The following is a 60948-nucleotide window of genomic DNA, read 5'->3' on the forward strand; positions in this document are numbered from 1 at the left end:
ATTCAGTTCTCACAGGTGTGCGAATCCTATCATGAACTGAAAGTGTGAGGGATCTAGGTTGCATGCTCTTTATGAAAATCTGATGTCTGATGATCTGAGGTGGAACAGTTTCATCTCCAAGCCATCCTGCACCCTCATCTGTGGAAAAACCATCTTCCGTGAAACTGGTCCCTGGTCCCAAAATGGTTGGGGACTGCTGTTCTAGGACATATGCATCTTAAGGAAGGGAATATAACAATGCATAAAGGATTCTAGTTCCTCACCAGATGGTGAACTAATAATGCTCAATGCCATCCTTCTTCCCCAAACTGAGCCCAGAAATGTCATGGTGAAAAGAGAATGGATGATGGATCAGGACATAAAGACTCTGAGAAACACTAGACAAGATTAAAAAAAAAAAAAAAGCCTGGATCGCAGAGTTGGAGCTGAAGAGACCACAGGTGTGGTAGGTGTGGACAGGCTGTGGAAAGCTTCCCAGTAGTGGCCAGTTCTCCACCTCATGTCTCCTGCTGGATCATCACCAGCCAGGGTCTATGGCACTTGTCAGAGGCTGTGAGATCACATCAGGACTACCCTGGAACCAGGTCACTGAGAAGAGTAACAGCAGGCAAGGCAGACCAACTGCTTCCTGATCGTTCCTCCCCGAGTCTCACCCAGGCCACCCCTTGGGGCTGGGAGATGACAGCCCAAGAGGCAGCTTTGGGGAAGGCCTATGCTAGGTGAGATTCAGAAAGGTCCCCTGAGGAAAAGGATAATCAGTGTTGGGGGCATAATAAACGGACCTCACCTCACATCAGAACTCTCCAAGCTGAAAAAGTACTCACACACTCACTCCTTAAACGTACTTGGAAAAGCAAAAGCTAGGACACAAGCCTCTATCCCTTCTCCCAGGTACACACAACAGCCAACAGCAATGTGTTAGCCTCCTGGGAAAATGACAGGATGTTTGATGAGCCATGAGCACTTCTCCTGATTTTATCAGTTGTTGTTTTATATATCTTGACTCTAGATTGATCGGTGCATGAATGGGTAGGGAAAAATAAAACCCCAATAGGTAGTTGGAACAGACCCCCTATTACAAAACACAGACTAACAAGAGAAAAACAACAGACATTTATTAACATGTGTATTTCATATATACATGGAAGACACCCAGAGAATGAGTAATTCTCAAAGAGGTGTTTTGGATTTCTGCTTCTACGGTGAAGACGTGAAGGAAACGTCATCCCCAAATATAACAAATTTTGAGCTAAAAAACGTTGGAGAAATTACAGTTTCAGAAAGTCTACTTGTCCTGTCTTTTCCTGCATATAGCAGGAAGTCCAAAAAGATTATTTTGGAAGGGCTGCTTCTCCTTACCTGAGTGAAAGAATATTCCTTGTCACTGGAGACAGATTTGGCGCTGCAACAGGCCTAGGTAAAACACTTCTGGAAGCAACCCTTACCCTCTGTTAGTTTTACATACTTCAAATATCTCCTAGTGACTCCCCTAGAATTTATTGTCCCTAGCCAGATCCCCTTTGGGGGTCCTGTCATATCTTCACAAATTTATTGTTGTTTGTCTAAAATAAAAGCATCTTACTTTGGTTGTTTCTTGAGATGTTCCTCTCTTGTGAACATTCCCATGTGAATGTAAAATTAATAAAACTTGAATGCTTTTCTCTTTTTATTCTTCCTGTGTCAATCTGTTTGGGGGCAGGGAATGTACATCAAGACTTTTGTATTGAGTGATAAATTTTGTAGAACAGAACAACCCAAAAGATAGACCCACTAAGGGCTCAAACACTTCAGGAATGAAGGTTTGAAAACAATTGAGAGCCAGGAGCAGTGGCTCATGTAATTCCAGCACTTTGGGAGGCCAAGGCAGGTGGATCGCTTGAGGTCAGGAGTTTGAGACCAGCTTGGCCAACATGACAAAATCCTGTCTCTACTAAAAATACGAAAATTAGCAGGCGTGGTGGTGCGCACCTGTAATCCCAGCTACTCAGAAGGCTAAGGCAAGAGAATCGCTTGGACCCAGGCGGCAGAGGTTGCCATGAGTGGAGATCATGCCAATGCACCCCAGCCTGGGTGACAGAGCAAGACATTGTCTCAAAAAATGAAAAAGAAAAAGAAAATCAAGTAAAAAAAGCATTCAATCATATAAAGAATCCCAAGTAGCTAAGGTGCTGACTAAACATAAAGGGAACACGAATGGGTAGGGGGTGAAGGAAAGTGTAAATATCAACTAGTTTTGTGATAATTTGCAGCAAGAAGTACCAGACTACCCCACAGGTACAGTTGTATGGCTGGGGAGGAGATGACTTGTCATCTTTGAGCATCAATTGCCTGGCCTATAGGATGTGAGCTGAAAATAATCATGTCTACTGTGGGAGGTTATTTTCAGGATTATAATCAATATCTAAATATTTGGCACTTAGTAGGTGTTCAGGACATGATGGTCATCCTGTAGAGAGGAAGTAGGATATAGCATAGAGGGTTATGAGCAGAGACTTTGGGGTCAGAGTAGAGACTGGAATCTCATAAGTGTACAGCCTGGTGCATGTTAAGTTCTCAAAATCTTAAATTTTCACTTCTTTGAAATTGACTTAGATATACTTATTTAATGGTGTTTATAACTTAGATATACTTATTTAATGGTGTTCATAAGTAACATAACAATAGGTAGAATATAGCACTTGATAGTATTCAAAAATAGTAGCCTTTATTTTTTAATGAGGTAGAGTCCCAGTTTCTCAAATCGAGTAGGGAAGCACACACAGGCAGAGGTGTTCAATGGAATGCCGTAAGTGGAGAGAGATGGATAGGTGACCAGGGTGCCATGGGAACAAGGTAGAGTGGAGACAGTGAGGAGCATCTAGCCTAACCTGGCAATGCTGTTAATAGGACTCCATCCAGAAAGGTAAAAATAACTGTGCTCGTGGACCCAGACATAATAAAGGAGAGAGCTAGGACTGGGATCCAGAACTTCCAACACTTGTACCGATTTATTTTTTGTAACAAAATGTTATATTTGTATGAAATTTAAAATAAATACAGATTACTTAGTTATCCTATGCAGAAGATAAGACATAACCATCATGTAATTGTATCTTTCAGAGAGTAATAGCTAAAATATAAGATTTTCTTGTTTGGAACCTCCTATCTCTCATTCAATCCCATCTTTTAAACACAATACCACATGGTAGGACCCCTAATAGTCACATGAGCTACAATGGAAGAAAAAGACACTAATTAACTTATTAAACAAACATTTCAGTGTCTTTTATGTACCAAGTATTAGTCTAGGTGCTACAGAAATTATAAAAACACACAGAATTATAGGGAGAGACAATAATAAATAAGTAAACTATATAGTACTGTCTCTGCTTTTATGGTATTTATGGTAAAATGGGCCAGTATAGTGATAGCACTTATTTCTCTATTTCTAAATCTTACTGCTTAAAAAATAATTGCTTAAATATACATTTTAAAGTTAGAGTTTGTCACAACTGGGTTTTCTATAGATCCACCCTCAGAGATGTGACCGTGAAGGAACTCTTTAGTATACGTTAGGGAAATAATAAAGCTGGAGCTATGGATGAGCAAAGACAGAGGATTTTCCAATTAAACTATATATATATATATATTAGTTTTAATGGGGAAACGGTAAAGCCTCTCACAGGGAGATACAATTGTCTCCTTCACTTCCCTGTGGAAGAAAGAATAAAGAAATTCCAATCTTCAAATTTCAAAGGGAATGAGAACCTCCAGGAATTGCCTTAGAACTAAGACTTGAGGGAGGCTTGGAAAAAGTGGCAAGAATTTTAACATTCAAGAATCTTAAAGTGACAAGAAAAATATTAGGAATTCTGCTCTCATGAATTGGGTAGAATCCTCAAAGCCCTGAATCTGTGCATAGCATGGGAGAATTTGAGGCACGAAGCACTGAGATTTAACAGTACAGCTAAACAAGTATTTTTCTAAGAAAGAAATGAAGAATGAACGGAGCACCAGTATCTGTGAAATAGGGATGAAAATGTTAATTATATTTAAGTTTTTGTATTTCTTTGATTCTTCTTCTAATTATATTTTTCGATCACAATCCCTGTGCTTAAAGGTTTATGATTTCCTTAGAAGCACATGACAAAAGAAAGAAGCAGAGCTCTCATCTGAGTCTTAGCTCTAATACGGCCAGTGGTGACTCCTCATCTGGATCAAGGCAAAGTTGATCTAGATTTTGAGTCACCACTGTTCTCATTTCAAAACACAGATATTCCCAGAAAGAGCTGGCACATTTGATTTGGCTTTAATCTTTTTTTTTCTATTTTGTTCCCTTGTGGTAGCTGGTAAATTCTAGCAAACACAGATCAATAGCAATTGTCACAGCCAGTCGAGATAATCTACAAGCAAAAAGAACTTCCAGGAAGCCAACATAATTCTCTATATAAACCCTCAAATATTTCACTAATGTACCCTAGACACTGTACAAATAAGCACAATCCCACATTGCCATCTCCAGCTAGATACAGAACTCTTTCATTGCTAGTTAGCAATGAAAACTAAATGCATATAACGTAATGTGTCTCCCACATCCTGATTAGCCATTTCTTTTTTTTTCTTTTTTTTTTTTTTGAGACGGAGTTTTGCTCTTGTTAGCCAGGCTGGAGTGCAGTGGCACGATCTCGGCTCACCGCAACCTCCGTTTCCTGGGTTCAAGCAATTCTCCTGCCTCAGCCTCCCGAGTAGCTGGGACTACAGGCGTGCGCCACCATGCCCAGCCATTTCTGATAGACAGTCAGTATCACATGGAGTACTAAGAGAAAGACTAGGTTAGTGAGCATTCTTTTCCAGTCTTGAAAAATCATAACCAGAAAAGCAACTCATGTCCTAGGACAATGAGTCAATAGTAAAGACTTTTTCAGTGGTAAATAGAACATTTATTTGGGACACCTTTCCAAAATCTAAAGTTCATATCTTCTGGAATGTCAAAGTTAACAGAATTTGAATAAGAGCCTTTTTCGCCTCTTTCTTGATAACTATGGCTGATGTTTTTAAAAAGTTATCCCTAAATATATTCTTGTATGAAATAATAGAGAATAGTCATTCTCCAATTTTTGATAGAGAAACATCCAGTATAAGGATTAAAGGGTTCACTTTAGAGGCAAAGTGAAGGAAATAAGACATGTTGCATGTTCTAGTCTCTATCATAAGAATAAGCTGCCAATCTGAAGCATTTTTTGTTCTATTCTAAACAGAAAGTACAGCCAAACAACAATTCAAAACATGCTAGTTTTTCTCAATACCCATACATTACCCTTTCAAATCATACTTTAAACCATACTTTTGCTCCAGCTGGGCTCAGTGACTCATGCCTGTAATCCCAACATTTTGGGAGGCTGAGGTGGAGGAATCATTTGAGGCCAGGGGTTCAAGACCAACGTGGGCAACAAAGTGAGATCCACTCTCTACCAAAAAAAAATTTTTTTAATTAGCCAGGCATGGTGATTTCTGCCTGTAGAACCAGTTACTGAAGAAGCTGAGGCAGGAGGATGGCTTGAGCCCAGAAATTTGAGCCTGCAGCAAGCTATGATTACACCACTGCACTCCAGCCTGGGCAACAGAAGACCCTGTCTCAAAAGAAAAAACAATGTGTTCCCTGGAATAACAGGGAAAATTTCTTGTAAGATCAGCATAAAATAAAGCACATGGTGTAACTTCCCCTCTATCAAACCACAAAAAATTACAGCATAAACAACCGTGTCTTTATAAAGCAACAACCAAAAATGTTACATTCAAAGTTAGGACTATAGAAAAAGGGATGATTTTTTTTTTAATGCAGCTTGATGTATTTTCTGGCATGGAATATCTTTTGCTGCAAGTTATCAAAATATGAAATATCATTTATCTAGTGGTTGGTTGCTATGTGCAAACTGAGATGCTGCATGACATAAGTCAGCTCATTCATTCTTTCCCAAATCCTATGAAAAAATTATTATTATTATCCACATTTTACAGGTGAGGAAAATAAGACTTAGAGAATCAGTTTCATGGCTGATAAATGATTAAGCCAAAATTCAAAACCATATCTAAGTGACTCCAGAATTAAAGCTCTATTTGTTTTTTTAGCAAGTTCTCTTTCCCTACAGCTATGGATGTTTCCAAAAGAACTGGCGTAAGCATCTTTGCTCATTTCTCTATATATTCACTCATTTAACTATTGCTTTTAAAAACATTTCCCCAAAATGAGTATGTTAGAATTAGAATGCTGCCTACCTGTAAGACTTTACGACTGTTGCTGTTTCACACATCCTACACTACTTCTGCATGTATGCATCATGTATCCTTAATTTCCTCCTCTCTCTCTTTTTTTTATTTGAGGTCTCACTCTGTTGCCCAGGCTAGAGTGCAGTGGCATGATCTCAGCTCACTGCTGCAACCTCTGCCTCCTGGGCTCAGGTGATCCTCTCACCTCAGTCTCCCAGGTAGCTGGAACTACAGGCCATGCCCAGCTATATTTTGTAGAGATGAGATTTCACCATGTTACCCTGGTCTTGAACTCCTGAGCTCAAGTGATATGCTTGCCTTGGCTTTCCAAAGTGCTGAGATTACAGGCATGAGCCATATCTCCTTAAATTCTAACTGAGAATTTCTATTTTGAATACCATGCTCTGAATTCATAACAGGTAGTATATAAATTTAGGCAGTCATTTATTTTGGCCTCAGTTTTTTTAAATCCTAGAAATAAGTACATTTAAATGCTCTCTGGTCTACACTGTACAATTCCATGAGTCTACAAATAGGCCTAAATGCCATCATATTATCTATTATGCCCCAAAGAACTCCTTCCCAATGTCCCTGTTTGTCAAAGGTATTTAAGCAGAGATTCCTGATGGAAACGAGGAAATGAATTGCATGAGTATCTAGCCAAAAGCAGGTTAAGCAGAGGAAACAGAATGTGAGGTTGGAGCCTGACTGGTATGTTCAAGAAACCCACTAAAGGCCTTACAACTGGAGCAGAGAAAGCAAAAGAAAAAGTGGCACAAGATGAGGTGCGAGCGGGGCTAGCTGTGCAGATGTGCAGTCACAGAGGCCATGGGCATAAAAGGGAACTGCACTTTGTTTAATGCTCTGCCATCAGCACCTTGAAATGCTTCATAATATTTTTAATAAGAAGCCCCACATTTCATTTTGTACCGGGAAATGCAAATTATGTAGCCAGTCCTGGGTTTGAGCAGTAGCAAAAAGTCAATTGCTGTAGAGTCTTTTAGCCATTGACTATTGTAAGGACTTTAACTCTGAATAAGATGAGAAACCATTGAAGGGTTCTGAACAGCAGAATGACAAGTTCAGACTGTTTTGTTCTTTTAAATTACTCTGGTTCCTGCCATTAGGATGGATTTAAAGGAGAAGAGCAAAAACAGAGAGTTTCGGCAAGAAACCAATTAGGAGATAATGATGATTTGGTCCGCGACGGTGCAGTAGAATTGGAAAGAAATGGTCAGAATCCAGGCATATTTTGGAGATGAAGCCAAAAACATATGCTGATGGATATAATGTGGGCTGCAAAAGAAAAAGAGAAGTCAAAGGTGATCTCAAGGTTTTGCATCTGAGCATTTGGAAGAAGAGAGGAAGACTGAAAGAGGCAGGCTTGGGGTTATGGGAATCAGAAGTTTGGTCATAGATATGTTAAGTTGGAGATGTTTATTAGACATTCAAGGGGACGTGTTGAGTAGGTAGGTAGATATGCAAGTTTGGGGTCTGAGAAAAAGGTTTGGCCTAGAGATTTAAATATTTAGAGCTGGGGAAGATGAAGAGGAACCAGAAAAGAAGAATGGGAAGGAGCAGCCATTGAAACAAAGGAATCAAGAGGAAGTATAATAGTACCCTAAGATTCAGAGAGGAAAGAAGAAGGGAGCTTCTTGTGCATCAGTTAGCCTGTTTGTCAATATGCTGATAGGTCAAGTAAAATGCAGCTGGGGAAGTGCCTGACCATTGGATTTCGCAAGACAGGGACTCGTAAAATGTTGTTTCACTGTACTATTGGGATCCTTCTCCTTAGCGTTTAAATGTGAAACTTCAAGCATGTCAACTCCTTATTAACCATCATGCCAATATTCAGCTATTAATTTTGGTAATCCACCCTCTTTATACATTTTTCAAAATTTTATTATATCCAGCCTTTACCAATATTACAACCTAGTTCAGACCCCTGTTATTTCAGGACTGGATTCCTGAGTACCCCTGCAAGTTGTCTCCTGGTTTTAAGCTCATTAGCAACCTATCCTGCTTAGTCATCTGGAAACAAAGCTTTCCTCAGGAATTTCCCAGGGCTCTTAAAAGAAACATATTGCTGAGAGGCTTTCCTCACCCACTTCTCTACCCCAGTGCACAAACACACCCTCATAATGTACAGCACACTCCTAATACTTGTCAACAGCAAAAGTCTGCCTGAGCTCCAAAGAACCCACAGTTAGAATTGCCACTTAGAGGAAATCCAAGAGGCCCCTTCAATTCATCAGAATTTGATGGACTGATCCAGTCTCTGTTAATCTATAAGGAAGTGTGAGAGATTGAAATATATCAACGACACTGATTAAAGGAAGTGTGAGAGATTGAAACATATCAACAACACTGATTAAGTTGAGCAAAGGACAGATGCTTTCCAAAAAAAATAAGCTCATGTATCTATTAGAATAAAGTAAAACTTTTAAAAAACTGATGATATTTTACTGCGAGGACAAGGAGCAAATGGAACTCTCATTTACTGCTGGCAGGAATTCAAAATGGTTCAGCTGCTTTGGAAAATAGTTTGGCAGTTTCCTATAAAGTTAAACAAATTCTTAGCATAAGACCCAGCAGTCCCACCCCTAGGTATTTAGCCCAAACAAACTAAAATATACGTCCACACACAAAAAAATCTAAAAGCGAATCTTTACAGCAGCTTTATTCATAATCACCAACAACTGGAAACAACCCAAACGACCACCAGCTGGTGAACAGATCAATCCTTCAAAAATGTTGTACATCCATAAAATGGAATCCTACTCTAGAGTAAAAAAGAACCAAGTGTTGTTCTTTTAACGACATGGACGCTTCTCAAAAGCAGTATGCTAAGTGATGGGGACAGAGACAAAAGGCTACATCCTGAATGATTCTATTTCTATGGCATTCAGGAAAAGGCTAAACCTGTACAGACTGAAAACAGATCAGCGTTCATTAGGGGCCAGTGGTGGGTGGAGGTGGGTGTGTCCAAAGGAACCTAAGGGAACTTCTTGTGAATTAACTTGATTGTGGTTGTAGTTCCATGGCTGCACAGGTTGTCAACATCATAAAATGTATGTTGAAAGTGATGCTTTTCACTGCGTACAAATATAAATAATACCTTCATAAACCTGATTTTAGAAATAAGTTAGAATAGTGAAAGAAAATGAGGGCAAGTACTTTGGTTTACTCACTGCTTTCTCCCTAGTACCTCTAATGGTAACTGACACAGGATAAGTATTTATAGAAAGAAAGGAAGATAGAAAATAGAGAAAGAAAGAGAAAAAGTGAAGGAAGGAAGTGGGGGAGGGAAAGAGGGAAGCAAACAAAAGAGAGAAAGAAGTAAAAAGAGAAAGAGAGGGGGATAAAGGAAGATCTGATTCTGGGTTTTACATTCTTAAGATTCTCTAATACATAAATTCTGAAAACGGTATATAGAATGGGCCACATAATATTTCTAGAATTTATTTATTAAGCATTTGATTCAGATTTCTTTTATAGTCTGAAGTAGAGCATAAAGGTTATGTTTTAGATTTTTATGGGGGTGCATATAGCCCTCTTTCCAAATTGTAAAACACAAATAAGGATTATTAAGATCATGTACATTTCTACTTGAGATAATACAGATATAAAACAGAAGAGGAAAACATGCCACACAATACAGTTTTTTTTTGTTTTGATTGTCTACAAGACAAGGACAAGTTTACCTTTGTGTCTAACTGTAGAATTTTCTATCTAAATTACTTAAGCTAGAAGTTCAAAACCTGTCATTCAAAGATACATTTCTCCACAAAGAATCATGAAAGCAAACATTGGAAAGTTCCGGTAGCAAAAATGAAAATCTAAAGACAATTGCCTCTACTTTGCTTTTAAAACTTAACTATTTTAAGTTAAAGTGCAAAAGCAGTATGTGATTCCAACATAATGGCCGCCTCCATTAGGAACACACTCCAAGAGTAACAGCAGCCACGCACAACTGAGACAATGAGAAAAAGAGTACACTAAAAGGTGCACGAAGCTTAATTGTCTAAATATCAATAAATGAGATAGAATTGGCATCTTACAAGATTTGGGAGATTATGTCATAGATTAAATCTTTGGTTTAAAATTGGGTTTTCTTCTTTTGATTAAATTATCTTCTAGGAACTTGGGCCTCATGGAATTTCTAAGTGTCCCCAGTCTTCTAATCACTTGTTATTACCAGCTTCAGTTTTTCAATGTCAACTATAGACTGTCCCTATGAAGTTGAGTCACCCCCACTTTCTGGCAGATACTCGATTGTCTCTTATGCCAGATCTCTCCCTCAGTCTCTGGATGGAAATAGCAACCCCTACCTTTCTGGAAAAGGTAGTAAGAAATAATACAAACATATAAATCATGGTTAACAAATTGTACAATGGAACAAATGAATTGAATTGATTTTCTGCAGGAGAAAAAATACAAATGGTAAGCAAATGTGAGAAAATATTGAAACCTCACGTGGAGGTTGAATGGATTTCTATTAAACCAGAAACCTTTTTAAGTGACATAAAATCAGCTGGGCATGGGGGTTTGTGTCTGTAGTCCCAGGTACTTGAAAGGCTGAGGCAGAGGATTGATTGGTTGAGCACAGGAGTTTGAGGCTGCAGTGAGCTATGATCGCACCACTGCACTACAGTCTGGGTGCCAGAGGCAGATCCGTCTCTAAAAATAATAATAGTAACAATAATTTTAAAAAAAATGCTAAAATACAATATTAAGTCAAATAACACAGAATTCAAAGTTAAATACACAGCACACTTAGCTATGTAAATTTTTTAAACATTTAATATAAAAAGTATTAGACACAGCCAAAAATTGTAATGGGAGGTCTCTATAGGTGATGAGATTATGTTTATTGGCTTTCAGGTTTTTCTCACATTTCCCTGTACATTCTAGGCTTTCTACATGAGAATAAATTGAAGACAGTATAAAAAATAATTTTTTTAAAAATCGATGTTTAGTAAAAGAATCTAGACACTAGAGTACACAAAGTAAGATTCCACTTATATAAGGCACAAAACAGCCAAAACCAAGCTCTGCTATTAGAAGTGAGGACAGGGGGTCCCTTTAGGCTAAAGAGAAAAGAGTAGCAGGGAGTATAAGGAGGACTGGGAGATGCTGGTTACTCAGATATACTCAGTTTTTGAGAATGAATAATTATTTTCACGTATGCGCACTTTTCTGCATGTATATTATAATTCACTCAAAGTGATTTTAAGAAAAAGTATTATAGTTCCCATGCCAGAAAGAGGCAGCAGTTGATATTTTAAAGATCCTAGAAGTCTTTCTAAAACTATGCCCAAACATAACATTATCCAATTAATTAATCTATTTTCTTGTTTGAGAACTTAATTCATTCCAACAGAGCAAGCAACTAAGTTTCTTTTAAAAAGTTCAGGATTTGGTATACTAACCAGTCCTCCAGATTCTCACAGATCATACTAAATACCCATAAAAGCACTGAAAGGCTGGCAATAAAATGTCTACCAAACAGGTGTACGCATTAAAGAATTGGGCAATAGAGAGTGTGCCTCTGCACTCCAGTCTGGGCAAGAGAGTGAGACTGTCTCAAAAAAAAAAAAAATTAGGCTCATCTACATGTTTCTACTGGTGAAAAAAACCCACTGCCATTTCCTTCCTGTCAAGGAAGTGAGGATGCCTTTCATAGCCCTTTCTCACAGGTGGATGGATGGCTGGAGGAGAAAGAGGACAGTGAAGCAGAAAAGAAAAAGAAGGGTGATGAACCTCAGTGGGGTTTGTCCAATTAAAGCCACATCTGAGCATAAGAAAGAATTCCTGAAAAAATACATTCTGAAGCATGGGCACCAGCTACTTATACAGAGGTAGTCAATTAAGGGCATGGTATAGAAAGCAACCTGCAATGTTAAGAAATAAAAAATAATTTTTAACGCAGAGGTATTTTTAACAAAAAGTTATTAAAATTTGTAAGAGATGTGGCAAATGGAAAATATTATAGGAGGAATGTGCATTCAAAGAGAGAAGGGCTAATAAATTCTTAGGTGTGCTTTCTTCCCCTCCTCCATGTCCTTATTTTTACCATCAAGAAACGCTGACCCTCCTCCTGAAAAGTCCCTGAGATACAAATCCTTGCTTCCTCAATCATGCAGCAATGACTCATCTTGCTCGTACAGCTTGCCCCTTTCCTTTTCCCATGATTCAAAGTACCTTCAATTGAAAGCAGACCAGATTATTTGGCAACTTTAGAAGACAAGCTTTCTTTCAGGAGTCAGAGCCAAAGGGGTTTCCCTGAGGAAAACACCAGCAGGAAATGTGCACCAGTAGAAGGAGGCTCGGAGACCCGGCCGAGTCCTGCCTGCAGGACAGGCCAACTGAGTCACCCGGCTTGGGACTTTGGGAAGCTCAGTTAGTTGATCTGTCCCTTTGTGACCACATCTACGAAATGATAATAAACAACACTGGTGCTGCCTACCACTTACAGTTGTGGGACTCCAATAATGCAATGGTTGTTTAAAAGTACTCCCTACATCGTACAGCAAACAAAGAGTTCCTGTTACTATTGTTACATCAGAAGTCAGTATTGAGAGATGGCCCATAGGCTCAGGTCAGCTGCCGTGTGAAAGATTAAAAGAAAGGTTAGATATAGTTCCTAGACCAGGGCCCCTCAGCTGGACACCTCTGATTTAAAATCAGGTTGTCTCCAAACCTTTTGCCCGGCACTGTGGCTCACGCCTGTAATCCCAACACTTTGGGAAGCTGAGGCAGGAGGATGACTTGATCTCAGGAGTTTGAGACCAGCCCAGGCAACATAATGAAACCCCAGCTCTACAAAAAATAGAAAAATTAGCTGAGAGTGGTGGTATACCAGCTGTATAGCAGCCTGGGCAACAGAGTGAGACCCTGTCTCACAAAAAAAAAAGAAAGAAAGAAAGAAAGAAAAGGAAAAGAAAAAATAAAATCAGGCTGTGACAAGTATCACTCTCTACATGTAGCAGAAACTGATTCATAGGTAAAAATCAGACTACTTTAACCATGGACATGACAGCAGAAAATAATAAAATAATTGCTCAATAATAAAATGGTGCTCTAGTTCCTGCTTCCTTTCCCAAGGCCCAACCTTCGAAGTCCTTGTTATAAACTGAAATGAGAATGAATTAAAAACAATATCAAAACTACTTTTAAAAAGCATGGATGTTTAGCAAAAGACTCTAGACACAAAAGAATGCATACAGTAAGATTCCACTTATCTCTGCCCCCGCATCCTTCCAAAAAATTTCATTTTTGGACTAAAATAATTTACAATTTCAAAGCCTCATAGTGGTGCAAAGGAGGGCCAGACAGAGGACCTGAAACCTCACACTTCCCAGTGCAGTCATTGTCAGTGTGAGGCACTGCCGTGACCTGTTGACTGAGGAAGCCTTGGCCAAAAAGAACAGATGATGGAGCCGAGGTGAGGATGAAGGAGGATCAGAAGGCGGGCTGCTGCAGTGACCGAGCGGAAGAGTCCAAGGCCAACACAGTGACCACAGATACAAGGACAAAATGACAAAGATGAAGGATAGCATGTGGTAGTCCCGCAGAGTTTAATGCAAGCCACGTATATAATTTTACATTTTCTATTAGCCACATTAAATAAGTATAAAGGTATAAAGAAATAAGTGAAAATAATTTTGTCATATATTTTATTTAACTCTATTCAAAATATAATCATTCAATGTATAATCAATACTCTTTAAGTATTAATGAAATGTTTTACTTTCATCTTTTGTATGAAGTCTTCCAGATTCAGTATGTATTTAACACTTACAGTTCAACACTGTGAGGACTGGCCACCTCTCAAGTGCTCAGAAGACACATGTGGCTAGTTGGTCATCATCGTGGACAAGGAAAGCCTAGAGTCTTAAAACACCTTTAGATGTTTTAGTCTATCTCCTTTCACAACCTACAAACTGGACCAGATTTACTGATTTTTAAACCCAAATCTTTGACTTGTAAAAATTGATTGTATGTCCAATCCATTTTGTGTTCCAAAATCTTCCACTTTGAAGAGTCTGCTCACATAAACTAAAAGCAATGTTCACCGTGAGTGTTCTAGCTAAAAAAAACCACAGTTAGAGCTCAATAAAATCTCTAACTCCTCTTCACTGCTGAGACATTAACACACTTCTAACCACAGAGCTGAAAAAGCAAATCTTTTGAAGTGATAATGAAACAATGATTAGAACTTAACACCTTCTAAAAAGGAAGCTCATTGTGACAGCTATTTAAACCTCTAAGCCTTAATTCAAAACCTCTCAATTTTGTTTTTGACAGGGAAAATGAGACTGATTTCTACCATCTAAAAAATTATTATTTCTATAATTTCATTCTCTTTTCCTGGAGGAAATATAAAAATAACTGAAATTTAATGCAATCATTATCACAATAACCATTTAATAATAAAACTTCTCATTAGTGGATAGTTTTAAGACAACAATGAAATATAAACAAAGAGTCTGTTTCTCATGAGGTTGGGCATAGCTGACCATGGCTTCAGGAATGGGGGCTTTCTCTTCGCCCTCACCAAGTCTGAAATGGTGTTCATGTCCTGCAAGGCAAGACTGGGGCTCAATTCACCTCCCCAACTTCTCTTCTATCTCAGATGCCCTATCTTCCTAAGGTACCAAGCCTAGAGTGTATATGAAAACTATAATGGACACCATTTTTCTTCTTCCTGAAGCAGATTCCAGCTAATCTGCCTTTTCCTGGATGTTTTGCCACTCAGAGGCAGCTGGGACCAAGTTCAACCATGTGGCTAGGTAGTCAGGCCTTCTCTTGTGCTACCAGACATGTCTCTGGGAATTTGGTTCTATGACAGTCCTTACCTTCTTCTCAGAGACAGGTGCCCTACTCAGAAGCAAGTGCTCTAAAACTGCAGTACAACAGAAGAAATTCTGCCAGCAGACGGCCTTGAGACTTGAACTGCAACATTGGCTTTTCCCTGGTCTCCAGCCTGGCGGCCCATCTTACAGGTTTTGAACTTACCAGCCTCCATAATCATGTAGGCCAGTTCCTTAAAATAAATCTTTCTCTCTGCAGATACACATCCTACTGGCTGTTTCTCTGGAGAATCTCGACTTATACCATCATGCACAATGTTTCACAAGTTTAGTTGGTGATTTAATGGATGATGCTGCTGGTGATTTCTGACCAAGCCTAGGAGAGTTTGAAGATTCCTCTTGAACACAAGGTTGTCTCTTAAAACGTCTATCCCAGCCCTCCCCAACCACATAGCAGCCATGGGGTTCAGGTAGAGCAGACCTCACCCCTCACTCCAGGTGAGACCACATTGGTAATCCAGGCCTAAGTCATTCCTGCCCTTAATTCTCTGCCCACAGAAAGTGTCAGAGATAGTCTGTTTGAAATGTGTAGCAAATGCCCTGTCTCCCTCTGAGGGGAAAGGAGGAGTATCTTGGCTCTGTGGTTTCTGCAATTCACCTTGTGACCATGGGGGAAGTCATCCTTAAGATGAGGAATGGACAAAACAAGCACAGAAAAGTGGAGCCATGTGGATCGGGCCTAAAACCATCCCTACTTCTAGCATGTTTGTGCATTTGAACCAGTGTCACACCGGACTGAATGGCAGCCTCATCTAATGGATCGAAGCCGTATTCCCACTAGATGGTGGCTCAGAATATGGACTTGATGCCCAACGTGTGGTCTCTTGTTTGCCCCACTCTAGCATTGCTGTGTTTGCGGAGCTTCAGCCTCTCTGGAATTCTCCATGGTGAGGGTACCTGATCCTTACAACTTCAGTCTGCTCAGCTTCATTCGCTCTCTCACTTCTCACCAGAACTGGAGCACTGCCCAACAAAGCAGCCACCTGGTAGGGATTCTGGAACCCTGCCTTATCTTTATGTATATATGACTTCCTGAACAACCGTAACAAACAAAAGCAGAATCACTCCACTCATCGCCACCCCCAGCCCATGCCATGGCATCACCACCCACCTGATGGTATGTCAGCTGAGGACCCTGGGAGAGAGATGATGCTTGATCAGAGATTGTTTTCCCACCTTCTGGAAAATTTCCTACCTGCCTCAAAGGCCAACTTTAGGGCCCAGTTCTCCCCAGCCCCACCTGTAGCATTTCAATTCCCAGCTAAAGACCCAGCACATTCTGTTAGCACATTTTCTTAGTCTGTAAACTGTGAGAGCATGAGGAGCCATGTGTGGCTGTCTCCCTTGAAAATGGGCTGAGAATGGCCTAACTGGAGGAGGATGAATGGAATGGGGATGTGGTGATCTCGGCCACTATCTCACACCACCAGCATGCAGCTGCACAAGCTCCCTTCTAACTGAAGTCTTGCTATGTGTGTTTAAAGAAATGTAGGCACTTGCCGATGCCCAAGATATAAGGGGAGTCTAAGGCAATACAGTGTTTATTTGTTTTTGTTTGTTTGAATTATCCTATGAGCAAGCAAAACTTAAGGAATCATCACAATGAGAGGAAGTGTCAAAATGCATTGAAAGGTTTTAGACCGCAAATGGGACATGTTATCTACACTTGTCCTTACTAAGTGCACAGACACTTGGGATGGGAATAAAAGTACAATCAGTGGAAAGTCAAGCTCAAGTTCACACTTAACCAGAACCACTGGGCCTCATTGATGCCTGGTGCTGCTGCCCAGAATGGGTCACCCTGCCAGACTTCATTCCCACAGTGGCTTTCTTTCAGAGGCCAACTGTCCTTTCTGCCATCCTTCATATCTGTTTTTAAATGTCCCTGAGTCTCAGTTGTAGGTGGGGTTCAAGGTCATCTCAAGAGATTCCCAGTTCAGTTCAAATCAGGGGATGTGCCGCAGCACCTGTGTAAGACTCCTATCCATTTCATGGCAGTGAAGAAGTCCCCCAATATTTTCTAACAATTACCAGATTTGCTTGTCCTGGGCACTCTGAGGAGCTCTAGCTGGTGATGGTGCCAAACACCAGCTGTCTGAGTCTCAGCTTTAGCCCCATGAAGTAACCAGAGTGAAAGTTAGGAATGTCAAAGTGGAGTAGGCTTGTGTATGAAGAGTGCTGGGATTCGGGGCCAGAGGAAAGAGAATGAAACTGTATGAAACTGTGCGTGGACAATGCTGACCAAAAAGAAAAGCTAGCCATGATTTATTTATCCAGCACTTTCTCTGTCCCAGGTGCTGAACAATTCATGTGCCTTCACTGAACCCTCACATCTACTCTACTGAGGTGAGTATCACTGTGGCTCCCGATTTACAGATGAGGAAAATGAGGCACACAGAGATATAATACTTACCCAAAGTTCTAAAGCTATTAAATGATGGGGCTGGGATCTGAACCCAGCGAGTCTGGTTTCCCATACTTTTTCTTTTTAGAGATAGGAGTCTCACTCTGTTGCCCAGGCTGGAGTGCAGTGGTACTGCCATGGCACAATGTAACCTTGAACTCCTGTCCTCAAAAATTTATCCCACCTCAGCCTCCAGAGTAGCTAGGACTACAGGTGCGTGCCACCATACCTGGCTTTTTTTTTTTTTTTAAAGAGACGTAGTCTCCCTATGTTGCTCAGGCTAGTCTTAAACTCCTAGCCTAAAGTGAGCCTCCTGCCTCGAGAGCCAGCACACCCAGCCAGACTTCTCATACTCTTAATTAACTCCTGCATTCCCTGACAAAGGGACTAGACATGTGCATTATCAGGAAAAGATATCCTTTCTCTTGGATGCTGCTGGGAACACGCTCAACAATTTTGCTTCCCTGAACTCCACATTTTTGCCACATTTCCATCCTAACTATTCCTTTTTGGTTCAATTTTCTAAAAAATATGGATATGTCCTCAGGTAGGTCCCAGTTAAATTGTTCCTCCCTGCTTTGGCCTAAGGAATAGGTTGCCTTCGTTCTATCTTGATCTTCATAAGTAAGCTCTTCTAGTCTTCTATCAGACTGCTCATATATTTAACTTGCCACAAATGACTAAGGAATGGGGTGGAGGCACAATAGCTGTGGTTGGCAAGTGGAGGAGCTAATAAAAGGCAAAGCCAGGAGAAGCACAAGCTGGCCGTGCTTAGATTTGTCACGTGCAATGATTGGAATCTAAAGCTGTCAACACGTTTTTCAAAAACACAGTCATTTCTTATGAGTCCATAGGAAAATACACACTTTCTAAAATTCCTATTGTATTTTCTCTACCGCTATTTTGTGGTTGCTAGAAGCCCAAAGTGAGAGTAGAAAGTGGTTTCAATACTCAGTTCAAAGGTCTTCTCCTACTGTAAAAAATTTCCTAACCACTCCTCACCACTTTGAGTAGAATTCACTGTTCTCAGCGGCATTCTTGCCGGAGCTGGCCACACTTCCATTACAAGATAAATGTGTGATGCCCTTTTTAGGTTACAAATCTCTCCCTCTCTCTTTCTCTCATTTGCCATTAGAAAATAAGCTCTCCTTAAATCACTGAGGAGCAGGGAGGTGATGTAGCAAATAATAACACAGCTAACGTACTGGGACAAGTCCGACAGTGTATGATAGATTATATTGTTTGCTAAGAATGATGGCAAGGAAAACCTGGCCAGCCCCCACAAGTGGAAAACTGCTTGGGGCATTCTAAAATAGCAAAATAGTATATGTATATCATACACAGGTTAAAACAATTCTTTAAGCACAGGTTATGTGACCCTGCCCCCATGACTCCTTCATGGAGAATACTTTCTGGTTTGTCTTTGATCAGTGGTAAGCAGGCACTAGCTGCCTGCCCAGTTTATTTTTGTTCTGTGAGAAAACACAGAACACCTGCTTGTTAATAATAATCACCTGTTCAGAGAGAATAAATACGGAGTCTGCTCAAGGCCCTCGGCTTGGAATGCTGTCAGCTCCCTGAGGCTCTCAGCTCAGAAGGCTGTTGGCCCTCAGATAGTCCCACTTTGCTGTACTATCTGGGCGTCTGCTTCTTAATTCCTTCAGCACCGCCTGGGCAGGGGTTCTCTATGACTGAGCTGGTCTCGGTACTAATGTTTATCTAATAACATAGCTAATGTTACTTGTCAGGCAGGGGCCTACAAATTTTTCGTAACTATCTCATTTCACCTTCATGAAGATCTTATGCTGTATACATTATTCTATCTCCACTTTACAAGTAAGGAAACTGAGGCACAGAGAAGACAAGTCCCTTTCCCTAGATCACATAATGAGCCAGTGGTGATGGGAGCCCTAAATGCAGGCAGTCCAGCCTCAGGGCTTCACGCTTGATCATGACGCTACACAGTCTTACCCACAAAATGCCTGGCACGGCGGCTCACTTTGGGAGGCTGAGGCCAAGGCTGGCAGATCGCGAAGTCAGGAGTTCAAGACCAGCCTGACTAACATGGTGAAACCCCATCTCTACTAAAAACACAAAAATTAGCCAGTCATGGTGGTATGTGCCTATAATCTCAGCTACTCAGGAGGCTGAGGCAGGAGAATTGAATGAACCCGGGAGGCAGAGGTTGAAGTGAGTTGAGATCGCCCTATTGCACTCCAGCTTGAGGGACAGAGTGAAAACTCTGTCTCAAAAAAAAAAAAAATGCCTGCCTGACTAAAGACTGTTTTGCTCACTCCCAACCAGCAACTAGGATTTCTGTGACAAAATGAACACATTTTTCGGATGGTACATTCCCATGCAGAAAAAATTATTGTCTATGTACTTAGGAGTATTAAGAAATTACATTTTCATTTTTGTTTGCTTTCTTGTCCGAAAAGTCATAGTATAAATTTTCAATCACACAAACTGAGTGTATTTCAATTCTCTTTTTAAAGGTCTAGATGTTAGCAAATATACATTCTCTGACCAAACCAAAATACTGGTTGTTACAACTTGATGATGTGGGGGAGAAGAGATTCTTTTCTCACCCATTGTTAGGTTCATGGCCAAGGCACCTAGAACAAAAGACAGATTAACAACAAAGCGCATACAAGTGTATTTAATATAAGTTTTTTTTATGCTTGGGTTTGATGAAGAGTGGGCAGCCATACAGAAGGATGCTTGGAGGACAAGGCTGTGATCTAATGTGATCATAAACTGAGGGGAATTTAGCAAGGCCTGCTTGTAAGCTACTTTATTCTGTCCCTATCACGGACCTCTGGATCAACCTGCACCCTTAAAAGACTCCCCTCTGGAGGAAACCTCAACTGCAGAGCGCCGTCTATGCCCCAATCCAGCAGGAAGAAGTTAAAAAGCAATTGACGCTCATGTCCCAACAGCAGTTGGACTTTGCTGTTCAGAGGGCGGACTGAGGGACTGTGTTAACTTCTCTTCCCAAGTTAACACAGTCAAAGGCAAGAACTTCCCAGAGGCATACCTCCATCCACCGCCCCCATCTGGGAGCCCACAGTTCTTTGACTAACTTTCATGGGTGGGAAAGGTAGACTGCCCAGGTGAGCTCCCTTTGTTTAGAAAGCCCACCAAAAGCTACGGGAGGACTGTGGGCCGGGCAACCAATCCAGCATCAGAGTCAAAAATCAGTCACTCCAGAGGAAGTTTGGAAGAACTCTTCTCACTGGATGAGGACTTGAATGGGGCAGGAGTAACTCCCAGATTAAAAGTCTCCCTGCCCCTTACCTGTGTGGGCTCATCTCTGGATCCCCTCCCAGGACAGCGTGGGAGTTCCCCCCGCAACACTTCTCTTTTTCTCTCTCTTTCTTTCTGCCTAATAAATCATTTTTCTGCAAAACTCTTTGGGTCCAATATTTACTTGAGTAAGTCCATCGCACCTCCAGGGCCTCTTCCCGCATTCCTGGGCCAGGGAGGCCAAGAACCTGGAACACCCAGTTACAATCAGAGATAAAAAAAAAAAATTCCTTCCTTTCTGATATAGAAAGGGCACTCTGGAATGTGGCCTTATAACCTCCTTCAGACAAAGGCCCAAGAATTCTTTTTTTTTTCTTTTGAGAAGGAGTCTCACTCCCCTCATGCAGGCTGGAGTGCAGTGGCATGATCTCGGCTCACTGCAACCTTCGTCTCCCGGTTCAAGCAATTCTCCTTCCTCAGCCTTCTGAGAAGCTGGGATTATAGGCATGTGCCACCATACCCGGCTAATTTTTGTATTTTTAGTAGAAACGGGGTTTCACTACGTTGGCCAGACTGGTCTTGAACTCCTGACCTTAGGTGATCCACCTGCCTCAGCCTTCCAAAGTACTGAGATTAGAAGGATGAGTCACCGCTCCTGGCCCTGAGAATTCTTTTATAACTTGCTTCAGGGCAGAACTGTGGGAAAAAGTCAGAGAGTAACCTTCTCACTTCCACTGTTTCTCCAAATGCCCGAGTACCAAATTTTCAGTTGGTATGTTCTACCCCGTCATTGGCAAATGCCTACATGTAAGAACCAAGAAGGTAACAAAAATCAAGCTGCAGAGTGTAAGACAGTTGAGATGGTGGGCATGTGGTTCAGTTGTGGAATTGTGGGCCATAGAGATAATATTTTTGTTTCTGAACAGTTAGGATTTTCTGAGCCCAGTTTACAGACTCTTGGAATCTGTGCTCAAAGAACAGGCCTGGAGTTAACTTCGAAGTGATTAACTAGTGAGAATGCCAGAGAAATTTACCTCCCCAAAGATACCTGTTTTCATTTCAAGGAAGGGTAAGGCCAGCTACCTCGCCGGGAGCTCGAACGCACATCTCCCCCCCACTTTTTTCCGAAAGCTCGGATATGCTCTGGCATGTTCCCTTCTCCCTTTCTTGCACAGCCTGGCTTTCCCTTAAAGAACCCAGTATGCAAGCGGGGTCTTGTGATTCTAGCCAATAGTAGCCAAGACTTTCTAGCCAATAGCAGCCAAGTCTTTCTAGCCAATAGCAGCTGAGTCTTTCTAGCCAATAACAGCCAAGTCTTTCTAGCCAATAGCAGCTGAGTAATTCTAACCAATAGCAGCCAAGTCCTGTATGCAAACAAAGGCTTGTAACCTTACCCAATAGTAGTCCTGCTCTCCCACAACCAATTGAGCTCCTTCACTCCCTATAAAACCCCACTTCTGAGAGGAGTCTGTGCGACTTCTCCGGCCCCTCCTGTCGGACCGCAGAACCTCGCCCGGGAGCCTGAATAAATTCCTTCATATTGGATCTTCTTGTGTTGGCCTCCATTTCTTCCTTTTAAACTCGGCAATAACCCAAGAACAAACCTTACAGGAAGAATTAAACCCCCAGGACCATGGAGACATGTCTTGGGATGTAAAGCCAAAGACACTAGTCTCATCTTTCCAGTGGGGAAATGTATTTACATTCCAAAAGCTAAGCGCCCAGAATCCTTCTTTCTTATCCCAAGAAGAATGTGTTTATACCAGGGAGCAAAGGATTTCCCTTCATTTCTCAGAGCAGGAGGGGAAACTTGGTCCTTTCTCCTATATAAATGCCCAGATTCATTTGGGAGGGTATCCTCACTTACAGTAGACACCATTGCATGTAGGATGATATGTGCAGTCTACATGTACACCTGGGTCTCATTGCATAACCCCAGAGATAAGAACTGGGACAAAAGAAAGCTGGCAAAATGATTTGCTGTAAGTTAAAAAAAAAAAAAAAGTGTCCTGCTCTAGAAATCTAGTATTGGCATTCAAGATAATCATATTAAATATAGATATTTAAAACTTAACAGGGCTACATGCCCTACCTAGAACCAATGAAAATGGAATTCTTTCTTTTGGCTAAACAAAACTTATCTGTTGGCTGAATTTAGGCTGTGAGCTGCTAGTCTGTGGTAACTAGTATAAGGTATGCTCTGCCTTTTGAAAAATGAGCCATCATACCATGATTGGAAAGGCACCCAAAAGACCCCTTTGCCCAGGGCCAAGTATCTTATTGTGTCCTTTCTTGTCAAGACCTCCAGCGTCACCATTGGACACATTGGTTTTGCTAGTTAAGAACTGTTCAAGCTGGGTGCGGTGGCTCACGCCTGTAATCTAGCACTTTGGGAGGCCAAGGCAGGCAGATCACCTGAGGTTGAGAGTTCGAGACCAACTTGACCAACATGGAGAAACCCCATCTCTACTAAAAATACAAAAATTGGCCAGGCATGGTGGCACATGCCTGTAATCCTAGCTACTCAGGAGGCTGAGGCAGGAGAATCGCTCGAACCCAGGAGACAGAGGTTGAGATGATCCGAGATTGAACCATTGCACTCCAGCCTGGGCAACAAGGGCAAGAATCCGTCTCAAAAAAAAAAGAACTGTTCGAATGCCAAAATATCTAGGAGTGTCCACCCCAAAATGGTTATCAAATACTGATGTCAATAAATTAATTTGTTCAATTTGTTCATCTATCATTACCTGGAGCCATCTAAGAGCACCTGCCTATGGAATACGAAACCATTGACCTAGATGTTGATGAAAGATCAGGATGGAGAGATGCCTTCAGCTGAAGCCTTGTGAACTATGGGAGTTTTTGGTATTCTCCAAGTAGAAGGACTCTGGGCTTCTGACAAACAGCAAGAAGTCATTGGGCTTTGGTGTGTGGTGAAGGAAGTATGAAAACTGGAGGGGAAGACCCACTGAAAGAGGAAGTGTGACGCTCTGAAGACAAACTGCATGCTTCTTTAGATTACTCAGTTCTTTTTAGCAACAGTTTTTTCAGCCTAGTGTTTAATGTGATATTGAGAAATGTTTTCTAAAAGAATCGGGTAGCTGCCCTTTATGATGCTGAAATGGCTAAAAATTTCATGGCTAGAAATGAATTTCATTGCATTCTTTTTTTTGGACAAGTCTTGCTCTGTCACCCAGGCTGGAGTGCAATGGCACAATCTTGGCTCACTGCAACCTCCACCTCCAGGGTTCAAATAACTATCTTGCCTGAGCCTCCCGAGTAGCTGGAACCACAGGTGTGTGCCACCACGCCCAGCCAATTTTTACATTTTTGTAGAGACAGGATTTCATCATGTTGGCCAGACTGGTCTTGAACTCCTGGCCTTGTGATCCACCTCCCAAAGTGCTGGGACTACAGGCGTGAGCCACAGTGCCTGGCCCGTTGTCCTCTTTTAGTTGCAAAGGAGCAGAGACTTGTAGGTTACCTTTAGTGACAAGGGATATTGGTAAAGATGTGTGAGAATGTCGGAAGAGGAAAGCCTCACCAATGAGCTCTTCCCCAGGGAGCACAGTGAGGAACTCTGTTTGGGGCACACAGTGGTTCTGCTAAGCCTCTGGCTACTGGGCCTCTTGTTCTCCCCTCAACAAGTGATCTTCTTTGCTTATTATTCTAGCCTTCTACATTCTGCACTTGAGTTTGTTGATTCTTTTTTTCTCTTTCCTCCCTTCTGCTCAGTCATCCTCTTCTCCATCACGGATTGCATTCCAACTCTCTGAAAGAGTATCTATTTAGGTTGGCCTGACATTGAGTAACAAAAAAAATTTCAGCACAATTAACAGAAAATCAAACGGATAGCAACTTAAATCAATAGGGGTTTATTTTTTCTCCCATGAGAAGCCAAAGGCAGGTGGTCACAGACACTAGTTCAGAAGCTCAATGCTGATGATGATTCAGGCTTTCTAACTTCCTGTTCTTCCACTGGTAGCTGTTGACTTTTATCTTCAATCTTGTTGCCTCATGGTTGCAAGATGCCAAGATCTGCTGCAGATCTAGGCATCACTGGATCTACTTTCAAGGCAAGAAGTTTGGAAAAGGGCCAAGGCCAGCAAATCCTCCCATTGCATCTGCCCCTTCTATGAGAAAGGAAAGGATCTCCCAGAATGCTTTCCAATCCTCTCCCCCATTACACCCAAACACCCACCATGCATACACATACCTTACAGACCTCTGCTTGTGTTTCATTGACCAAAACTACATCATATGCCTATACTTAGATGCGAAAAAGACTGGGAAAGTGAGTAATGAGCCTGTCTAGCCTCTGTAGTAGGGAGGCAGCAAGGTAGAAGGGGACTGAGAAGAGTGTTAGCAGTCAGCTAATGAGCATCATCTGCCACAGTCACCATGCAGCATGTGGCATCTATCCTAGGCAGTGCACTAAGACAAGCCATCTACTGGAAGACTTGGCTATCTATGGATAATCATCTTCAAGCCAGGGGTTGGTCTGTTATGATCAGATGTCAACATGAGAGCTAAGAAGGGGGTTGAGTGTGGGGCAAGAGGCAAGTGCTTTGTTGAGTACCAGTATGATATCCAAATATCTCACTAAATTCTTATCAGTGACCCAATTATAGCTTAGCCAGCCATAAATTCAACCATACCTGCTTCAGTCCCATACCTCTTTACAAGTTTGTTTTGTACATCATATATTTATTTAATAGGTGGCCACAGACATTGGTTCAGCTGTTCAATGCTGACATTGATGATTCAGGATTATAAACATAACCATAATGTTGATGATTCAGGATTATCAATATTCCATAAATATTAATGTAGTAGTAGGCACTTGTCTAGGTGCTCAGGATCTGATAGTGAAGAAAACAAATTTTTTAGTGAAAGAAGGAGACTACTGAAACAAAATTCTGTATGTGTGTGTATATATACACATGTATTTATGTATGCACACACATGCACACAGATACATTTACTTAAATCTGAGATTAAGTCCCTGTTTACACACCTATAATCCTATTATGATCCTTGGTAACAATTACTGCAATTTCAGTAATTATTTGTGAAATATATATGCCTATATGAATATATTCAACATATACAATATATTCATATTTAATTCATATTTAAAAGCTATATTAAATTTCCAGTAGAATCTCCAGATGGTAATTAGTACTATGGAATAAACAAAGTTAAATAAGGGACAGTGTAAAGGCATGGGTAGCGTGTGGCTATAACTGACAGACTAATCAGGGGAATTTAGAGCTATATGCTTCAGCCACAAACCTTTACACTGTCTCCTTTAAAGGGAAGCTGGCAGATATTTCTGCTCTGGAGAAAAGAGGAAGGAAATGCACTGTGCTCAGAGCCAAAATGCAGTTTGTGCTGCACACCAAAGCTCAGTTCTCATTGGATCATATTTCTAGCTTCTTCAATTATTTTATTTGGCCTATTAACTTGAAAGCCATATGAGTGTGGTCTTTAAAATGTAGCCTTGTTCCTGAGCAGCACTTCAGTATAAACTTGGCTTTGGAATGATCTATGCTCCTCCCCAACTTGTTTTCTTGATTTAAAAAACTAATCTGAGGCTCTAGTGGGGACCAAAGTATGCTTGGATATTCTCCAGCCATTAGGCACTGGAAATTAACGAGGGAAAGCTGGCACTGCTCATTTGTTTCTGTGTTAGCTGTATGAGATTTTTTATATGGGATTTTAAAATACAGTTTATTGATCTTCTTCCTACCTCTCTCATTAGTCTGTGGCCACGCCCATCTCTTAACTTTATTCAGGCTAATTTTCTCTCATCCTTCAGGTTACAACATAATGGTAATTTCCTTAAGAAAGAATTTCCCTAAGTCCAGACACAGTGGCTCACACCTGTAATCCCAGCATTTTGAGAGCCTGAGGAAGGAGAATCATTTGAGCCCAGGAGTTTGAGACCAGCCTGAGCAACACAGCAACAAGATCCCAGCTCTACAAAAAATTTGAAAATTAGCCAGGCATAGGGCCAGGTGTGGTGGTTCATGCCTGTAATCCCAGCACTTTGGGAGGACAAAACAGGCAGATTGCTTAAGCTCAGGAGTTTGAGATCAGCCTGGGCAAGATGGCAAACCCTATCTCTACAAAAGACACAAAAAAATGCCTGTGGTCCCAGCTACTTGAGAGGCTGAGGTGGAAGGATGGCTTGAGCCCAGGAGGTGGAGGTTGCAGTCAGTTGAGATTGTGCCACTGTACCCTGGGTGATACAGCCAGACCTTGTCTCAAAAAAAAAAAAAAATTAGCCAGGCATGGTGATGTACACCTGTAGTCCTAGCCATTTGGGAGGCTGAGGCAAGAGGCTCACCTGAGCCCAGGAGTTCGAGGCTGCAGTAAGCTATGACCATGCCACTGCACGGCAGCCTAGGTGACAGAGTGAGACCCTGTCTCGAAAGAAAGAAAAAAGAAAAAAACGAATTTCCTTAAAATGTAGACTAAGTTAAACTCCTGTTTATGCTCCTTTAATCTCTTCCTGTTGCCCTCCTTGGGAATGATGACCACATTTTCAGTACTTGTGTAATTCCTTATTTAACAGCTATCTCTCTCAGTAGACAGTAAGCTCCATGAGGGCAGGGGCCATGTCTGTCTTGCTCAGGTCTTTATCTCAGTGCCTCACCATGTCCATCACACACAGTATTCCTCGATAATATTCAGCCAATTAATAAATATCTTTAGTCTCCAAATGACTAGCACAGTCTTCAGGAGAATAGGTAGGGTGGTGGGCGCTGTGATTGTGAAGCTTGCACAGATTCCTCTCAGGACTGAGTTCTGTCCCCTTCCTGATGCTCGGAGTGCTGCAAGTAGACACCCTCAGCTGTCAGCTTTCCTCTGGGGAATGCCTCCATGAAAGAAATGGACAGCCCCAGAATCATGTGCCATTTCAGGGACAGTTTGTATTCAATGACTAATCAGTGCTGGGCTTTAAGGCCCAGCCCCTCATACCAACTCGAGACACTTAAGGCCATCCCAGCTCCAGAGTTCCCCTTGGGAGCCTCTATTGGGATGGCATCACAGACCAACTTCTTCCTCTGCTCTGCTTCCTCCACCTCCCCTTCACAAAGGTTTATTCCAAGAACACTCTCTAATCAATGCCTTATACCTCAATCTCGGCCTCAGAGTTTACCACCAGGGTAACCCAACCTGTGATGAATGCTACAAAAATGTTTACAAACTGGATATCATATTTTGTCCTCCATAAACTCCTAAACAGTAAAGATCAGTTATTTATCCTTGCACCCTTACAACGACTAGAAGGTGTCTTCCATATAGCAGACATCAGAAACACATCAAAGGAAATATTCTCCCTAAACTTAGTCTAGATTGAGCTAAATTCTTCTGATTCAAAGTGTGGTCCTATTGAAAGGGGCATTGGCATCCCCTGTGTATTTTGTCCAAAATACAAAATCTCAAGACCCAACCTGATTTAGAACTACTGAATCCAAATCCGCATTTTATCAGATGGTTCACATGTACGTTGAAGTTTGAGAAGTACTGAGCTAAGGGATTTGTTTTTTCTTTTTTTCATTTAGAAATGCTTGTGATTTCTGCACATTGATTTTGTATACTGAGACTTTGCTGAAGTTGCTTATCAGTTTAAGGAGATTTTGGGCTGAGATGATGGGGTCTTCTAAATATACAATCATGACCTGGCTGATAATCCCTCTAATTTATATAGTGTCTTTATAAAGTTTTCCCTCTTTAAAATTTTCCTTAACACTAGTAATCATGCACTCTTTCCCTCAACAAATACTAATTCAGTGCCAAGTAAAAATGTCAGCTCTATGGAGCTTACACATTAGAAGGAGAAGAAAAAAACAAATATCAAGTTGTATATTATAGTGTGCAGCAAGGTGAAATGTGCCAGGAAAAAACAGTAGGCTGGGGTAAGGAGGAGGAGAGGGTGAGTTGCAATTTAAAATTTTTACAGTCATGACACTCTGTAGGTGAGATCATTAGACATAACCATGTTTGAGCACAAGCGCTGAATGACTTAGCAACGTGGCTGCAGTGGCATGGGAGAGATGCAAAATAACAAAGTCAGGTAAGAGAGCAGACTTCTTCATGTGAGGCTGCCTAATAAACTGTGATTTGACACTGAATTGCTGAGAAGGTAATGCAAATTGTTTTTTCTCCAAAACAAAGGAGTTCTTGACCAAGCCGATTTGATTTGGGCTGTAGGAATCTGCACAAACCATGTCACTGGCTAAGCCTTAGCTTCCCCAAATGAAAAGGCAGGGATTGGAAATGGCCTTTGCAGTCGCTTTCTCTTTTAAAAATGTCAGGCTCCAAGACACCTACGTGAAGTCTAAGATGGTAAAACAAAGATTGTGGTTCGGCTGTGGCCTAATGCAAACTTTCGCAACCCCAGGATACTGAAAAAAACTGGAAGAATTGCGGAATAGGGTGCCAGGCTGAAAGATGTTAGCCTTTGCATTCAATTTCTTCCCCACCCAGAAACCCAAGTCCCGACAGCTGAGCGCCTTGGGTGCAGCGCCTGAGCCCGCCTTCCGCAGCTTCCCGGACTTCGCCCCGCCCCCTCCCTCGTCCCGCCCCCTCCCTGGTCCCGCCTCCCGGCTACGGAAGTGACGCGAGGCCGAGGCTGGAGGGCCGCGGCGGGTCCGCCGTCGCTCCGGGTGGGACCCGGCGTCAGTCGGTAGCAGCATGGCTCTTCTCGTTCTCCTGACCCTTGCCATGCAGGGTGTGAGCCGCGCTGAGATGGGCACCGCGGATCCAGGGCCGTCCTCAGGTACTTTCGCTCGCGGCGGGGCTGCGGTCGGTCGGGACGGGAGTGACGGCGGGATCCGCCCCAGTCGGGAAGCCCCGCCCCGGTTCTCCGCGGTCGCCCTCGCCCGGGACCCCCCGCGTCGGGTCCTGAGCTGGTGACTGGGACGCGAGGCGGGATCGCGAGACCGGGTCCCCGTGGCTTGCACTCGTCGGTTACCTTTCTCCTGCCTCTACCCTGGTTGCCACCACAACAAATCACGCCTCTTGTTTTTGCGGCTCTTGTAATCCACTTTTAAATACGATTATGCGCCGCAGAAGGACGTTGCCGGTCTACGCGGGACAGCGTGGTCTCATAAGATTATAATACCGTCTTCTTGCTGTACCGTTTCTCTGGTTAGATACGCAGATACTCACTAGTGTGCTGCAGTTCGTTACCGGCAGTGTTCAGTGCAGTAACAGGTTGTACAGGTTCGTGGCCTAAGAGTCCTAGGCTGTGTCATCTGGGTTTGTGTAAGTGCACTACTGCCCGAAGAAATTGCCTAAGGGGCCATTTCTCCATTTCTCAGAACGGATCTCCGTCGTTAAGTGACGCATGACAGTGAGCGTCGTGGTCAGCAGTGACATCGCGCTCTCAGTTAGTGGCTTAAATACTTGATGCTTAGCTTAGAAGTGTATACATTCCATCGCCAGCTGAGAAGTAAGTGGCAGTAACTTGTTTGTCTTAAACGTCTCAGTCTCGAAGTGGTGGATTGAGAGCACTCACTAGTAGGTTTGTCTGGCAGTAAGTCTTCTTAGAGATTAGTTCTTCGGAGCATTTTATTTCCACCTGCTTATTGACATTTTCTAGGAAACAGATGTTGAGGATGGCTTTTCTAAAACGCAGAGTAATTGTGATTAGGAGCTCCAGTGCAATCAGTAAACCTTTTCCATTCAGTTTTTTATTATATCATGGTTCATGATTCATACGAACTTTGAAAGGTCCACGTTTTGCTTCTGTTTTCACAACAGTCCTCTAGAGTAGGCGTTTTTTGTCTCTCTCATTACGTTACGGAAATTGAGTTACGGAGAGGTCTGCCCAACTGGCAGAAAGGTCATGGCCACTCTGGGGAGCTGCTCAATTTGGCTCCAGAGTCCAGGTTCTTAACTGCTTTGCCAGGATCAAGTCAGTTATCTATACGGACAATTGCAGTACTTTGCGGTAAGAGCTTGAACTTAGGAAAGCAAGGTGAGGTGCTTGTGTCTTCCAGGGAAGTCAGTAAAGACTTCACAAAGGTGACACCAGGAACCAGAGGTGCAGAGACTGAGGTGCAGAGGTGTGATAGAGCACGTTGAATTCGTGGAATATTAAGCGTTTTATTGTAAACTGTGTGTAGGAGAGGTTACAAGGGGAGATAGGTTAGGTGGAGAGGCAGGAACCAAATAATGAATTGCCATTTATGTGTACCAGCAAGAAACCTAGCTTTACTAATAACTTAAACAAAAACAGGAATTTATTGTTTCAGAGAAGCCAGAGTTAAACAGAAAATTAGAGATGCCAGCTGCGTCTCAAGAAGCTAGAACCCAGGAACCCGCTGCTAGGACTCTCCATTTCTTATTTCGAACTATCTGGATATTGACTGCTTTCCACACTTGGCAGGAATCATAGATGCTGATAGCTTCTGGGTTTTGACATCTCACTGCCTCCTCCAGGGAAAAGCTCTGATTTGCCTAGCTAGGTTAAGGTGTCAGCTTGCATGGGAAGGACATTCTCGTAGAGGGTGGGGTTAGGGAGTTACCAGAAGAAGCAAAATAGTGTGCCTGAAAGCAGCACAGGTGTTGAGCCAACAAAATAATACACGCACTCTGCTTCGCAGAAGTCAGTCATTACTAACGCTGACATCATTGGATTATCTTACAAAGGGAAATGATTTTATGCAGGATCGGTTATGCCATTTAGAAAGACCAGTCATCTTATTACATAGTTTTAGGGTAGGCACAAGGCCCATTAGGAGTCTGCTGCTTACATTGGAGTCAATTAGAAGTAGTTTAAATGGAGAAGAGGACAGTTAAAAGGAACATTTAGAAGGAAGAGTCAGTAGGCCTCTGACTGGATGTCAGCAGAGAAAGAGATCGTGCTAGCTCAGGCATAGTGTTAAAACAAGTGCCAGGCTCTTCCTTCTGATTACAGGGCCCTCCTGAGCATGTGACCCCTATGAGTGCACAATTTGCACGTCCCTGTAGCCTGCCCTGGGAGGAGGATTGCCTGTCTGCCTCCCATGAGAAGATCAACTGTGGCCTTCTATTTTCTGCAGAAACTCTAAAATTTGTCTCTGCACCTCTGGCTCTAAAACTGGGGTCACGTTTGCGAAGCCTTTACTGACTCCCCTAGAAGAGATAAGCACCCCTGCCTTGCTTTCCATTCATTTCCGGGAGCCCTCTTTTTAAAGGGCATTTCTAACACATTTCTCTAGATTTTTCAGTGCATTTCTCTAGATTGTATTGTGCCCCCTGTTCTTTTAAAGTTGATTTAAAACAAAAAATCTCAAAGTAGGAAGAATCCCACAATGCTATGGCTCTTGCTTAGCTTCCTAGCCTTAATTCTTACTGTTGCTAAGCTTGACTATATAGTCAAAGTTAGTCTTAGGTGAGAGGACCTGGTAAGAACAGGGAAGCAGACAAGAGAATATGGTGATATAGTCAGTCTTCAGGAAGTCCAAGTGTTTAGGAATGTATTGTTTTACATTCATGGGCTTTCATTAATATTTAAGTGAAAATAAAATCTATGTGTGCCACTTAATAATCAGTAGTATTTCATTCTTCATGCACTTTTACACTTAAAAGTGGTATATATATTTTTAAGTGAATCAGAGTGAATTGGCTTTCTTCATCCAGTTTGGTGTCCCACGCTAAGTAATAGCTGCAGAGCCAGATGGGACTTTATACCAACTGGAAGGCTTTTCACTGACTTTATACAGTTTATCAGCTATGCTTCCTACTAATTATCTGACTTTAGTATCCTAATGCTCTGGGTACTGTTTAAATTTTTCATTATTATTTTTTTGGATTATGTAGTTATTTCAATGATTCAAAATACACAGGATAATATATTTTAATTATATTTATTGAATGGGGTATTAAATTTTCTTTTTCATTGTATTCTGATTCATGATTCTTACAGACTTTGAAAGGACATTTTAGTTCTATATAAAAGAAAATGGGCTGGGGGCAGTGGCTCATGCCTGTAATTTTAGCACATTGGCAGAGGGATCACTTGAGCCCAGGAGTTCACGAACAGCCTGAGCAACATGGCAAAACCTTATCTCTACAAAAAAATACAAAAATTAACCCTGTATGGTGGCATGTGCCTGTAGTTATAGCTACTGTGGAGGCTGCGGTCGGAGGATCACTTGAGCCCAGGAGGTCAAGGCTGCAGTGAGCTGTGATTGCACCACTGCACTCCAGCTTGGGCAACAGAGCAAGACTTTGTCTCGTGTGTGTGTGTGTGAAAACCTAAAGAAGAGAAAAGTAATAGTTTTAAACAGCTATCTTACAAAATTTGGCAGCATACCAATAGTGCAGTTGCTTTACAAACTAGATGAGTAATAATGGTTTAATTTTGATTGAACAAAGAATCAAAAATGAGGTTTGAGCCAGAATGATTTCCTGACAGAAAGGAATTGGTTTACTTGTAATTTTCTTATTAAAGGGATGTCTTTATTTTAGATTATCCTGATGCACAGTAATCAAAATACTAGGTATCTATTTTAGTCTTGTGCATTCTTAAGAAGTTATTCATTTTAATACATTGTTCAACTTTTGAGTGGCCATAATGTAATTGAGATAATGTAATAAAATCAGGAAATGTTACTTGAAGCAGGTGCTTGTGAAGTCACCAGAAAATAATCCTCTCCAATTCCAATTTAAATATGGAGGTTATTTACCCCTTATTTTATTAAGTGATCACAAAGAGGTTGGAAGCATTTTTCTTAATTAAAACCAAGAAATCTTTGCATATTGTCAAGTCATTATATAACTTTTCTAAGGCTTTGTTTTCTCATTGGTAAAATATGTATGATAATACTGTCTCCCTCATGGGATGGATGTGATGATTACCTGAGAAAATGCATTAAAAAGATGTGCACATTGTGTGTCTTATACTAAATATTTAATACATTAGGGATTATCATTCAATAATGTGCATTACTATTTTAACAAATATATCTTTAAATATTAAATTGTCTCAGTCATATGTGAGAAATTGTGTTGGCTTTTAAAAAAACAAACATAACTAGATCAATATGAGAAATTTAAAATAGGCTCAGCAGCAAACTCATTCTTCCATCTCTTAAAACAGACAAAAATGTTTGCTTTTTGTAGACCGAAAAGGCCTGCATTTTTTTAAATTTTCTAAATTATTTCTCAATTCAGAACGAGTTAGTCCAAAAGAGAATTAGTGTTGAGAAATGATGTCTCTCAGGGACTAGATTGGTCTGGTCCAGTCAGAATTAATGCCAAGCAAAACCCAACTAGATGAAATTGGATAAGTAAGAGAAAGAATAAAGCCCTAGATTTTAAGTCAGAAAAATGGCTGAGCAGATATTTATTGGATAAGCCCCAAGTTGGTGGTGGTGTGAGGGAAAAATATAGGGGAGGTTAGTTACTTACAAGTTCATTGCAGGCCACTATGTGTTATGCCTGGCTCTTTAAAAAGAAAAATTCCAATTAGAAGATTTCTATGAACACTTGAAACATCATGTGCAAGAATTCTCAAAATGTCCTTAGGCAGCTTAAATCTGGGGGGTGCGGCTCCTTGCTAAGGAGAAACTTGGAAAGCATTAAGAAAAATAGCCATTTTATCAGCACTGGAAGCCATTCTGGAGGTAGATTGTAATCAAATATATCCTGACAGAAATACAAAGGCCTTGATTTGGTACTTTTCATTTATTCAGTTTGGATTTCTTATGCTGGTTCTGTTTGCCATGCAGACGAAACTTTTATGACAGTCTCCATTCGTGTCCCTGTATCTTTAACATGGTGAAGGTGTTAGATCTTTTCTGAGAGTTGTTCTTTTGGAAAAGATCCAGATCCTTTAATTGGGAACATTTGTTTTTGAGTTGTAGTGTCAGAGGACTTAGATGCAGAACAACAGTTTACTTCATCCTCACTTTCTTATGCTTCTCAGTGTGCTCTTCCCATGGAAGAGGTTGGTGAGCAGGCTGTCGGATGATTTCTGCAGAATCCATAGCCCTGTTGCACCACAGGTGTACATACCTTGCATACAGTCTTTGTATACTTGTATGTTAAGATGGGTGATGAATTCTTCGGGCTGGTTTTTTGTGTTTTTTTTTTTAAGAGGCACAGATGCTTTTGGTGGTTACAGGGTGGAGCACAGATAGCAGGCCTGGTTCCTGTCACCCATCTATGCAAAGGAAATGGCCAGTGTCCTCAGACTATACTCTGCAGGTATCTATAGTTTGCCATCCACCCTACATTCACCAACATTTGTTGCATAGCTGTCACAACTGCTATTTTTGGTCCTTTATGACATTCCCATCATCCCGTCGGTGGCACTGCTCTGTCACCTGCTGATCTTCCCTGGTCTTTTCTGTGTCTCTTTCTCTCTCTCTTTTGGTATCCTGTCGCTTCTGGCTTATCAGCTTTCTGAGGAAACAGTTGGCTTTAACCAGAGTCCTCCTTTTTTTCTGCATTGTGATTAAAGTGTTAGGAAAAATAAATTCTTCTCTTCTTTGTTTGGTTTTCTTAAATTCTCAACTGTGAGTTCTAGAGGAGTTCTGGGAATTAGATCTTAAAATAGCTAAAGTTTATTCCGGATAGTATGCAGATGTAATACACTAAATAATTCTGAGCCCATTTCCAAAAGCAACATGAGTTACACAAAACTGTCTATCCCGGCACTTTCAAGAGATGAGAAAATCTGTAAGATTATCTTATTTCATGAAATCACTCCAGTAGGATCTTTTCTTAAGCCCCAGAGATAATAATACTCTTTTGCTCTTTCTACATATATTTTTACTTACATAGTGTAAATGTATTAGAAGTTTATTGTGAGCCTTAATTAATTTAATCTGAATATATAGCTATTTAAACCTCACATTACAAAATTCTGAAGCTTAAGAAAACTGCTTATGTCTGTGCTATGATTTTGGCAATGACAACAAAGGCAGGTGTCTAATAACCACATAGTTTCTCTTCTGGTAGCATTAAAAACCACAGGTTATATCTTTTGGTGTAAATTTATAAGTTTTTCCTTTAACCTAGTAGTAATTTCTTTTTGCTATAAACCATTGAAATCTCTCCCTCCTACCACCTGTCTGTCTTGCTTTGAAAGCTATGATTTAAGTCCTTGTCCTAGTCTAACCATATCAGGCTTTTACTTAAATTATGGGAAACATACTTAGATTCGCATTAAAAACTAATCTAATGCTGCAGAAGCCTACTCTTGTTTGTAGTTTTCCATTGTGTGGTTCAGTAGCCCCTTCCTAAGTACAAATGCATTTTGTTTGATATTCTAGTATGCAGATTGACTTCTATATGCCTTTTTCTCAAATACAGGAATTTCAGGTTGAGTATATACTGTTAATAAAGCCATTCCTATTGGAAATAACTAAAAAGAGGACCTTAAAAGGAAGTATTTCCTTAAAAGGATTTCCAGTCTTGGAAACCAGAGGAAGGAGGTCCTTGCCTTGTAGTGGCAGAAAGCTTAGTGACATTGTAGCCTTCAGTGACACCAACAATAGAGACTGTGTCTGAGGAGCTGTGTGATCTAGCTCAGGAGGTGTCCAAGCGAAGTGCTGAAAGTACTATGTAGTTTCTTCTTGCTTCTTATAGTAACATGTGAGACTTCGCTCAATCATGGGAAGAACTATTAAAAAGAAACCAGGACCTCCTGGTTTGAAAATTCTCAGCCTCTCAAGAGGCAAAAAATGCTATAATGAAGAAATGGCCTCTGAAGGAAGGCTCAGATTTAGTATGTTTTCTTAGCCTCAAGTACCTCTCTTATCTGGTTGCAAAGGTATGTTTATATGTATGATTGTTATTTGATATTAATGTTGATTCATTCCAGGTGAAGAGGGTGACTTTTATTTCTACCTAAAACATGGATTGTAAAGTATTTGGGTTGTGTCAGGAGGTTGAGATGCAAACATGCAACATGCGATAGAAAAAGGGCCCTCTTAAGCCTCAGTAATCCCTGCTGTGAATTGCTTTGGGAACTCTACCAAAACCAAAGAGCCAGGGCTACCAATGGCAAGTGGCAAGAACAGTGCTTTTGGGCTCATCCTACAAGAAGTTGCTTAGAGAACCAGAGATGGCAGGTACCAGCAGCCTTCAGTAGCGCTTCTGGAAGCAGAAGGAGAAAAACTGTAGGTGTCTGGTCACTGGCCACAAAAAGGTCAGGTTAGTAGTATGAAGTATTTGAATCTTGAGACCCTCCCAGCTTCATAATCTCTACCTTTTGGCCCAGATTGTTACACCATTTTGGTAAATGATATAGAAGTTAGTTACTTTGGCAATAACCAAATCTAGTCCTTTGTTTGAGGGGAGCCATGAAATACGCTGGTTGACTATAAAGCATTCTGTTGTTAAGTTAGTTTTTCCTCCTAAGCTTTTTTTTTTTTTTTTAAGAAAAACACTAAAATTGTAAACATACAAAGCAGGGTTCATCAGCCTTGGCACTGCTGGCATTTTGGGCTATATTATTTTTTGTTGTGGAAGCTGTCCTGTGCGTTATAGGACATTTAGCACCCTTGGCCTCTGCCCTCTAGATGCCAGTAGTACCTCCCCCACCCACTTCCTCTCCAGGTTCTGAGAACCCAAAATGCCTACAGACATTGATGCCTAATGTCTCCTGGGCAACAAAATCACTTCCTACAGAGAACCACTGTAATAAAGGAAAAAATAATCAAAAAGAAAAAAGAAACGATGATAGCATTTAATTGTCCATGAGTTCATATTATTTACCTAAATAACTATTGATCCATGTTCTGCTTTGAAAACATAATATATGTGTTAAGGAATTGTAAGTTAAGGCAATATACCAGTTTGGTCTTGAATGTTGGAATTTTTGTTTCAGAGAAAATATGGTAGATTTTCCTCACTTGACAGATGAGGAAATCTGAAATATTTAGCAGTGTAGCCAAGAAAGAACCCAAGTTTATTAATGTTTGACCCAGGGAGTGCTTTTCTTATTTAAGCAGTCTGCTTGATGTAAATATAAATAATTATCATCATCATTATTATCATCCAAGGCACTTTGAAAAAATATAAACTTCTGGCTGTCTCACAATTTTTGAGGATGCTTATAAAGTACGTTTGGAAGCCACTGTTCTTTCCACATTGCCATTCATTTATTTGTTTTAATTATATAAGTAAATCATGTTTAATAGAGTCTTCCAGCTAGGTAAGATTGAGTAACCATAAATTTGAGGTCACATCGCTAACTGTATACATTCATGTTTATCTATAAAGAAGTGAAGGGAGAAAGGAGAGGTGTGTGTGTTCAGTTTTCCAAGCGGTGTTGGACAACTTTTTACACTGAACAGTGGGGAAAAATGACTACTTTTTTTAAGAGAACGGAATGCAGTGACACAGTCACAGCTCACTGCAGCCTTGACCTCCTAGGCTCAAGCAATCTTCCTCAGCCTCTCAAATAGCTGGAGCCACAGGCACAGGCTTCCTCACCTGGCTTATTTTTTAATTATTTGCAGAGACAGGGTCTCCAACTCGTGAGCTCAAGAGATCCTCCCACCTCAGCCTCCCTAAGTGTTGGGATTACAGGCGTGAGCCACCACACCTGGCCCATGACTACTTTTAATAACTAGATTTTGGTAGTGTCTGATTAGATGTTAAAATGACTTCTGTCTGTTATCATACATGACTCTTTCAAGTCTTACCAACAGATGTTTTCTGAAAGGTTTAAAAGAGTAACAACAAGAAGTGTTGTGTATGTTTTGTAAAAAGCTCTGTATGCCCCAGAGAGCAGAATGTTGATGAAACTGGAATGTGTGGCTTCTTTGTTCAATCTTTAGGTATCTATTCCTATACTATAGAAAAAGTGTTGAAGGTGTAATAGTATTATGTGTAGAGTTGAGAGGTTGGTGGTACTTTAGAGTGAAATTGGCCATCCTTAGTGCAGCCATTTCCTCTGCAGATGTTTGTATTAGTCTGTTTTCATTCTACTAATAAAGACATACTCAAGACTGGGAAGAAAAAGATGTTCAATTGGACTTACAGTGCCACTTGGCTAGGGAGGCCTCAGAATCATGGCAAGGGCAAAGGGCACTTCTTACATGGCAGTAGCAAGAGAAAAATGAGGAAGAAGCAAAAGCAGAAACCCCTGATAAACCCATCAGATCTTGTGAGACTTATTCACTATCACAAGACTAGCACAGAAAAGACCAGCCCCCGTGATTCAATTACCTCCCCCTGCATCCCTCCCACAACACATGGGAATTCTGGGAGATACAATTCAGGTTGAGATTTGAGTGGGGACACGAAACCAAACCATGTCATGCCGCCCCTGGCCCTTCCAAATCTCATGTCCTCACATTTCAAAACCAATCATGGCTTTCCAACAGTCCCCCAAAGTCTTATTTCAGCATTAACCCAAAAGTCCACAGTCCAGAGTCTCACCTGAGACAAGGCAAGTTCCTTCTGCCTATGAGCCTGTAAAATCAAAAGCAAGCTAGTTAACTCCTAGATACAATGGGAGTACAGCTATTGGGTAAAATACAGCCTTTCGAAATGGGAGAAATTGGCCAAAACAAAGGTGTTATAGGGCCTATGCAAGTCCAAAATCCAGTGGGGCAGTCAAATCTTAAAGCTTCAAAGTGATCTCCTTTGACTCCAAGTCTCACATCCAGGTTATACAGATGCAAGAGGTGGGTGCCCATGATCTTGGGCAGCTCTGCCCCTGTGACTTTGCAGGGTACAGCTGCCCTCTCAGCTGCTTTGATGGGTTTCCGTCGAATATCTGTGGCTTTTCCAGGAAAGCTATCAGTGGATCTAAGATTCTAGAGTCTGAAGGATGATGGCCCTCTTCTCACAGCTCCACTAGGCAGTGCTGCAATGAGGACTCTGTGTGGGGGCTCCAACCCCACATTTCCCTTCCATACTTGCCTAGCAGAGGTTCTCCACGAGGGCCCTGCCCCTGCAGCAAACTTTTGCCTGGGCATCCAGGTGTTTCCATACCTCATCTGAAATCTAAGCAGAGGTTCCCAAACTCCAGTTCCTGACTTCTGTGTACCCTCAGACTCAACACCGCGTGGAAGCTGACGATGCTTGGGGCTTCCACTCTTGGAAGCCACAGCTGGAGCAGCTGGGACACAGGACACCAAGTCCCTAGGCTGCACACAGCCTGGGGACCCTGGGCCTGGCCCACAAAACCACTTTTTCCTCCTAGGCCTCTGGGCTTGTGATGGGAGGGGCTGCCATGAAGGTCTTTGACATGGCCTGGAGACATTTTCTCCATGGCCTTGGGAATTAACATTAGGCTCCTTGCTACTTATGTACATTTCTGCAGCCAGCTTAAATTTCTCCCCAGAAAATGTGTTTTTCTTTCCTAATTCATAGGCAGGCTGCAAATTTTCCATTATGCTCTGCTTCCTCTATAAAACTGAATGCATTTAACAGCACCCAAGTCACCTCTTGAATGCTTTGCTGCTTAGTAATTTCTTCCACCAGATACCCTAAATCTTCTCTCTCAAGTTCAATGTTCCACAAATCTCTAGGGCAGGGGCAAAATGCCATCAGTCTCTTTGCTAAAACATAACAAGAGTCACCTTTGCTCCAGTTCCCAACAAGTTCCTAATCTCCATCTGATACCACCTCAGCCTGGATTTTATTGTCCACATCGCTATCAGCATTTTGCACAAAGCCATTCAACAAGTCTCTAGGAAGTTCCAAACTTTCCCACATTTTTCTGTGTTCTTCTGAGCCCTCCAAACTGTTCCAATCTCTGCCTGTTACTCAGTTCCAAAGTTGCTTTTCATTTTCAGATATCTTTTTAGCAACACCCCACTCTACTGGTACTAATTCCCTTTATTAGTCTGTTTTCACGCTGCTGATAAAGACATACCCAAAAGTGGGAAGAAAAAGATGTTTAATTGTGCTTACAGTTCCACATGGTTGGAAAGGCCTCAGAATCATGGTGGGAGGCTAAAGGCACTTCTTACATGGCAGCAGCAAGAGAAAATGAGGAAGAAGCAAAGTGGAAACCTCAATAAACCCATCAGCTTTCATAAGACTTATTCACTATCATGAGAATAGGACAGGAAAGACCAGCCCCCGATTCAATTACCTCCCCCTGGGTCCATCCCACAACACATGGGAATTCTGAGAGATACAATTCAAGTTGAGATTTGGATAGGGACACAGCCAAACCATGTTAATGTTGAATACAATCTATATTATCAAATATTGAAAATTCTAGTGATGAAATGAATTGAGGATTATTGTTACAGTAGCCAGTGCATTTGATTATAAAATTTCTATTATGGGAATGTATTGCTTCATGCTGTATTTGTGTTTCCTTTATATTGCAATAATGTTTCCATAATTTAAAATGAATCAGAACTCTTCTATAGATTTTTCAATAAAATTAATTTCTAGATAACTATTCTTGATTTAAATAATTTTGGTATCCTGGTGAATTCTACTGTTCTTCAAATATGCCTATCTGACTAATGTGGCCTCTTATAATAAGGTTTTCCAATGTTAATGTAACTTTCTTACAATTGTCCATTTTACTTTTTGAATCTCTTACAGTACCTATACCAACTAATGTTACGATTGAGTCCTATAACATGAAACCTATCGTATATTGGGAGTACCAGATCATGCCACAGGTTCCTGTTTTTACCGTAGAAGTAAAGACCTATGGGTGAGTGTCACTCTTTTATTTATCCATTTTATTCCGTTTTTGTCTGGGTCCCTGCAAGTTCGGCAACCGTCTGTTATTGTTTTATCATCCTTCCCACATGGCAAAACATCCTGAACTGCTTGTAGATGTCCAAAAGTGCTAAAGATACAAATTCTTTGCAAAATATTTCTTGAGTCTTACTTCCTCTTCCTATCAGTATTGAAGTAGAGAAACATCACTAACTTCTGAGATTAGCATGACAAATAAAGCTAATAGTTACTATGTCATCTTCCTATAGTGTATGTACTTTTTAGTAGAACAATATACATTTCAAAAAAAACTTTGACAACTGTTAGTTTTTGTAATGTGCTTAATCCCATAATTAACGTGTATACTGAGGGAATTCAGAGTTGTTTAAAAAGTATTGGTAGTACTTCTAACTAAAGAGTAAGGGCTTCCTACTTTCTCTAGTGTCTCCATCCTATTCTTACTCTGCTCTTTCTACCGCTCTGTGCTGTGAATGAAAAGCAAAGCATTTCATTGATAACAATAAAAGTTGATAACAATAAAAGTTATCTTTGGGTTTTTTTATTCTTTTTAGTTATAGAGACTGGACTGTTGCCTGCACCAATATTTCTCATCGTTATTGTAATATTTCTGACCACGTTAGTGATCCGTTAAATTCTCTTTGGGTCAGAGTTAAAGCTAGAGTTGGACAAAAAGAATCTGCCTATGCAAAGTCAGAAGAATTTACTGTATGCCAACATGGTGAGTAGAATGTGTACACATGTAAATTTTAAAGAGGAAAATATTTATACATGTCTTCTGTGTATATTTGCTTTTATTAGCAGTTGCTGAAAATTATCACAGCAATGCTTAAGAAAGATTTGGAGGAATTTAGGGAGTCAGTACAGGTTGAGCATCTCAAGTCTGCAAACCTAGAATGCTCCAAAATCTGAAACTTTATGAATGCCAGCATGGCACTCAAAGGAAATACTCGTTGAGCATTTTGGATGTTCAGATTTGGAAAGTTCAGCTGGTAAGTATAATTCAAATATTCCAGAATCCAGAAAAAGACTCAGAAACTGAAAACACTGCTGATCTCAAAGATTTCAGATAAGGGATACTCAACCTGTATGCTCCCCTTCTTTCAAGCCCCACAAAATAGGGCTAACAGGTGGCCATCACTTTGCTGCTTCTAAGCCAAATATATGACATTTCCACTTCATACAGATAACGGTCTGTGCTGCCCAGCTGTCCTCTGCACCACCCTTTCCCTTCCCATCTTTTGTCATTCATTTCTAAGTTATATTCACTGAGGACTTTGGCAGCTAACTCTTATTCATAATGCCTGGGGGAGTTTGAATACCACCTTAATACATTAAAAAATTGTAGAGTTCCTTATTCTCTTCAGCCACCGTGATTTTTAGGTCTTCACTCTTCCAGCATCCCACTCACATAGTGTACCCGATGTTTACTGTCACCTCAAACTCTAGAATCTTTAGTGCCAGTTCCTATTTTCTTACTTTGACATCCTACCTTAGCTCTCAGACTCTCACTCCTGGGTAAAAGAAACCTTTCGTCACTTGACTCCTTCTTGGTCTTCTAGCTTTTGGGTACCTTCTCTTCTAGCTTCACTTCCTTGCTCTGCTGCTGCCTTTCAGACTGTGCCTCCTTGATCTCTTCTACAGGCTGTTCCTCTCCTTTAAATACTTTTCTTTAAATACTTTTCTTCCCCAGAGTCCACACTTTTGTCATCTGATTACCACACCATCTGCATGTTAGATTTCTTTCCATACAGATTTATCAAGGGCCTACTATGTGCCAGAAAGTATACTGGTCCTGAGAATATGTTGATGTGTGAAAACAGACCTGCCTGGCACACAGTGAATATGTGAAGACTAGGTAAATGGTTCACCAACAAACTCAAACATCAAAGACCTAATAAATATGTATTGAATAAGTTCTGATTTTTCACAGTAAAAAGAGTTTTGGTTAGGGATGATAACGAATGCCATTTCTGAAACGTTTTTTAGAAACTAGGGTCCTTAATCCACAAAAGCAAAGATAAAGGAAAAATTACTTAATAGAGTTTATATTATGTGAAGTCTTTTTTTAACCAAAATCTATAACTATTTTTGTTTACAACTAGAAATGAAATTACACTGCTAAAGAGGCAATTTAGATTAAACAAGAGTACTTCTTGCCTGAGATTTATGAAACATTTGTTTGTTAAGGACACTTAGTCTATCTTCTAAATATTTGTGGAGTGATTTAAATGTGGTTCTGCTTTAGAACAACCAGAACAAAAAAAGAGTAGGTTGATTTATAGATTCTGGTAATTTTATGAAATGTATCATGAAGTTCCAAGGCCAGGACTTACTGTACTTCCTCCTCCTCCTTCCCCAGGAAAAATTGAACCACCTAAATTGGGTATTAGAAAGGAAGAGAAGCAAATCACGATTGACATATTTCACCCTTCAGTTTTTGTAAATGGAGAAGAGCAGGAAGTGGATTATTATGATGAAATTACCTGTTACATTATTGTGTACAATGTCTATGTGAGAGTGAACAAAAGTGAGGTATGTGTTTCTGTTTCAGATTTTTCATAATGGGAATTCTTGTGTAGCTAGTAAAAGTTGTTTCTTTCTGTAGTGTAATGAAAATAGAGTGCTTATAAATATTCAAGCAAGACTCACAGAGCATAGATTTTGCTAAGAAACAAATATGTGGATGCTATTAAAGCAAAAATGATAGGGAGTTAGTCACTAACACTGACCACATGAATACATTTAAGTTTTTATTTGCTTCATTAAGTGGAATGGCCCGAATCTAGGATTTTTCCCAGTACACCTCCATTGCTCCACCTGTTAAATGAGGATTTTCTTCCTCATTGGCGGTGATGTAAAGTAATATTAGCACTTCTGTCTCTCACCAGCTAAATTCCTGGTACTCTAGGAATAGAACAAATGAACATTTCTTAGTTTAACAACTAACAATAAACATTCCTGCAATTTGAGTTTTTAAATTTACAGTCTTTATAAGGAATATTCGAACAGATGCATAGTATCGTGCTATGCTGAAGTAACAAGTTGACTTATTTGGTATCAAAGCTATTTTTAGACACGTTCAACATCAGTCATGTATGTTTTTTTCAGTTGTTGGTCAGGACTAATAGGGTGATTTTTTTTTTTTTGCAGATTAAAAGAAGCTATGCATTTTCACTGTTTTCTTTTTCCATCCAGATCCCGTATAAAGTATCCACGAAGATGGAAGATGATTGCAATGAGATTCAGTGCCAGTTAACAGTTCCAGTGCCCTCACTGAATTCCCAGTATTGTGTTTCGGCAGAAGGAGTCTTAAATGTATGGGGTGTTACAACTGAAAAGTCAAAAGAAGTTTGTGGTACCATTTCCAATAGCAGCGTAAAAGGTAAGTTCTTGCCATTTTTTTCCTTAATATAGAGGGAGCAGTAATGAAAATAGGATCATGTGGAAAACAAATTTATTTGCAGTTTCAGAAGATCTGTTTTAACAATATTCAGTTCCATTAGTTCCATTCCTTAGAGAAATTCAAAATTAGAAATAAGGCAGTTTCTCACTCATTAAAAGATGTGGAACAACCAATTTGGAGAGCCATGTGATGGCTCCTTGACCCAGGAAAGAAAAAAATCATAATAAGTACATAAAACTGTGCAAATGTTTACATTTCAGGATTATAGATTATAAGTCAGTTTGTTACTTCAGCATAGCAAGATGTTATGAATCCACTAAAATGTTCTTTATGGGGATTGAAATTTAAAGACTGAAGAGCAGGAACCTTCATTGATTACAACTGTATGGCATGAACTGGACAGAGACTTGTGATTAATATCCAAAAAAGTATATAGATGGGTTTAAATAATGGATAATGGGTCATTTTTATAACATTTTATAATAATTAATTTTATTTCATCTTTTAATGTGGGAATGGGGAGATATATATATATATACACACACACACATACACACTAGAACTTGAACTTGAAAACTGACTGTTACTCTCAGCTGTCAGTTACCTTAAAAAAGTTTGGATTTTTCTTTGCAGTTATGAAATGTAAGTGTTCATTATAGATAATTTATAAAATATGAAAAGCCGGAAGAAAACAAAACGATCTGTAGTTCTATCATGCAAAAATACCCCATTATTCACAGTTTGGTATTTTCTTTAGTTTTTCTACATAGACATGATCATATTGTATAGTGTATATGATTTTGTGTATTGCGTTAAGCATGTATTATAAATATTTTTCCATTTTATTTCAGATACTTCATTAATATTAATGTCTGTAGAATATTTCACTATGTAAATTATATTTTTATTTAATGTTTTATCATTTTTGAACTTTTAAGATTATAGGAGTTTTCACTATGATAAATCATGCTTTGATGATTATCTTTGTGTATATGGTGTATATATATATATTTTTTTCTTATTAGGATTTTTTTAGACTATATTTCATAGGTTTAAAACTTTACTAAAATTTTATGATATGAGTATATTTTTGAAGAATGGAAATATAGGCTGCAGAGTCAGAACGAACACCTAAAATTTAATACTAATAACTTCAGGCCATTACATGACGGTTTCAAATAGGTGACTTAAAGCAGAGCAATGCATTTTATGCTAATTTTCATTATGCTATTGTAAAAATAAAACCCTTAATAATGCTCAAACTTTGAAATAATGCAAATGCCCCAGATTTGTTTGAAGCCTGAATTCTAAACTGCACTCATGCTCTGGCCACACGGTGGCATCACGGTGGCTCCTGAGCAGCAGCCCCAATGCCTTGCAGCCAGCACTTGCTCAGCCCGTGGCACTTCTAACACAGCACGAGTGTTGGTTTTGTAGTTGTTTTCTTTTTTACTATTATAATGAGAAATGCCAGATATGGGTGAAGGGGAGGAAGGCAGCAAATCACACTGCCACGTATGCACCTAAGCAACAACCTTGCATGTTTTTCACATGTACCCCAAAACCTAAAATGCAATAAAAAAAAAAAAAAAAAAAAAAAAAAAAATAATGATTTAACTTTTTCACATCCTGTAGTAGGCATAATAGAAGCATTCATTAACTTGTAACTTCCACAGTTAGAAAATTTGAGATAATAAAATGCCCTAAAGGATGCCAGACATTGCCACAATATGTAGAGTGTTGTTAATCTGGAAGAGAGGACTGTAGAAAAAAAAAAAAGAAGACTAAAGATTGTGCTGCAGAAATAAAAGCAGCATTTGAGCAAAATACACAATGGTGACTCTAGATGTATATGCTTGGAAACAAATCTTTCCTATTTTATATTATTTATGTCTGATTTATAATTAGGAGGGCTTTATTCTTGTGCAACATTCCTGTGTGTGTGTACATCTGTGAAGCTTTCTAAGTATTTGCAATTGTGAAATAAATAAATATAATAGAAAATTCTGAGGAGTGTGGCTAAATCATTTTAAGAGCTGTAAGCATTGCGAGAGCTTATTTCTAAGAAGAGATTTTTTTAAATTCTTTTTTTGCATTTTTAACTAAAAGAAATGCATAACCCTGGAAACACACTGTATGTAGGGCTGTAAGGAAATTACTGTGGAAAAGCTATTTTTACTATATTGTGTCATAGCAGAATAGTCCCAGAAAGTTCTAGAATTGCACAGCTGGAAGAATCATATTGCTATCTAAGACAGATACCTAATTTTGTTACTCAAATTTCCTAATTTTTGCTATCTTCAGTGTTCTTTAAAACTCTAGCCATATTAACTAATGTGTAAATCTATTCAAGAATGGCACTAAAACTTTCTGATAGATAATAGCAGTATTCCATCTTAATTGTAATTTGTGATTTTTGCCTTTTTTAAAGGTTCTCTTTGGATTCCAGCTGTGGCTGTTTTACTATTTCTAGTACTTACCCTGGTATTGATCTATTTTTATATTAAGAAGATTAATCCATTGAAGGAAAAAAGCATAATATTACCCAAGTCCTTGGTAATGTATTTAATTTTTTTTATTATATACACTAAAATGATCACTTGAACCTTTTTTTGATAGTTTCTTAAATTATGTTTTTAAAGTAGAATGATGCTCAGCAGCATGTCACCTGCCATTAATCAGTCAGTCTACCACACATCCAAAACCACATACTGTGTCTTTTGCTCTGCAGCAGTATTTTTAATTCTCAGGGCAGAAACACAGTAAGACATTTCTCTTAAAGATCTTAAAGTCTAGTGGAAAGAAAATATAATTATATAATGGATAGATAGTGTGATAGGTTCAAAGGTAAAGGTCTATACATAAGCCAGTGAAGACTTTGTCCAGCTTTGGGGGTGGGGTTAGTCGTGGTTTTTCCAGAGGCAATGTCCGAGCAGTCTTGAGTGACATACAGGAGGAGTTTATTCAGTCACTAAGGGACAGAATGTGCCAAGGTCCAGAGCCAAAGATAACAGAATAGTATCTATTTGAATGAAATATGACAGGAATAATATCTGTGATGCTCAAAGGGCACATTAAAATTTGCTATAAAAAAACTATCTTTAAGTAAAGTGGATAAGAACTATCAACAGTTAGTGGTCAACTCAGAAATGAATTGTAGTATTTTATCCTTAAACACAACGCAACCTTGCAGTATGCCATTTTACATGCACTAGAAAAGGGAAAAGAAACCCGGATATCCAGTAGTACCAGCAGTAATGGATAAATGTGGTGAAAAGTAATCTAGCCCTGGTAAAAGGTAAAGCACACAGTGGGTATTCAGTGGAATAGTGCCCTAAACATGCCATTGCCTTGATGTAGTCACTCCACTCTTCTCTAAACTATAAGGAAAGAATTTCATAAATAAAAAGATGTGCAGGATATTTAACATGTATGTTCTATAGCTAGAAAGAATTGGAAACATTTCAACATCTGCTGTTAGAGAAATTATCAGTACGAAGAAATATGAGCCACTCAAAATTATAATGATGAAGGCAGGTAATGAGAATATTACTTAAGTAGATGTGCTCACTTTGCAAAAATGATATGCATACATGTGGAAGGTAATTGTATTAGGGTTTTCTAGAGGGACAGAACTAATGGAATATATACATATATATTTAAAGGGGAGTTCATTTAGTATAAACTCACACAATCAAAGGTCCCACAATAGGCCATCTGCAGGCTGAGGAGCAAGGAGAGCCAGTCCAAGCTCCAAAACTAAAGAAGTTGGACTCTGATGTTGGAGGGCAGGAAGCATCCCATATGGAAGAAAGATGGAGGCTAGGCCAGTCTCTCCTTTCACATTTTTCTGCCTGCTTATATTCTAGTTGCACTGGCAGCTGATTAGACTGTGCACACCCAGATTAAGGGTGGGTCTGCCTTTCCCAGCCCACTGACTCCAATGTTAATGTCCTTTGGCATCACCCTCATAGACACACCCAGGATCAGTATTTTGTATACTTCAGTCCAATCACGGTGATACACAGTATTAACCATCATGATAATGTACAGAAAGCAACATCTATTAATAAGTTATCAGGTGGCTTTTTAAAAATCTGAAAACTTTGTATTTAATCTTACTGTAGTATCTTTCATTAAAAAGAAAAGGCAACCATCTGTTCACCTGTTACCCTACATGTGCCGTTTGGTGGTCCATTACCTTTAGACCTTTGTTTTTTTGAGGGTAGGCACTTAAGCTTAACAATGTTTTATCTTTAATCGATCCATTTTTCTCCCCGTAGATCTCTGTGGTAAGAAGTGCCACTACAGAGACAAAACCTGAATCAAAATACATGTCACGCATTACATCATACCAGCCATTTTTCTTAGAAAAGGAGGTGGACTGTGAAGAGCCATTGTCTCCAGTTCCAGACATGCACACCGAAGACAATCCAGGAAAAGAACATACAGAAGAACTTTCTAGTATAACAGAAGTGGTGACTACCGAAGAAGACATTCCTGACATGGTCGCGGGCAGCCATCTGACTCCAATAGAGAGAGAGAGTTCTTCACTTTTAAGTAGTAACCAATCTGAACCCTGCAGCGTCACTTTAAACTCATATCACTCCAGAAATTGTTCTGATAGTGATCACTCCAGAAATGGTTCTGATACTGATTCCAGCTGTCTGGAATCCCATAACTCCTTATCTGACTCAGAATTTCCCTCAAATAATAAAGCTGAAATAAAAACAGAAGAACAAGAGCCCATAACAGTAATAAAAGCCCCCACCTCCTTTGGTTATGATAAACCACATGTGCTAGTGGATCTACTTGTCGATGATGACGGTAAAGAGTCCTTGATTGGTTATAGACCAACAAAAGATTCTAGAGAATTTTCATGAGATCAGCTAAGGTGTGCCAACTTTGAAGTCTGATTTTCCTGGACAGTTTTTCTACTTTAATTTCATGAAAAGTTTATGATCTCAGAAATTGTATCTTAGTTGATATCAACCAAATGGAGTGACTTACTTTAGATAAAAGTCTAAAGAGGACGTTTGGCAGTCTCACTTTTGTCAAGACATTTTTTTTTTTTTTTTAACAAAAAAGCATTGTAACTTACAAACCTTTACATCGAGATAGGCTAGCAAGATCAGTGAACAGTATCCAGTACTCCTCGTTCTTAGGTGAGCAAGTGATGTCCCAAAGACCTTTGTAGCCACTTTACTCTTTTTCTTTTCTCTGCCTTGGTATACCATTTGTTTTTGTAAGTTTTATGTATACAGTAATACTAAGTGCTTAATTTCAGAAGAAATTCTGCAAGCTTTTCAAAATTGGACTTAAAATCTAATTCAAACTAATAGAATTAATGAACTGTGTAAATAGAAACTTTTTTTATGAAACATTACAGTTAGAAATTTTTAAATAAAGAATTTTAAAACTCATTTTTATATTCATTTATTCAAGCACTTAGGCAATCTTTCATAGTTAAGCAGAATATTTTTATATCTACTGCTTGTTTTCATGCATTAATGCCATAGAATTATTTGATAATTGTTCATATTTAATATTTAAAACAACACTAAAAATAATATTTTAAAATAGTCCTTTTAGGTCTGTATTTCAGTGTTTAACACCCAACGTGCAGAACACTGTTCCAAGTGGTTTGAAAAGAAAAGATTTAGCTATAGAGCATGTGGATTGAGGAGTCCTTAGTATAAAAGTGGTGAGCAGAACCATGGAAGTAGATGAAGGAACCTTGAGAATTACATGGTGTGGAAAGAAATCCCCAGTGAAAGGCAAACCAAGAGTTAATATATATGTATATGTTACACAAGGATTTCTTGGAATTACTACGAGGATAGAAATATTCAGAAATAAACATGAATCTGTGAATTAATAATGGACAAAAAATTGAAATACAATTTACATGAGTAAATTAGCAAAGAAACCATATTTCTTTGGTTTCTGGAAAGATTTCTCTTCATTTAAAAATGCAAGTTACAAATGAGATATTAGTGAGAAAAGTAGTGGTGTGGTTTGCAGTGAAACTGGTATACTCACTTATTTCGTGGGTAATGTCTTACGAATTGCTTTTTAAACTGATGTCCCAGTACATACCACATTCCACAAAAGTAAATATCCTTCAACAGACTTTGATCTCTCTTGTGGGAAAATTACAAAAAAAATAAAACTTTACATGAACAATGCACACATTAGAATGGGAAAAGCAAAAATGTGAAAATAATTGAAATAGCCAAGGAAGAGGTGATACTGCTTCCCAAAAGGATTATACCAACATATACTCCCATCAAATGTGAATGAAGTACCTGTTTTTATACCCTAGCTGATTGACTTAGATCAATCTTTAATCTCTATATTCTGTAAGTAAAATACTTTATACATTAAATGCATTTCATTTCTTTAATTAGTAAAGGATCATGTTTTCATATATTTTCATGCCAACTCATCTTGTTCTTTGTTCATTTTTTTATGGGCTGTTTTTATTTTTCTTACTGACTACCCTTTATTTGCCATGAGTTACAGAATTATAATTTCTTGCCTTTTGAATTACCACACAGATGTTTAAGATGTTTATAAAGTCAAATTTATTCATTTCCTTCCATTTTTAAAAAGCCCTTCCCCTTTCCCCAAAAGATAAAAGTTTTCAGCCATGTTTCCTTCTGGTCTTTGGTGGTGATTGTTTTACATTTAATTCTTTTAACTATCTATATATTTTTTTTCATATAAGGACAGAGATAGGGATCCAGGTTTACTATTTGTTTTAGTTTCCTACAGCTGCCATAATAAACTACCATAAACTTGGGTGGCTTAAAACAATACAGAAATTTGTTATCTCTCAGTTCAAAGGCTAGAGGTCTGAAATCAAGGTTTCAACAGGGCCACATTCTATCTGAAAGCTCTAGGGGAAGAGCACCCCTTCCTAGTTTCTAGTGATTGTTGCCAATCGTTGATATTCCCTGACTTACAGCTGCATTATTTCAATTTCTGCCTCTTCTCACCTGGCACTTTTCCCTGTATGTTTCTGTGTCCAGATCTTTTTATACAGACATGGGTCAATTGGCTTGATTAGACCCACTCTAATCCAGTACAAACCCCTCTTAACTTGATTATGTCTGTAAAGACACTGTTTCCAGTTAAGATCACATTGATAGGTACCAGGGATTAAGACTTCAATACATCTTTTTTTATTTTTTTTTATTTTTTTGAGACGGAGTTTCGCTCCTGTTACCCAGGCTGGAGTGCAATGGCGTGATCTCGGCTCACCACAACCTCCGCCTCCTGGGTTCAGGTAATTCTCCTGCCTCAGCCTCCTGAGTAGCTGGGATTACAGGCACGCGCCACCATGCCCAGCTAATTTTTTGTAGTTTTAGTAGAGGCGGGGTTTTACCATGTTGACCGGGATGGTCTCCATCTCTTGACCTCGTGATCCACCCGCCTTGGCCTCCCAAAGTGCTGGGATTACAGGGACTTCAATACAGGACTTCAATACATCTTTCTGAGGACATAACTCATGTATTTCCCCTAACAAATTAGTTATCCCACATACTATTTATTAAATTGTCTAACTTTTCTATGCTGATTTCAAATATCACAGGCCAAATTCTCAGCACTCCTAGAACAGTCTTGTTGTTCAGTCTTTTCCTGTCTGTGTATCACACTATTTTAATACACCATGCACTAGGATATATTTTATTTTATTTTGTTTTTTTTGAGACGGAGTCTCACTTTGTCACCCATGCAGGAGTGCAGTGGCACAAACATGGCTCACTGCAGCCTCGATCTCCTGTGCTCAAGCAATCCTCCCGCCTCAGGCCCCCAAGTAGCTAGTGCTACAGGCGCACATGATCACGCCTGGCTAATTTTCTGTATATTTTTGTAGGGACGGGATTTTGCCACGTTGCTCAAGCTGCCTTCAAACTCCTGTGCTCAAGCAATCCGCCCACCTCAGCCTCCCAAAGTGCTGGAATTACAGGCTATTTTCACTTTTGAGGCTTTACTGAATACTTTCATCCAATGTTCACTCATATTTCTTAGAAATAATATTTTTCAGGTGAACTATAACCTGAGTTTTTTTGGCTAGTTTTCCCCCAAATGTTAAACTCCTTTGAGATTTATGTTGGCATTGTGTTGACTTTATAAAATGTTTAGGAATAACTAATATTTTCAAGGGTTAATGTTCTGCAAGAATGGAGACTATTTCTCTCCTCAAGTCTTATATCCCTCATTAGACTTTTACTTCATACAGGTGTAGGGCATTTCTTGAAATTTTATGTTTTGTGTTGCTGATGAGAATGTCACCTCGCGTTGTGGCTCCTAAATGGCTGTCTGTATGTACATGCACACAAACTTGTTACAAATTATTTTTTATCTAGCCAACATATAAACTTTTTTTCTTCATGATTTTCATTTGATTGAGTTTTCCAGTATACAAATACACTATCTATAAATGTACCCTATAAATAAGGGTAATCCTGCCTTCTCATTGCCAATATTATACTTTGCTTTTTATTCCCTGTCCTCAAACTTTGATGAATTGCTGTAGCCTATTTCCCAAGAGTGACTGACCAAACCTAGTGACTGTGGGCAAATCACTTAGCCTCATGAGAGAGTTGGATTACACTCTACCTTTTGAGTCATTGCTTCCATTTGTGTTAATTAGTAAGGGCATCATCTTTCCAACACAGTTTGGTGTCTAAACTTAATTTTTTCCCCTATATTATTTCTGGTTACCAGAAATTCATGTTATTGAACCATTACTTATGCCAAGTTACACTGTCTTAATTTAAGGTACCATTTCTGCCTGATAATATAAGTGGATGATTTAGATAATAAATGCCAGCTTCGTTTGTATAGTCATTAGCTTCTTTTATAAATGCAATACTTAATCTACCTTCCACCGCCCCTATCTCCCGCAAATAATAATTTGTCTCTTCACTGATACATTTACAGGGCTTTAAGGTTTAGTCACATACCTCAAGCTCTCTTTGCTCCAGTAGCTCCTCTGCTCAGGAGATAAGTGTCTGATACTTAACTGAGAGGAAAGAGTGACAGAGATAGGTTCTAACTACCACATTTCCAGAGTATCCTTTCTACAGCTAATAATAAAATACCATAACACTCACAATGTATCTCCAAAATTAAATATTGAGCAGATATCTATCAATAAAAGGTGAATGGTGGAGAGCACTCACAGATTGGCTTCTCAGATAGCCTTTTTAAGGAAAATTCATGGAACTGAACAACACAGGTATGTAGTCAGACTGGATGTCAGAACCCAGCCCTTGGGCTATGGAAAATTTATGCTGCATAACCAGAGATGTGCCAGTCCCTTTCCTGGTATAAAAAGAAGTGGAGGTCAAAGGGATCAGTAGGTACCATACTCAATTTGAGGGGCCTCTGATTCATCTGAGGTGAGGCCACTTTTATTCCACTTCTGACACCATTTTGTGAGCCTAAATAACAGCAGGAGTCTCGCTAAAAGAAAATAGTATTTGGGAATGGGTATTGAAATGGGAAAATGTAAACTGTGTGTATTCAGGGAAATAAAGGAAGACAAAGGTTTTTAAAAGAAAAATGAGGATTACCTAATTACTTTGAGATAATTAACCTTGACTATGTAAGCCAAAAATAAAATTGTAAGCACCCCCACCCAAACCATCTGAATGGACCCCTCCTCTTGGCCAAGCACATTCTAAAGTTAACCTAAAAACTAGTTCAGACCGTGATGGGAAGGGAGAGTTGGACATAACTCATTATACCCTCCTCCCTTTTGGAATCAAAAGAAAAACCGACCAGCATTAAACTTAAGTCTGATAAGAAACATTTACAATCTATTATCTCTGAAGTCTGCTACCTGGAGGCTTGATCTGCCTGATAAACTTTAGTCTTCACACCCCTTTTCATCATAACCCAGGCATTTCTATTGATTCTGGGTCTTTAGATAACTTTTTCAACCAATTGCCAATCAGAAAATTCTTAAATCTACCTACAACCTGGAAGCCCTACTTCAAGTTGTCCTGCCTTTCCACATTGAACCAGTGTGTATCTTATAGGTATTGATCGATATGTCTCCCTAAAAAAATATAAAAGGAAGTTGTATGCTGACCACCTTGGGTACATGTCATCAGGACCTCCTGAGGCTGTGTCAGGGGCACATCCTTAACCTTGGCAAAAAAAACTTTCAAATTTATTGAAAGTTTATTTATTCATTACTATGAATTGGTAATGAGGAAGGGATTCTTCTTTTTTCTTTTGAGATGGAGTCTCGCTCTGTTGTCCAGGATGGAGTGCAGTGGCACGATCTTGGCTCACTGCAACCTCCACCTCTTGGGTTCAAGCAATTCGCTGCCTCAGCCTCCCAAGTAGCTGGGATTACAAGTCCCTGCCACCATGCCTGGCTAATTTTTTTTGTATTAGTAGAGACAGGGTTTCACCATACTGGCCAGGCTGGTCATGAACTCCTGACCTCATGAACCACTCAACTTAGCCTCCCAAAGTGCTGGGATTGCAGATGTGAGCCACCATGCCCAGCCTGATGAAGGGATTCTGAGTAAAGGTGCCCCTGACCTTTGATAAATCTATTGATAAATCTGTTGGTGATTGGTACCAGCTTGAGCTATCCTTATGGCTCAAACCAAGAGGACAATTCGCTGAGGCCTGGGAACTCCCCCTGCAGAAAATCCCTGATCTCTCAAAATTTGGCTGAGATCTAAAGCTTATTTTGCTGTACAACTCCTTTTCTAGAGTTTTACTTGCTTCCAACAAGGAAAGCAAGTTTTCCTGTTTCTATCATGATGGATAGCAGTTAACTCCTTTCTGGAGTTTCAGCTAGTTTCTGACAGGGAGGGCAAGAACATTAGGTCTGTTCTTCTGCACAATTCCAGGGTTTTTTCCTGCTTCTAAGATGGTAAAGAGCAATCTTATGCCTGGGCTCTATTCCTAAGTAAATAGCTGAATTGGGATTTTTTTGTCTTGGAAATTCTCCTTGATGACTAAAAGTTGAAATTGACAAGCAGCTGGTTTTAATTTCTCCTTACCATTAGAGCACTCAGTAATCATGTTGGGATTTTTTGTTGTGCTGGCCTTTCTCCCACGGGATTTGATCAGCTATAACAAACTTGGTCAAATTCGAATGAGAATTCCAAATTAGAAGAAACAACGCCTCTGAATTGGCTAAAATTTCTGACAGCTGCAAAAACAAAAACAAAACCTGGTTCTTGGTTTCTGTGTTCACTTCCTTTCTTAAAAAAAAAATTGTTATTTTGCTTACTTTTGTTCCACGCTATTCTTCCTTCCCCCTTCACCACCTCCGGTACCAAGAAAAATCTAGAGGAGGGTTCTAATGACTCAGACTCCTTACAGAACTGAGAACAAAGATGCCACTCAAATCCTCTTTTGGGATATTCTGTTTTCTTCATAGAGTTTCAAGAGTCATGGGCAGATTCTTCTTAGATTTAAAGCTCTGCTTTCCTGCATTGCATACCTGATCTTTTTGGCTTTTGGGGTCACCAGAGATTACCTTGTGCTGTGAGAAGAATTGACCTTGGAGTGTGTAATGGCAGATAATAGATACAAAGTTAGGAGTGGCTGAGGACAGTTTACAGCTTGTCTTAGCTGTTTTTTTTTTCTTTTTCTCTCCAAGAAGTTGTTGTTTAGGATCCTAATTCTAGTTCAGAAGTACATTCTAAAGAGCTTTCTCCATTGCCTTTTCTCCCAAAATTAATCTTGATTGGCTTCTCTGTGTGTTTGTGAGGGCAACTGAACTGTTGTTTTTGTAGATAAATGTCAGACTGAGTATCCTAAGCTCTGAAAAGAAAGGGCATTTTGCTCCTTCCCCCCAAAAGGCATCCCTGAGTGACTGGGGTGGAGCCTGATGGGTTGACTACTACCACCATGAAATGCAGCTGCCCTACAGGAAATCCCCAGCAAAATTAGTTTCAAAAAGCTCATCCAGGAAGCACATATAGGAACTCCATGTTTTGAGCCCTCGGAGGACTAGACCTCCAGAGAGAGAAACTGAGACACCTAAGAGGGCAGCAACAATTCAGTGTGACACTGTAGAGCCCCACCCAGAATCAGTACGTTTTGATCCACTACACTAAACCCTAGGCCACAGCTCAGTTCCTCCTTTTAGGAAAAAGTGTTGGGAACAAATTTTCTAAGAATATAGGAAGACGAGGAGAACGATGCCTCTCATGCACCTCCTTTGGTTTTATGGTACCTCTACTTGCAAGTGGTTGCGTAAATGGAAGGGCATGCCAAGTTTTCTAGTACTCCAGCTGGTTACACATTAGGTCTGTTCTTGTGCACATTTTAAACTGATGGGCAAATTACATCAGGGAAAATTCAGAACCTAAGTTCAACCTGCAACTGTAAAGATCCTAAGTTCTCTATCTCTCTACTTTCTTTTCCATCTGCTTTGTCTGCTATTATTAACACATTTTTACTGAGATAAAACCCACTGTTTGCATCCAACAATTTCTTTTTGTTATTGTTTTTGCAAACTGCTAAGTTTGTATTAACATCTCCTGGATAAAATTTTGAAGTGAAAGCTATGTGATCTTTATATGACTGTGTGTATGTTTATGTGTACAAACATGTATTTTTTCATGTGTTTTTGGCCAAAAGGTACTAAATTGGCTCAAAGTTGAATGGGTACTCCTACATGTGACAAGTAAAATCTTTTATAAATAAGCTGGCTTTAAAATTATTAGTAAAGTAATATTAGAAATGTCTTATGAATTGTCAGCATACATTTTTGTTTGCATTTATTGATCAGCAATTACATACTTATTCCTGCCAAATACTGTAAGGTGTCAAAATTTGGCATAAGGGTTACAAAACTGTAAACCCAAGTGTTACGGTTGGATCTGTATCCCTGCCGAATCTCATGTCAAATTGTAATCCCCAGTGTTGGAAGAGGAGCCTGGTGGAAGGTGATTGGATCATGGGGTAGTTTCTCATGGATTTACACCATCCCCCTTGGTGTCATGGTGATAGTAAGTTCTTGTGAAATCTGGTTGTTTAAAAGTGTGTGGTACCTCCCCGACAACCTTCTCTTCCTCCTTCTCTGGCCATGTAAAACATGCTTGCTTCCCCCTCACCTTCCACCATGATTATAAGTTTCCAAGCAGAAGCCACTCTGCTTCCTATACAGTCAGCAGAACCATGAGCCAGTTAAACCTCTTTTCTTTATAGATTACCCAAGTTTAAGATATTTTTTATAGCAATGTGAGAACAGACGAATACACCAACCCAAAATAGAATGATCTTTGCTTGTGTAGTTTTTGATAAATAAGAGATTAAATGTTGTTGGTTTAATGAAAACAGCTAAATTTGGAATTATTGGTAAAATAACCATATATTTAATCTTAAGGTTCTTACTTAGGTAAACACCTGAACTTCACAGGCTATAAAAATAGTTGACAGGGAAATAACTTTAAATGATAACTACCACAGTTTTAATAAATAATCTAGGTAAAATATTAAAATAATTAAGTAAATATAAAGGGATAAATACTTGTAAACAAACTTGTCATAATTTAGAACATAAAGTTATATTAAATTCAATAATAGTTCATTAAATATCTGAGTATTTTCTAATTTAAAAATTATATTTATTGTTTCTAAGAAATGTGTTCTTATTAAAAGGCAAATAATTTTTGTCTTGAAAACTCAAAGCTTAAAGGTCATGTGTAAAACAACAAAAAGAACTAGGAAATAGAGCAATATAAAAAATTATAGATATAAAGAGATACTTTTGGTAAGAAAGCTTAAAAGAAAAGTAATTTTATATGAGAAAATTATTGTTTGGTGAATTTCTGTCCTAAGATAAAATGACTGGGTTGTTCAAGAAAGAGTGATACTTAGATCAAAGCAGAAAGTCCAAGCATGTTGTGAATGGTCTGTGTAAGTCATAATAAGGTTAATAAAGGAATTTATAAAAATATTATATGATTAAGCTGGCTATAATTACAGAAAATTTTAATTTTTTTTTAAAAATGAACTTTTATGTTAAAAATACACTAGACTAGGCATGGTGGCTCATACCTGTAATCCCAGCACTTTGGGAGGCCGATCTGGCATATTGTCTGAGGTCAGGAGTTCAAGACCAGCCTGGCCAACATGGTGAAACCCCATCTCTACTAAAAATACAAAAGCTATCTGGGTGTGGTGGCAGGTGCCTGTAATCCTGGCTACTTGGGAGGCTGAGGCAGGAGAATCACTTGAACCTAAGAGGCAGAGATTGCAGTTAGCCAAGATTGTGCCATTGCACTCCAGCCTGGGCAACAAGAGTGAGACTCTGTCTCAAAGAAAGACACACTAATACAAAACTAAAGAATTGGTTAGAACAATATTTTATTTAAAATATTGAGTTACTCTTAATGCACAAACTTTTTAATTTTTAAATTCTGTAATCTTTCTTTCTTAAATTATTCAGATTGGTATCTCAGTCCTTTTCTCTCTTTTGAGAAGGCCTAGGATGGTAACTCTCCTTCAACTTCTATTTGGTCTTATAACTTTTTTTTAGTTAATAATCTAAAGTAGGGGAGAGAATTTTTGAAAATAGGCAAATAAAAAAATCTTTTGGACCTGCCTTTGTCTATATATCTGTTATATCTATATGTTTACATGTGTCATCTGGAAGTGATATTTCGCTAACAAGCTGTATGAAAGAGCTCTAATCAATTGGCTTAAAGAATGTTAATGCTTATCAGACTGATAGAAGCTGGCTCAGAAGCCTTTTAGCTCACATCACTAGTAATCTTTGGTGAGATTCATTTGGTAAATTTAATCTCAATTATTTCCAGTAATTTAAAATCTTAAAGTCATGTTAGGTTTAAAGGAAGTAAACTTAGGGTTTTTTTGTTTTTTGTTTTTGCAGGGGGACATCTGTATTTATTTGAGGCACCAAAGCAATAGGACTCCAATGTGGGGCTGGGCTGAGGCAGGGCTGGCTGGATTTGGGGCAGGGGCCTAGAATGGGGTGGAACCACCAGGAATTTGTGCCTTATGCCAGGGAGGAGCCTGGCCTCTTCAACTTGTGTGTGGTGACCTGATATTCCATTTTGTGACATGGAGAACCTCTGTGCAGGACCCCTCTTTTGGTTAAGAACTTTCCTTTTGCTTAATAAGTTCCACCTCCTCACCATTCAATGTGTCTGCATACCTAACTGGTTGTGAGACAAGAACCCAGCATTAAGCTCAACTAAGGAGCAAAAAATCTTTCATCATTTTGGTGGCCCATATCAGGACATGTGGAAGGGTGAGTAAAATGTGGTCCCAAAATATCTCTTTTTCTTTTGTTTCTGAGATTTCTTGTCCTCAGGTGTTTTCTAAGGACAGGGAAAATTGCACCCCACCACCACCCCGCCACCCCCACCCCCATTGCCCTCAGGGATTGGGAGTGTTGGCCTCAGTCCAAGCCAGTCTTTTATGGCATTTTCCTTCTTTTCTGGGAAACAATAATGGCACCTATCTTTTCTTTTACCATGTTGGAGGTGTCCCACACCCACCCCAGTGGCCACAGGCACATATGTGGGATGGATGGGCAAACAGCATTTCCCCATTCCCCCTTCCATCCTGGCTGAGGCACATGACTCTGTCTGCTGCATGTGGTTTTTGTCCAACAGCTGTGCAGAGCAGGACTGAGCCACAGCTGCTGCAGGGGCTCCAGGGCAGTCTCAGGGCCCAGGCCCCATGCAGCCAATGGGCCAGTGTCCCCTGCCACATGTCCACAGAGTCTTCCCCACCCCCAGCCAAGGGGTCTAACTCGGTCCAACAGCAATTAAAAGTTTCTCTCCCTATTGGAGAAATCTATTTGCATAAGAATAAGAGGTTTCTTACCCAGGCATCTTTTTCTTTTTTCCATCTTGGCAGCAGTTGACACAGCCCTGCATTTAAGCTGCTTTCTTTTCCTTTTGTCCACCAGATCAGAAGTTAGTAGGTTGGTGCAAAAGTAGTTGTGGTTTTTTTCCCAATACTTAGAATTGTGGGGATTACGCTTACTTTTGCACCAACCTAATAACACAGCCCTGTGGGCAGAGGGGGCTTCTTTATGCCAGAAGTTCTTTTCCTTTTGGAAGTCATCTTAT

General features: G+C 39.8%; 1 protein-coding gene across 1 annotated transcript; it reads left to right on the forward strand.

The window, feature by feature from the left end:
- The first annotated feature begins 29410 nt into the window (after nucleotides 1-29410).
- On the forward strand, nucleotides 29411-50274 carry IFNGR1 (interferon gamma receptor 1). Its single transcript, XM_012474478.3, has 7 exons — nucleotides 29411-29563; nucleotides 41305-41419; nucleotides 42000-42166; nucleotides 43808-43980; nucleotides 44644-44830; nucleotides 47283-47407; nucleotides 49135-50274. Exons 1-7 carry the CDS (start codon nucleotides 29479-29481, stop codon nucleotides 49732-49734), a joined length of 1452 nt encoding a protein of 483 aa, XP_012329901.2. The 5' UTR covers nucleotides 29411-29478; the 3' UTR covers nucleotides 49735-50274.
- The last annotated feature ends 10674 nt before the right edge of the window (nucleotides 50275-60948 follow it).

The sequence above is a fragment of the Aotus nancymaae genome, unplaced genomic scaffold (assembly GCF_030222135.1).
Source record: "Aotus nancymaae isolate 86718 unplaced genomic scaffold, 86718_ANA_hifiasm-v0.15.2.pri h1tg000040l, whole genome shotgun sequence".
Taxonomy (NCBI): Eukaryota; Metazoa; Chordata; class Mammalia; order Primates; family Aotidae; genus Aotus; species Aotus nancymaae.

Excerpts from the sequence above, each read along its gene's own strand:
- IFNGR1 (XM_012474478.3), top strand. The coding sequence starts at position 29,479 with ATGGCTCTTCTCGTTCTCCTGACCCTTGCCATGCAGGGTGTGAGCCGC. Across the intron at positions 29,564-41,304 it reads GGATCCAGGGCCGTCCTCAG|TACCTATACCAACTAATGTT; the intron begins GTACTTTCGCTC and ends AATCTCTTACAG. Across the intron at positions 47,408-49,134 it reads TAATATTACCCAAGTCCTTG|ATCTCTGTGGTAAGAAGTGC; the intron begins GTAATGTATTTA and ends TTCTCCCCGTAG.